Source organism: Dermacentor albipictus, chromosome 4, assembly GCF_038994185.2.
Source record: "Dermacentor albipictus isolate Rhodes 1998 colony chromosome 4, USDA_Dalb.pri_finalv2, whole genome shotgun sequence".
Lineage (NCBI taxonomy): Eukaryota > Metazoa > Arthropoda > Arachnida > Ixodida > Ixodidae > Dermacentor > Dermacentor albipictus.
This window is the reverse complement of record NC_091824.1, coordinates 94,263,850-94,324,797: the sequence shown is the minus strand read 5'-3', so window position 1 is coordinate 94,324,797 and position 60,948 is coordinate 94,263,850. Positions and strand designations below refer to the sequence as shown.

The 60,948-nt window shown below is 45.6% G+C and overlaps 3 protein-coding genes across 4 annotated transcripts; 2 read left to right on the top strand and 1 right to left on the bottom strand.

Moving 5' to 3' along the window:
• Nucleotides 1-355: 355 nt before the first annotated feature.
• Nucleotides 356-6,972, bottom strand: LOC135919990 (kunitz-type serine protease inhibitor PPTI-like). Of its 2 annotated transcripts, none has more exons than XM_065454030.1 (3): nt 6,644-6,972; nt 1,807-2,048; nt 356-515 (listed from the first exon to the last, which is right to left on the bottom strand). In XM_065454030.1, exons 1-3 carry the CDS (start codon nt 6,699-6,701, stop codon nt 450-452), a joined length of 366 nt encoding a protein of 121 aa, XP_065310102.1. In that variant the 5' UTR covers nt 6,702-6,972; the 3' UTR covers nt 356-449. The 2 variants fall into 2 exon arrangements, with proteins under 2 accessions (XP_065310102.1, XP_065310103.1); XM_065454031.1 differs by having other exon boundaries at nt 1,807-2,045; nt 6,644-6,965.
• Nucleotides 6,973-14,566: 7,594 nt separating this feature from the next.
• Nucleotides 14,567-21,476, top strand: LOC135919992 (membrane metallo-endopeptidase-like 1). Its single transcript, XM_065454033.1, has 3 exons — nt 14,567-15,285; nt 16,622-16,833; nt 18,722-21,476. The coding sequence occupies exons 1-3, from the start codon at nt 14,616-14,618 to the stop codon at nt 20,795-20,797; spliced, it is 2,958 nt and encodes a 985-aa protein (XP_065310105.1). The 5' UTR covers nt 14,567-14,615; the 3' UTR covers nt 20,798-21,476.
• A 4,860-nt stretch (nt 21,477-26,336) lies between these two features.
• LOC135919988 (neprilysin-like) lies at nt 26,337-45,566 on the top strand. The gene is made up of 3 exons (XM_065454027.1): nt 26,337-27,081; nt 36,795-37,015; nt 43,426-45,566. Exons 1-3 carry the CDS (start codon nt 26,412-26,414, stop codon nt 45,505-45,507), a joined length of 2,973 nt encoding a protein of 990 aa, XP_065310099.1. The 5' UTR covers nt 26,337-26,411; the 3' UTR covers nt 45,508-45,566.
• The last annotated feature ends 15,382 nt before the right edge of the window (nt 45,567-60,948 follow it).

Sequence of the window (60,948 nt, the reverse complement as noted above, 5' to 3'; positions counted from 1 at the left end):
GTTGATGGCGCTGACATGTCATTTTCAAAAAAAAAAACTGCTTATGATACGTTCTTTTTTTCTTCTTTTTTTGTATCTGTGTGACTACAAGAAAGAGTGCAGTCAGTCAAGAACTTTATTGAAGTGCTGAGGAGTTTCAATCCGCTGGAGATCCCACGTGGGGAACTCCTCCGGCAGAAACCGTAGGCGACACCCAAGTGGGGACGGGAACCAAAAATATTTTTGTTTAAAGTGGCGGCACTGGTACACCGCTTGTTAAACCGCTTCATGCAAAAGTCATCTTTCGACACCGTTAAACATACTATGCTGTGGCGTGTGATTGGGCACTTCCCACTTATCTACAAAACGAAGTATATCGGGGCCAGAATTTATTCTTTATATGCACCAGCATGAAGCTTAATATATCTATTGTCCAACACAAGCTGCAGCCCGAGCTCGAAGTCCGTGCCTCAGCCACGATTGGTGCCTCGCTGCCGGCCACCTTTGCCAGCGGAACGTCCTCCTACTTCGGGAACCTGTGTTGATAAAATGAAAATAAAAGCGTTCCGCCCGTATTCATTGTATTGATGCACGCCATGAACAGCTAAAGTTTGTTCAATGCAGGTTAGGTTAGGTTAGGTTAGGCTTGCATCATGAACGACTCGAGATGCTGCCAATTGCGCTGCGTCCCAATTATTCAATTCCGTAAAAGTCTCGCCTAAAATTTTGCCACGCATAGGCTTCAAGGCATCTTAAACCCGAGAGCGTGAAACAGAAAAGCACATCCTAGCCCGAGTGATCTCCTATTCGCGCCCTCTATGCGCCGTCATGTGGCCATACTTGCATCAGCATACTTCTGGCACGAAGACACAGCATGGTGGATCACTTCCACCAACCATGGCAATCACGGAAACCACTTCAGCATGCATCTGGCGCTAGCGGAGCGGTGTCTAAGCTTAACTGCAGCAGAATCTCTACACGGAAGAAGGGCCTTCTCGTTCCGTTTGAGGAAATGGAATGAAAGCTGCAACACTAAGGTAGCAAAGTTTTCTACTTTTCATTCATTATTTTCTTATACAAGATAAACTGCAGTTCGAGAACCAAGCAGGTGGGCGCATAACAAAATAGATAAGAACATGTTGCAAAACCTAAACATGTCTGAGAGACAGATAAAAGAAAAATAAGAAAAATGAATCAGAATCAATGATGAACAAACAAGAAAATTTTTGCACCAGCTTATGTACAGCAGTTTAGAGGAAAAGAATTTAATAGAGCACTTTCAAACGCTTTCACATTAACAATCATCGGAAAATTTTCTGGTAAGGCGTTCCATTGTGGGACAGTGGGAGGCAAAAACGAATGTTTAAAAAAAGCATAGTACGAGACTGCGAGCAAAAGGAGGTGCTGTCTGAAGATTATGAGCGTGACGTGCTGGACGTAATAAACGAGGGTATAAGTATGAGTCACAACGAAAATTCCACTCATTAGAGGGTAATAAGAACAGCAGTTTTAGTCAAGGAATTGCTATCTTTTTACCTAAAGACAAAATGTTGTTAGTCACGAGCTGAGTCGGTGAATCCTTGCGACGACTGGCGTTAAGATGAAGCGAACTGACTTCCTAAGTATAATTTTAAGTTTGTAAATACATATTTTTTAAGTAAGTATGTTTTCTTTTCAGTGAATTCCTAAATCTAAGTACACGGGTGTTTTCGGCTTTCACCCCCATCGAAATGCGGCCGCCATGGCCAGGATTCGATCCCGGGACCTCGTGCTTACGGAGGCAATCGTGCAACTATCGAACTTGAGCGGTCATCCAGCCAAACTCACCTCGAACGTGCAGTGCCTCATGCACTCGTCGTGGGTCTTAAATGCATTAGCATCTTTTCCGCCGCAGCCGCCGTACAGGTACTGCTTGCAAAGCAAGTAAGTTGTGTCGTAGTACCAGCGTGGCACATAGTCCGAGCAGTGTCGCTGGTCGGGCTTAAGCCAGCATCTGTTCTTGACGACTTGATCTGTCGGGTTGTCCTGCTCCTCCTGTGCCCTTTTGTTCTTCTTCGCGTCCACCACTGCTGAAATGCACGTGTCGTGGTTACACGGGCAGCTATGAACCTTTCCTACAAGTCACCGGACTCGACGCATGACTTTAGAGATGCCACGACTCAGTGGACGCACCTCCTCCTATTATCATCGTGACTCGTTCTTTGTCCTGTTTTTCACCGTCTCTTTTTCCTACAGTGCACAGGCCAGCGCAAACTACGGCTGACCCTTCTGCCTTTTGGGAAATCAATTTCTGTCGCTTTTCTTTCACAAATTGTTTGCGCCAGAAACGACTGCGAAAAAAAATTTGAAAAAAAATGTTGGTTCTCCTGTTAATAACTTTGATTGTTCATTTAGTCGTGCTCTTTTGATCCAGAAATATCTGATTCTCCTAGCGTTAATGTCCACTGTTACGTTTAAGGGCTGTGGCCACATTTACCAGGCAATCTGTAGCGTTTGCTGCATCTTTTTGTCCGCTTGCTGAATAACGTTGAAACGCAAAACGCACCAAAACAAAAAAGGAAGATGAGACGAACGGGACGGTTACGCTATGTATTACTGTGGCTAGCATGTTCTTATAAATATTCACGGCTGTCAGTAGCACTCATCTAGTTCGTCTCGCCTTCCTTTAAGGTCAGTGCCCTGTGCTTTAATCTTTTCCAAATCTGCTTCCCAACTGGGCCAAAAGACTACTTTTTGTTGAAATTGAAAAAAAAAACAAATGGTATTCACATGGCTGCAGCCCGAAGCTACATTTTTTTTTCCTTTTCGCGAAACTTTGTGGGCTAACGCCGAACAAGTTTGCCAGAATACGCTTCAAAATTTTGTTCGTTTTTTATCTTGCTCTTCACTCCTTCATCTGGTCATTCACTTGTCGATGTAGAGTGTAGATGTGCTTGTCAGAATTAACAGTATTTGGTACTTATATTCTAATTTCACATTATGTGTTGTGTATTCTATTTTTTATCATTTGCCTGTAAGCCCTACACCCCCCTCCCCCCCTCCCACATGTGATACCCTCAGTCGTGAGGGCCTTTAGGGGTATTTTGTATAAATAAATATAAACGATACATGTCCTTGCCTTATTTGGTTATAGCGCAAGCTTGACAAGGACAAAAGAAGGCACATCTGACACACACAGCGCTGTGTGTGTCAGATGTGCCTTCTTTTGTCCTTGTCAAGCTTGCGCTATAACCAAATAAGATATGCCGTACCAACAAGCCCCTATTGCTATCCTCATGTCCTTGCCATATACTGACATTCACTTGCTTCTTCTTTTCGTCCTTTCCTTTTTTTTCCTTCCTAACTAACTTCATTAACGCTGCACTATCTTCGCGTTGTCTACCTTCGGCAAAAAATTAGAGCTCGGCCGATATACAATATATATCAGTAATTACAACAAAAAGTCATGGTAGCAGGGAATGAGCGCTCCAGCATTTGGCTTGTAGCTCGGCCACTTCTGAAGCACACAAGTACCTCCGGAACCCACAAGCCTCGTCACATGGCTAGCGTGCATGATACGTCGCAAGAAATTAGTTTTATTTGTTGATTGTCGCTAACGAAATCTCCGATGTTGAAGCTAGCATATACAGGGTAAACTGGTGAACGACTAGGCTGTTAAGCAGGAGGGCTATAATGAGAACCACAATAACGATTCCTCCTGAGAATTCACTTTCCAGTTCTTTCGCGTGGTAATGTTCGCGATAAACTTAAGCTGAACCAATTTAAACTTCAACAGCGTTGAAACCACGGAAGTGTACGATGTTAAAATGAGACTTCAAAGCTTTTCACGTTTCGTTGCAACAAATTCAGTTTTATTTTTTTCATTAACTGTTCTGCACGTGGGGCAGCGGTTAATCACCGAGCGCTTGAAGAGGTGAAAGCAAAAGTAAAACTACGGACCATCTGCTGCTCGTGCGGAAATGAACAATCTCGTATGGCAATCAACCGCTGGAGCAGCGGTCCAATACGAGCCGAGCGCGAAAGAGGGTTCCTCTAAAACCTGCTTTCCGGCTCCACGAGCGAAGGCGCGTACAGTCACCATACACCGACGCACGACCTCACGCACAAGACGTTAATTACGTACTTCATTATTTTCTTCGCTTTCCTTCAAAACTTATCGTTATAGTAATAGAGCAAATGTTAGCTCTTTTGTGCGATATTTCTAGCATGGCGCGTAACCGCCGATACGCGAAATTCCCCTGAGTACTTGGTTGCAACCATCTAGTGAACGTTGTTCCCGCTTTCTTCCGCTTTCTTTTCCCTGGCCCGTCTTTTGTTCCTTTGGGTGTTCTGAAAGGTTCTGTGGCTGTTGACTGCACCCGCACTCGTATTCTAGAACCTTCCTCCATACAACACTTCATCTCGACTGATGATAGCGATGATGAGTACTAATGGCATCCCTTTCAAAACGGAACGTCGAAAGAATAGTCCCCTAGCCTGCTTGAGCTAAACAGTATTATGTTATACATGCACAGGTGTTTGGCATTTCGGCCTTGCTCTTCTTGACTGTCTCTTGTGTCTTCATTAAAACTTCCATTTCTATATCACGGCTCTACATGTAGCGACTGAACTTCGATCAATCTCTTCCCTGCTTTTTTTTTTCTACCATGATATTCTAAACATTTCATTCTTATCTCGACTACTGGCCAATTAACGCTTCCATTCGCATGGAATCCCAACGCTTGTGGATTTGTGGGTGGGTAACGGGGCGGTGGGTGGCACCACCAAGCTCTTGTTCTTATCTCGCTAAATCTCCTGCGTACTTGAAAGAAAGTGACACACGAAGAATTCTCAGTGTCAAACTTTCTGAACCACTATTGGGAACTTTGTTTTTGTACGCTTCCGTTGTTTGGGGTCGCCCTACTTACCTGCCACCCCACCTCCTATCACCTTTTAGTAATATCTATTGCGGAAGTGTTTACTTTGCCCCTGCTGTCCCTGAACCCAAGAACTCCAAGGAAGCCGGCAGAGCATAAAGGGTCAGCTGGGTGGATATATTCTCATTCTAATAAAAGATATTCCATCGTTTCCCTAACAAGCAGAACTTCTTTTTCCTTGGTGTACACCGTTTTATTACTACGCGTTATAAGGCATCCTGATCTCGTTTCGAAATGTAAAGAGCTTCCCTTTGAGTAATCATAAATTATTCATTTCCTGATTTCGTTTTTACCTCTTAGGCAACTCATAGTTAGTTTCTTTTCGATTGCCGCCACAAAGGAGATTGTCCCAGCCTTCCCTGACTTTGCGTTTGACGTTCTTTCTAGCCATGTTGCGTACTATAACGGTCTCATACTAGCTGGTAAGTTTCCTAGTTCTTTTCCTCCACTGTGAGTCAGTGTTTTTCCTGTACAAGTACTTAAAAGCTCTCGAAACCAATTTACTTTCTTTCATATATCACCCTCTAAAGATCCATATGTGGTATTCCCGTGAGCGCCCAGTGCAAGGAGCTTCACTGACCTTTGGCTGCCACCGAGTCCTAATTGTGCCCCTGACTTCAACCAAATAACCCAATTTCCAAATGCAAGTCCTGGAACCATTACATCTATCCACGTACTTAGGAGCACCTCGTATACATATTACATCCCCATAGCACTCTGTGTTTCATTATGGCCACATTTGTCTTCCCCTTAGCAATTATTTCCTTCCTGCTTTTCCATATACCTATTACCAAATTTATTGCCTGGAGAAAGTGAATGGCAGCGTCACCGCTTTGACAGAAGTAATCATTGCGCTTCACTGGCGACATTTCAGGAATTCATTTTTTTCCCGTGTGATGAGAAGCTGCCAGTGGCACCTAAAGGCATCAGTCTCTGCTGTAAAACTATCTCACAAAAAAACAACACGTGTGGAAATGAAAGCTCAGAGGCTCTGGCTGTGCAATAATAAAGTAAATAGATGACGACAAGAACGATGACAATAGAGAATGTGTTTCCGAGATCAAGTTCGGCAAGGACGTGGTGGTGATTGGTACGAGAGGACACAAGCTTTAAAAGAGCTCGCTCTTTACAAATGAGCAACACCTTGATTCTGAGTTTCTGAGGAACGTAGCTAATGAGGTGCATCAAAAAAGCACTTCGTCAGAAACTCTAATTCCATACGGCCTACGTAACAGCTACAACGAGAACGGAAAGCTCTATATTTGAATCGACGTTCAACCCTCACAACGTTTTTGAGGGCTAATAGCAGTAGTTGTGTGTATGTCACAGTACAGTACAAAGCTTCGGGCTTTCTGAAAGAGCCGTATAGCTCGAAATAACGCCCGGAACCTTTCAAAATCGATACGCATGCTTAAGCGCACCGCGATAGTTCCACGTTAAAACATACACCACATCCAATTAAAGGACAACGGCTACATTATACACACACTTTCGGGTCTCTTGACATGCTTTCCTTCGTATTTTCTTCTACACATACACGGACATGCAATATCTAACATGCGGATCATGCTTGGCAAGGCAGTAATTTTCCACGTTCTCGGTGCCCAAGTGTCTTCACTTTCTCTGCAGATGGAAGCTACTTCAGAAGCAAAAAAAAAGAATCGAAGTAGCGCACTTGACCCAGATTTGGAATACATCTGAAGCGTGGAGTAACCGAAAGCGCAAGCCAAAACAACGACACCACTTACCTGTCAGCGCCCAACCTATGATTACGGCAAACACAAACAAGCGTTGAACACTCCCCATTCTCAGCGGCTTTCAATCCGCAAACTGAAGCTCGTTTCCGCTCGTTACTTCATTTAGAAGTGAAAGCAGGCAGTCTATTCGCTTTCAGAGTTTCCCACTTGATATCCGCGACGGCAGTGAGAAGGCGTTCGGCAACGCGGTGGATGGAAAACGGCGCGCAGTCATGTGGGCTGTGAGCGGGAAAAAAAAATCAAGTATATATGTACACCAACGAAGGGAATGAAAGGAATAAGAAACACAAAAAAAAAGATTCCCTATACGTGCGTTCGCGAGGCCCTCTGGATGCTGCACAAGCCATCTTATAGTTTTTGAGTAAACAGACCGTCGCTTGCTTTTCTGGGAGGGGGGTCTACACCATACTTGAAGATGTCCTGAAATAGAGAGTGAGCGACACAACAAAGAAACGAAGAGTAGTACGTGGAATGTATGCACGAATGGAGAAGAAGAGAAGTGGGTTTCTTTTTTTACCTTTTTTTTAGAAAGTTAGAAAGATATTAAGGAGGAAAATTTGGAGAGTGAAGACATAACTTTTGAAAAAAAGAAGTGAAATGTAAAAAAAGAAATAAAACGATGGAAGTTCTGAAGAAATCATGAAACGAGTTCTCTAGGTGGGCGTAAAACACTTTCCAGCTGCTCACCGCTTTTGAATGCGGGCGGCGCACCTGAATTCCTCGGAGATGTGTACGTCAGAGTCAGAACGTGAATTTATAAAACGAAGCAAGCACAAACACGGCGAGAAGTTTTTTTTTCTTTTTTCCACCGAGACACGCAATACATATGGAGTTGTAGACGAAGAACACACACGTGAAAGGAGAGAACAATGGTCTCGTGACACTCCCTCCCATCCCGTCGTCGAAACACGAGCGTGTAAATGAGGACGAGAGGCCTGCATTGCCTCCTGCTTTGAGGTGAAAATTGGAAGCCAAGTCAGGTATTCGCCTGCAACGAGAAGAAAATGATCTATTTCGATCCCATGTATTGACGATCCGGTTACTTACAAGCAAGCTTTTTTATATATATGGAGCAAGTGGTTTTGACTAGTGTGCTCGTCACTCTGCCCGTAATGCGATTCCAACCAGGGAGTTCAGTGTCAAACGGAAAGAGACGGGTCTCTCGATGGGCTAGACAGAAGTGGGCAGAAAGTATGAGAAGAATAAAAAATTGGCATTTCACAATCGCTCTGGCAGGACTTTGCGGAAACGGCGGGGAATGCAAGGTGATGGGGTGATGGATGTTGGGGGAGGAAGGGAGGGGAGTGGCAATGATGGAATGACAGCTCTCCCCACCCCGATTCTGCTCACACCTCCAATTTCGATGTTTGTGTACTTATGATTTCAAAGGGCGAAGTTGAAGGTTCGAAGGAACGACTAGGTATATGGAGAGAAGTGTACAGTGAAACGACTACAGGATTCTCAGCTGTGTATTCTTTTGAAGGCATACCTTATTTTTGCAAAAAAATAATTATTATTATATTTTGACCAGCGTCATCTTGTATGAGCTGAATGGATAAAGCCTGCGCAAATAATGTCGGGAGCAGAACATTTCTAAAAGACCATAATGGAACATTTTTCTACAAAGAAGTTCGGAGAGCAGATCAATTCACCCGAACGATCTCGTCAAATTTCGCCGACGCTAGCCGATATATTTCATCTTCTGTATCAGCCCAACAGCAGCAGGACAATTCAGGTCGGCCAGCATGCAGTTGAGCTGCCCTCAGGAGAGCTTGGGCTATGTTAAGAAGCGGGGGGTCTTCCGCGCAATTGAGCGGATGGTCTTTGCTTTACCTATAGACCAGCCCACTAACGCACAGGCAAGCGGCAAAATGGTCGCAGTGATGAATTTCACCTCGATTACAGTGCTCGTGTAGAACGTATAAGAGATAGATTCACAGCAAAGTGCTGCTGTCAGGTAAACAACGGTAGTTGAGCAAGAGGTGCCGAGTCAAGTTTTTGACAAAGACTTGTCCCCGTCCAGTCCCCTTGTCAGAGATTTGACGCCTACTTTCCGCGCACAATAAACGATTGGAATGCACTGCCTGAACAGATTGTCTCAAGTGACAGTTTTGAAAGAAGTCTTAGAAATGAATTTTGATGTGCAGATGTATTTCCTTTGACTTGTTACGCTCATTTGTGTCATGTGTCAAACCTTTTGTCTATGTAATAACTTTATGGCGTTTGTAAATATGCCTTGTTATCTGCCCTTCCTGCTTGGACCACATGAGGTCTGCAGTATTATGTAAATAAAAAAATAATAAAAACGTTGGTTCAAGCGTCGCCCCTTGTTCGACTACTGTTAGTCGCAGTGGCGTTTGGGAATCTGCTGCAATTGCCTGCTTAAATATAAACAATATTTAGCTGAGTTTAAGCCTCTTGTGTGGCCAGTTCTTGAACTGTCCGTGAGGACTCTTTCATACCGAATCGGTCTACACAGTTCCAAATGCAGCCCGCGTTTGCCTATGGCCTCTTGAAACTGTCAACTAAGGACGCTGAAACGTGTTAGGCACTGCACGTTCAGACTGGCACCACCTGTGTGCGAAACGAAATGTCCTCTCTGTCACGCTAAGCAGAAGAGCCCCGGTCGGAACATTCTTTGTGTCACGGTCGGCGCTTGACAGTAGTATTACGGCAGAAATTTCAACTGTTGTTAAGAACCATCTGCGGCTTGCTTTCTAAGGCTCTGTCTTTGCTCAGGGAGCAAGTCACGACCTCTCGGCTTTCTGCACACTCACAAAAGTGGAAGAGATTGTTTGTGCGAAAAATGCAACTCAACGAAGTGGCGTGCTGTGCGAAGAACATGTTTATTCGTTTAACCGAGAATAATTGAGGTGACTGCCTGGATTCCTTCTAGCTTGTTCGGTTAACCTCTTCGCTGGATGTTAGCGATTTTTCGTTTCCCTTTGTTTTCATTGGTGCTCATAATTGCAGGAGGCAACGAGTGTCATTACGGCGATGTCAGGAATTCAGAGACCTCACCCTCCAGACAACTCAGGCAACTAACATTCGTGTATATTAATCAAGCCTAAAATGCTTTTGAAGTTCTCCTATGCCCCAGTGTAAAATTAAAGTAAAAACAAGTCCGAATATGCACAATATGACGTTCTGACAGCATATAGAGTGAAGCAGAACACGTGCCAGATTTCGTAATCTTTAACTTCCTTGTCATTATAGTACGGTAGACCCTTGTTAAGACAAACTTGAAGGAACCGTAAAGTTCTGCTCGCTTTATGAGAAAGTTAATTGAGCAGAAGTTATCAGCAGAGCCCCAGATCAACTATTTCTGGTGTACCCAGATAATAAACAGACAAAGTAATAAATGAAAACAGTAAGAGAACCGCAAGGCAGACGAAAATAGACACATTTTTTGGATTAGCTTGATAATATAGTGTGGCTCTATGTATTGCTGTTACCGAAGCTATTGAGTATCTGTTGCTTGCAGGTGCTGTGCAAATCTGTCCGTTGTTACAAACATACTTACAGCTTGTATTGACAATTTCGCAATGTCTTGTTAAACGTTGATGAAGAAAAGTGCCCTAAAATTTTCAGGACATCACATCTTCGTCACGTGTGGTATTCGTTCTCGTGATTTATGTGCAATTTTATCACCTAATATCCAGCATGCAGGCACACTTTGAAGTCCTTCTCAGTTTAGTTATCATTTCTATAGAGTCAGTCATGCAAATTTCCACGTCATTTTGGTGCTAGCATAGCGGTTTATGACATCTCGACACTAGCGTAGCTATTCATGTCAATATAAACACTATTTACTTCTCATGCAGCTAACAGTGGTCATTTTCAATTCCCCTGATCAAGCTCTCTTGCTTACCCGAATAGCAGGCGTCAGTGGCGATATTGGAAGTTCGACATAATTAAGTTGGCTGTTCAACTTCAACTGGAGCTTTCTTCTTCATTTTACTGCATTGGTTCTATAGGAAACCTATGGAACATTCACAGATTGTTCATCATATCCAGAAACTTGGCTTAACTGTGTTCGTCCTAATGGAAGTTCAGTTTAATAGAGCAGGTTGCAGTGAAAAGTAAAAGTTCCAGAGCTATGCCCGTTCTCACTACCCCCAAATCGGTGATCTCTGGCTAGTACTTTATATTCCCGCATTATGGTCATACGAATCGGTGTGAAAATGTCCAAATATGACGGTTAGGTTAATCGCACTCTCTGGAACGGAGGGGATGAGATGAAAAACAAACCCACACCACGTGCGCTTTAAGGGCGATTCGACCACTGACCGGCGATAAAGGCCTCGCCTGTCAAATCGTGTACCAGACGCATGAGACGAAAGGCGAAGCTAAAACAAACACTTGGTAGTTTAGTAAAGAAAATCAGGCGACGGAACTTGAAAAGTATAATAAGCACAACCACAAGAATTTTGCTGAAGGCGTGCAAGTAACAAATCACACAAAAATTTCACGCTACGCGCACAAACAACCCACCACGTGGGGAGATGACTTTGGCGAGGTGAATAGGTTCAGCACAAAAATACGGCGTCCTAGCACCTTGTCGTCGTGAGGTAATGGAAACGTTTTTTTTTTTTTTGGCGCTGTCATTGCCAGAGAGAACCGATGACAGTGAACCTAGAATGCCAGTGCCTTCGTTGCGTGCTATAGGGGACCTCATTGGCAGTTGTGTGCTTGAATGTGTAATGCACTTTACAAAACGCCCATTTTTCATTTTTTTATAGGACAGGCAGGAAAGAAAAATTGTCATCCCCTGAATGTAACCCAAAGAAAACTGTCTAATAGCATTAGAGGCGGGTGAACAATGCCGTTATTAGAGAGGCGGATGTACTGCAGAAAGATGCTGAAGCCGACAATTATGCTTGAATTGATCCATCCCCCTTAAAGGTTTTGCTTGATTTGCTGTCATATTCATATTACCCGTCTTTTTTTTTAAATAAGCATTTAGTTTATATACAGCATTCGTCTTGAGGGTTCTTCCTTAGTCATCCTTAACCTTTAGCGCGTGATTACAAAAGAAATCGGAGTATTATATTGAGGGGGTGTCCGTGGGTGTTTGAAGGCAGTAATGGCACAAATGAGCGAAGACAAATGTGGGCACTACCAATGTTTCGGAAGCATGGGCTTAGTGCGTAGTTTTAAATTCTTTTCTGGAAGTGAGGAGCAAAAAAAAATAAAGACTTTGCTTCATATTTGTGTAAACACAGCAGGAACAGATAAAAAAGAATGATGGGTGCTCTCGAGTCTCCTAAAGTTCTGAAAGTTCACGTTCTGCTTCACTTTCAGGACAAGATTTAGGGCGCGTTCGCAAATAAACAAGAAGGTGCAGTCGTCACTGAAGCACGAACGGCAGAGCATCGCGCGAACATTGGGGAAAATGCGTGTTCGGCTCCTATCGTCGGCAAGTTACCTTTTCGTCCTCTTTCATTTTTCCTTGTCATTTTTACATTTCAATAAAAAAAACTTACTGTCTCTTTGAAGTATAGGCTTCATCACCTGTTGGCTTCATGCAGTTGCAAGTAGGAAACAAATTTTGCAAAAATCATCGAAGATGATTGTCAATGTAAATGAACCGACCAACCTAATGAACGAATGAATGAAACGACGAAGGAGCGAATGAAAAAATGAAGGTTTTCCTTGCCGAGCCTGACCACCAACCAACCACAAGAAACAAGCGAAAGAGCCTAAGAAAGCTATTCGTTTTAAAGGTCGAGCCCCTCGATCCCACTTATTCTTACTTAAAAGCTCCATTTCCAAATGCAACTTTTCGTTGGCGACGGAAACGATGCAGTGATTACTGAAGCCTGCCGAAGTTTCCATGAAGCCTGTTACAAACTTCGAAAATGCTCTAGTTGCATCGGCTGCCACGTTCCGGTCTGCTCCACGAAGGCCCATTGCAGCTTGGTAAATAATTACGGGGTTTTAGCATTTGCGCACACACTATTTAGGGCAAGTGCGAGTGTCTTATAAACAAGAGGTGATCGGTTCAAGCTAAAATTTCACCTCTTCAGTTGAAGGTCACAGGCACGCGCACGAGGCTTGGCAGGACAATAGAAAGAAAGAATGTGCGGTCGTACATATTTACAGCTTAATCTGCAAAACAGGCACCTCAGCGCCACTGCCAAAAACAATGTCTCCTAGACGCCTCAATGACCCTGTGGAGTGCAGCGTGATGCAAGGAGGATACCGCGTTAATTTACTGATGTAATGCTTAAGTTCTTCACATTGACGACCGTGTTCGAAACCACTTCATTAACTACATATTTGCTGCGCTTGCGAAAATCGCACACTTTTCTCAGTAACCTCAGTCTTTTTATATATGGTATGCTTCGACGTAGCTTATACACGTTACACCTTACATGCCCAGCATTCTCTTTTAAACTGTACCTGCTCTTTTGGCTTTAACCAATGACCCCGTGGCCAGTCGACCATAGTGGGTAAGCGCTGTGGCACGTATGGCTAGAGACAAAGCACTTTAGAAAAAGTTTCTGCAAGTGCAGCAAAACCGAACATAGCCAAACGATAAATTTAAAACTGGAACTGAAAATTCAATGTGACTCGTTTCCAATGACACCTAAAATGGCGGCACGAAATAACCAAGAAAAGAAATAGCGGAAGTAATATTACAAAGGTTAATCGAAGCATCCAGTACATTACATTCCTATTACTTTTTTTCGCGTGCTCTTTTAATTATTACTTTTCTTTCCATCTTAGTATAGATAACTTTCTTTGCTTCGGCCAGTTTGGAAGTTGTACGATATCGCGCAATAAACAGTGGCACCATAACCAGAGGCCCGAGTGATCTGCTGGCTAGGGCCCATATGTTTGTGCAGGTATGTCCTAGCCAAGAAGACGAAAGCCACCGGTCAAATAGACAACTTATTGCCGGCTGCTGTCTGGCCTAGTAGATAACTGTGCATTTCGGCTCATTATATATTCTACTGTTCTTATCCTTTTTTGTATACATGTCTATGTGCCAATGGGTATGTGCACGAACAGACAAACTTCGCCACTGTGTATGTGTCAATCGCAATATTGCTATACACCTATTCTTGGCCAGTCCCCCGTAATAGATGTGACGCCGAGGGCACGTAACCAAAAATGTGTTGAAGCCGCAGCGCCCCATCCGCAACTGACACCGAACGTGGCCGCTGCACGGACAGCCACAGAAACAAAGTTGCAGCCATGTTACTAAGGATGGCGGGGTTAGGTACTGTGTTTCAACTGGAGCGCCGTGATTAGAATGAGACGTACTGCGTCACGTCATAATTCGGCATTGGGTTGGCATCGACATTGTCACTTAGTGTGACCGCTAATGTGTTGATAAAGCTTTCTGATTCACGAATGTTACGGAGACATGCAGCAGGTTCCACAAGAACGCTATCGCTGACTTCGACCATCACCTTCGATGGTTTCGAACACAATTTCCTAGCCGATTCACCTAAACATTTTGGTATATTTCTACGCCGAATAACTTCCTTCTCTGGGATATTTTTCACTCTTTTTCTATCAGTTATTTTAGTTTGTTGCTAGCCATTTCATTCCTCGGTATGACAACGATACCAGTCATGGGTATGTAGTATGCTTAAAGAAATAAATAAGAAGAAAAGCAACATCAAGAAAATGTCGTGCAGGTCCTGAAATAAGTGGATTGCTTTTTATGATTACCATTATTTTTTAGGATTACATCTTACTTTTTAATTCATGTTAGGTAATTTCTTTTCTCGCATTTGCGACGTGAATTTATCGGTTCTCTAAAGTTTAGAATAAAAAATGCAGCTTTCATGACCATAAGCTTCATCCATCTGATTCTTGACATATCTGTAAGCCATACGGGACAGAAACAAAGAGGATGGCTCGCGACAGAAACTGAAGAGGAAGAAGAAGAAGAAGAGCTCGCGCATTTCGAGAATCCCCCGTCGTTCGCCCGAGAGATCGACGACCGATGAAGAAATTTACGAATATGTACAGTGGTCGAGGAGCGACCGACTCGGCCAGTGCAGTTCCAGACGACACGATCACCCCGACTCTCCAGGCCCCGAGCGAGTCTTCCAACGTTGGCCGAGCAACGACTGGTCCTTCTGCTCCCACCATCCCGGCCCTTGCTGGACGCTCCCGGCGACGTCGAAACACGTCATCGTCCACCTCTTCGTCCGCCTCGCAAGCCCACATCGCAGTCCCCTCGAAGGAGACGAAGCACTCTTCGAGTAGCTCCCGGACAATGTCTACGCGCTCAGAAACAGCAGAACCAGTGCCGCTTACCCATGGCATCCAGTCGTCCACTGCAGCGTCTGTTTCTCCCCGGCCGAAGGAGGAGCTGGCGTCGCCACCTAGGAAAGCCCACCAGGCCACCAGCCGCACTGGCCGTCGTCGTACGGACGAGCTTACGGGCGAAGGCCGCAAGGCTCGCCGACGTCAAGAGTCCAGTGTGGAATCTTCCAAACTGTTGCCGGCGACGGCCACTTCTCAGGAATCTCGTCCAGACGACACCGGCACCGAGTGTTCTGCAGAGAAGTCAAACCTGCCGGGGACTAACGTTGGCAACCAGCCGCTTTCCGAAAAGTCGCCGGTAGGAATTCGGCTGAGGACAGAAGTCGGATCGCTTTCTCCGTCAAGTGAGTGCTTCAAACTTTCCTCTATGCTTTTTCCTAACGATTCATAATTCGAGGGTAATATAATCAACCTAAATCTTTCTTATGTTGAACATATCGTGACATCTGCTGGTTCACTGGAAGGTAAATTATTGTTTGCTGAAGTTTAAGGTCGGAGAAAACAGAGGACGCCAGCGCACTAGATGGCTTCGCTAAAGCCGCAGGAAAGTGTCTCACTGGACTTAAAAGAATTTTCTTAAACTGTTACAATTCACGTAACATGTTCCTGATGCCAACCAGCGTGAAAAGCGACTCCATGGTACGTCACGAAGAGGTATCAAACATATTGGCATCTACTGCTCATGGTAAACGGAGCCAGTGTCTGGTGGCAGTTTGCCCTCTGCAGTAGACATCAGCGTTCTGCGCGAAAACACTAGCGTCCTTGCAGTGCCGCTGTGTGCATCCAGATCGTAGTACGTACAGTCGCGATCAAACGTTTGGGGACCACGGTGCCAGCAACAGATTTAAACATATTCAACCGCAGCTGCGCAGCCTGGAATTAGCTTAATACAGTGTATTGGACAAACAAGTGCGTATGCGTGTGCTCTTGATTTCAGCCGGAATACCCAAGCTGCAGGAAGAAAAATATATCGGGGCACCTTTCGTCCCCAAACTTTTGACCGCGACTGTACGTACCATGGCCTGACGGGACCACACGGCACACTTCAGGACAAAAATTCTGACTGTTTTCCTTGTGTTTCATCTCGTACACTATTGAGCCGCGACTTCTAAAAGGCTGGTGGCGGCGCTCCCCATCCTATCCCCGTGGTGAGACGCCTCTCACTACCAGGATGCTGCTTTTATTGTGCCGCAGCAGTTCCCGCGAGTTTCTACCGCTCTCAATGCAGCGCCAGCCCGGTGAAACGGACTATTAAACGTTAGAGTTAGGATTGGCAAAACGGAACGAATTCAAATGGGATGTAGTGATAAATGCGAAACAAGTACATTACCACTGCGTCACATATTTTCGTGGACCCGGATGCATTATTTGCATTATTTTCAACCACGTTCCCACAGCACTGTAAGGTGTTGTTGAGGCCCTCACTCGACACACGTCTTGCCTCTTCGAGATGGAGCGTGTGCGATATATATATATATATATATATATATATATATATATATATATATATATATATATATATATATATATATATATATATATATATATATATATATATATACACACACACAACTAATGGTGGTCTGCTCTGGAATACCGCAAGTTGCACTGCGCTCTTTGAAGACGCACGGAGTCTGTATCGTCTAGTTACCGTCATGGAAATCTGTTATGGCTGCGCAGTGGTGCAACTGAACGATCCCGCAATGAACCGGGATTTCAACCTGGAAGCAGGCAGCATCATGCGTCGGCCCGATACGGTGGTTCCTGGTCCAGCAGCGACCCCTAAAAAACGTAGCCAAAGCATAGCCGCGGTGAATAGCAAGCGGAAGTTACAGATTGCCCTTGGCACTGGGACTGGCGTGTCTACGAACATCCAAGACCTCCTAGAACTGGTAAGTACAGATTGTGGCGCTCGACAGCTCAGTTTCATATGATAGGGCACAGTGAGTCTAGCGGTGTTTCACAGGTAACATTTAATTTAACAGCTGGTAATATGGACGTCAAGCTTGGCCTGATGCAGTCAATTTGACAGAAAAATACATCTAAATGCAGTCCACCCTATGCGTAAGACACCTTGTTCCTGAGCTTTTGTGCAGCTGCACAGCTAACGATGAAGTGTGCATCTAACAAATGGTGAACGTTGCCGCCGGCGTGCCGTGAACGCCGCAAGGTCTGCGCGCTGTGGAAAGATGCGCGACAGCGAATGGCATATTGATAGCGCGCGTTCATAGAGCACTATTTCTCTAGTCATTCAACGGCAATGCTTAAGTTACAAAATTAAACGCGGGACCGGAAAGAACGAGAAATCGAGGTCACGGTCATCAAAGCTGTGCGGGAAGAAGCCCCACCAGTGATGGGCTGCAACAGTTTCACTCACTAAATGCGTCGAGACCAAGGAGGAAGATAAAGCAAGTCATCTACCTAAGCGTAACAGTTGCCGAAACAAGACGAGCAGGGGTCGTACTTTAGGATCGCGTTCAGTGTAAGGGTCGAGCGGAAGCACGAAGGCTTTGTTAACTAATATAAAATTCTAAGGTATTGTGTCCCAAAACTACGGTATACTGTTGTATCCTGCCTAATTACACAATTGTTCTTAACTTTTTCGCAAATATTCGCAAACATTCTAATTAGATCAAACGTGTTAATGAGAACATTCTAGAACAACATTAAAAACTAACGATATATATTTGTACGCTCAATACTAGGAACATCAAATTGTTTTCCAAACACGCGAAAGCCTATGATACACGCGAATTCCCGCGAGTGGACAGGCGTGTAGCAACTCGTGTACTCGAAGGCTTCTTTCATGCTTGGAAAATCACTTTTATGTGGCACGCATTGAGCAACAGAAAGGTTGATATGGAGTTCTAGATGGCTCCAAAATTTGCTCATGTACATTTTTCATTAATTATATTAGTTGAGAAGTTGATTCTGACTAAAACCATTTACGTTAATAGGCGTAATGCAAACAACAATCTGGGTATCTCCAAGCGACGGCAAACAACCTTCTTCATTCAGTCCAGCTACGTGGCATTTTCAAATATATGATACGCAATCTCTTTGCGTTTGTGCTTCTAGTTCAGCCCAACCACGTGACAATGTATATGTAGACAGAAAAATACGCGAAAATACATATCAAATAACTTCAGCAATAATAAGTAGTATTGCTGAAATAGTAGATGGTTAACATGTGAATCTAGCAATAAAGCACAAAAGAAACCCATAAAGGGAACATGCTAAAATATGTCTTGACGTTTGCTCTCGCTTTGTGCCTACATCCTTCCCGCCGTTTTAGTATGCAACCATACTTCATTCCGCAAGCAATTCATTCCTTAACACTGCTTCAATCGGCAGTAAAATTAAATTGCGCAACCGTATCCTAAATATATCTCACACGCACTTAAGAGCAACTTGACAACACACAAAGTAATAACGCTTTGCATTACGCAGCACTTACCTAATTGGTAAACCGATTAGTTGCGTTTGCAGGAACTACGGTGGCGTTAGAGAAGTTCATCGAGTTATCTCCTCAACAATCGCCAGATTTCTCAGATAAAAAAATAGGGCGTGTATCTCTGTATTATTCAGATAAGTGCATATGATGATGATGATGATGATGATGATGATGATGATGATTAGGACGACGACGTGCATACATATATTCTCATGTCATAATTTTTCTCCGTTGAGTTCCATACAGCCCGAATGACGTAATAGTCTTAGTTTTAAATGTGGTGAGCCACCAAACAGTGAAACATTTTATTGCCATTATCTTTACAGAAAAAGCCGACCTTGGACAAGCAATCGCTATGGCAAAATCTACACGCAGTAGTTCGTGAAGGACCACTCCAGCAGCGCCGGACGTTCATCTTTATGCTGTTACTATGTGCCGCTGCTGGAAGTCTACTTCTAGGCTTACTCATGTATGGAATCTTCAGTGCTGACAATCCAAGTGCCGTCAAAGTTTGCGGAAATAACGACTGCGTAGACCACGTGGCAACACTCAGTTTGGCCGGCAACGAGAACATCGTCAGTCCCTGCCAGAACTTTGCCCAATTTGTATGCTCCGGAGTGAAGAATAAGTACAGTTTCTTGGCCAAAAGCGTCGTTGAGCAAATGATACTCGGCCAAACAGATCAAATTATCCGGCGCCATGTGACCCGTTCAGTCTTCCGCAGACCCTCCCAAATGATACGCAGATGCATGGACTCAAACACTCGGGACGAGAGCACGCTGAAATTTTTTTTGGATTTTTTGCGCAACAAGAGCTTCGCCTGGCCGACCCCTAATGAAGCAGACGCTTTCCCGGATGCCAACTCTAAAAACTACTCGCAACCCCTTAAAATATTGCTCGATCTCGCAGTGAAGTGGGCGATGCCAATCTGGTTCCGTTGCGACCTCCTCTTTCGACGTGAGCGTACGGACCGTGCAGTAAGGCTTGCTCCGTCTCCTATGGGGCGTGTAGCAAAAAAATTTCAGGATTTTGTAGTAAGCACCAACTTATACAATACCTACACTCAGTTTATAGCAAACATCATTTTCTCGCTTCGAAAGCCAACACCTGCGTTTGCTTCTTTTGTCAAGCGCAGTAGAAGCATGCAGGAAAATATCTACAACAAGTTGTCGGTCACTCTCAGGAATTCTGTTCCAAAAAAAGTTCTATTGAGAGACATGCCTTCGTTTGTGAGAGGGCTCACGGTCAACGACTGGCAGAGGGTGCTGCAAACAGTGTATAATGTGCATCCTCCTATCACCGGCAACGATGTAGTGTTTGTGACGAACCATCGGCTACTAGTTGTCATCAGCGTGCTCTTCGAAGCCTACACGCCGCAAGAAATTGCGTTTCACGTCGCGTGGTGGTTCGCTCAGATCGCATGTACCCTCTCGAGCCAGCTCCTGTTCAACGCCATCAGCGGTTTCGGGCTGGGAAGTCGGGTGCATTTCTCATACTGCGCGGCTCTGGCCAAAGGGTATTACAGCATTTTGTTGGCGGCTGTGTCTAAAGCTGATACTTCTATCCAAGATCAGATTAGGATAAATAACTACTTCAAAAACGTAAAGACTGTTGCTCTTGAAAAACTCGGATCTACGAAGAATATCGAGAACTTGACAAACAACAAATTCCAGAGCATGCTCATGCAGACGGAAACTGTCCTCTGGCCCAGTGGCAGTTTGGCAAGCCCGGAAGGCTTGAAACTTCACTACGGTCCAGCGCTTAACGGCTCCAACGGATTGATTGGTGAAGTGCTTGAAACAGTTCGTTTCCAGCAGCGCTTCATCGGAACATACGAAGCCAGTGTTGCTGCAAAGATATTTTTTTATACAGGCACAAGCCTGACTTCCTACGATCCCGTACAGAACGTCATCTCTGTGGCGACAGACCTGCTCGGGCCGCCTTTCTACTATTCTAGTGGCACCAGCGCCATGATATACGGCGGACTCGGCTTTTTTTACGCCATGGAAGTTGTGAGCGCATTGAACAGCATGGGTGCTCTAATCCGCGATAACTCCACTTCCACCCGGACACAGTCGTTAAATGCGAGCCTCTGGGTCCCATCAACGTGCGATAATCACGATTTACTTTTTCCGGAGCTCCCAGCGCTTGCCTTGGCCCACGCGGCGTACCTGCGCTTTCGTGATGCGAACTCGGACCTCCCTCTGAAAGGCTTAAGCTACAGCCCAGACCAGATATTTTTCATTTCCTTCTGCCACGCTACGTGTTTGTTCTACCCGAACAATACCCATTTTTCACCGGCCTGCAACGAAGCTGTCAAGAACTTCGCACCGTTTTCGAGAGCATTTTCCTGCCCGAAGGGTTCAGAAATGAATCCTGCAACGAAGTGTCAATATTTCTAGTATGTGTATGCCGTATCATAATTGTATATTATGCAGTATATTCATCTTTCATTGCCAAAGCTTACTGTTCACCATTGGTCTTTTAACTAGCTTCCTATATTTATCTGTGCTTATGGAAGTTTATTGTATGCGTAACGCTGTGACTGTTCTTCGAATGCAAGTATTTTCACAAAGTATAATGTTAGCATGTGCACTGTTCTACGACAAACAGAGGCATTATTGGAAAGCTGCAATGGACCCGCTGGCGTATTTCGGCTTGCTCGCAGAGGCGCTCCTTTTGTAGCGTGTCTGTTGCGGCATGCAACGTGCGTGTTCAAGGCCTAAGAAATCAGTGCAGTCTGTGGAAGCTTCTATGAACTTTCCATCAAGAAAATGTACTGGAGCACATGCTCCTATTGCTGCATATCAAGCCATCATAAGAATGTTATTATATAAAGTAAGAACAATTGAAACTATATTGTCCCGGCAATCTGACGACTTTCTCTTAGTTGAAATATTCATGAACTACCTGTTCTTCACAATGAAGAGCTGGAGTCGTCTATAAGTTGGCTGAAAAACCGCAAGTTTATGTGGGAAACTCGGACACTGAGGCATTTCATCGACATTCGCGAAAGTGAAATACTGTAACATTTGCACTTGTGAGGTTCAGTTCAATCGTGGCGAATAAAAACTCGTCACCCCTTCCACTCCGTGAAGATGGATGATAAGCGAAGTTTTTGCCGTTCTATAGCATACCGTCACCTTTGCCATCACCTTTGTGTTTATTTGAATGTGTCCTTGGGATTAGCGAGATGTGCGTTGTTTGGATACTGGTGGTATCAATGAAGACAAGTTGTCAGTGAAACACACGTTAAGGAGCTCGTGTCGCAGAAAAGCCGGTGTCGTGGGCGTCGGCTCAGGTGTGCGGCGCTTGCTCAGGCGCACATTTCGTTGTCGCGCCGAACGCTGCGTTGCTCGACTCTCACCGCGTCCGATGCGGGGCGCGTAGTCGCTGCGCCGTAGCAAAGCCACCTAGAAATAGTCTCTGTGGCACGCCGCAACCTTCGCTTCTCATTCGAACGAGCAGCTCTGTCTCCAGGAGGCATCTCACCTCGTGAGTGTCTAGCAGAGGCAAGCGCAGCTGCTTATGTACCGCCGCGACGCCGCGAGCGACGGCGCGAGTTGGAGCCCCGTTTCTCCTCTGTCGTGACGTCACGGTGTCACGTGGTCAGCCTTGAAGGCGACGCCGCGAGCGACGGCGTGAGTTCGAGCCCCGTTTCTCCTCTGTCGTGACGTCACGGTGTCACGTGGTATTGAAGGCGACACCGCCGCGCGACACCGCCGGGTTGAGCTCTAGTAATATGCTTCGCATAAAAACAGGAACAGTGCGACACAGTGCGAGCCAGTAAGGTGCACAGGACAGAGTGCTTCTTGTCGCACTGTCGTGCACCCTTACCGTTAGGGGCTTACACAAATTTAAAGAGGACGACAGCGGAGAATTAACAATACGAGCGATGACAATAGACGTAGTTGAAAAGTATATAATCATTCTGACAGCCTTGGGCACACACGAATCTCCAAGAAGAGAATTTCACAAGGCGATATAGGAAACTAACCTGCAAAGAATAAATGTCTGTTGCTCTTCAGTCACAGCAAGCTTCCCAGTTCAGTGTGTAAATTCCGTGCCTCACACAGCTCACCAAGGAAACAGCGAAGCAACAAGTACATGCTGTGCATAATTTATAAAAATTGGGAGAAGGCGAGTAGTCAAAAATATTTTCAAAGCAGATAACAACCCTACACATTTCAAACTTTCGGTACACGTCACTCATAACGTGTACCCCATATTCATTTATTCTGAAATTTCTCCCTTCTCTGTAGCCTTCAGGGAAGCAGAGAAACTTCGAAGCGTTTCATATAGCAGGAGTGAGGGTTTAGCAGTTTTAATTAACACCTAATTACCATACAGTCACACACACTTCAAAATTTGCCGGTGTATTTCCCGTAACATCACCCCCATTTTCTCGAAATATACACTTCGTGATTGATTAAGTGTTTTTACAAAGCGCCGCGCGAACTGGCGTATTACGCTATCGAGCTCTTCTTTTCGCAGTAGCACCATAACTGTAAGGGAACTGGTGCAGAACACAGACACATGTCCGTTCTCTTTCTTATAAATATTTAGTTTCCAGCCCATGAAACGACACAACCTCTTTCTTTGTGCGTGACGCTCTTCAAACAGTTGCTGGGCATTTATAAAATTCAGAAAATATTATAGCTTGAAGCCTAATAATAATCCCCCGCAGGGCTAATTTTGCACACGTGCATAAATGCACCAAGAAAGTGCATTAGAGGAAGGCTGGTGTGATAGCTTATTTTGTAGAGCACCGGGCTCGTAATGCGAAAAAACTGCGCCTGGTTTCTACCTGCGACGTATTATCTTTTCGTACACTTTCATTTCCATTTGCCTTACTATGACTTCTAAATTCCAGTAAAGACTATCTGGTGCCCCGTTTCTAGATGTTTAGCGAGCATATGATAACGCAACGCACGAAGCGATCTTCGGCACGTTAGAGGCAGTAGGACTTGGCGGCAACATCTATTTCTGGATTATAACCTACCTACAAGGAAGACCATTTTTCATACTTACTGAGAATGGCCCAAACTCCAAGCATTACAGCAACCGTGGGGTCCCTCTCGGTGTAGTACTGAGCCCAACGCTTTTCTATTTAACACTCATCAGACTCACTGACATCCTTCTCTGCACCATACGGCTCTCCATCTATGCTGACGACATTAGTATTTGGACGCCGCGTCGGATGAGAACGCACATTACCACTGGAACAATGCGTGTGCGCATAAGACACTTCGCCTGGACCACCCACCCACTACCTCGCAAGTCTCCCTGTAGAAAAGCCCCACACGACATTTAGTAAAACTTTCTCCGCACGCCGTACCTCTCTTACTTCACAGTACGCACCTGCTGCAAGACCTTCGATTCCTCCACGGCGTCAGAGCCGTACTCAAGTAAACCTCACAATCCCAAAACTTAAGAAGTCAGACTTGCCGTCATCAGCGCTCAAGCAACTTACCTTGTCCCTCTTGTACGAGAATTACAGCGACTGTTCACACGTTTCTACCTATGGCTCAATTACATCAACCAGATCCGGTGTCGCTGTTGTCAAGCCAACACTACGTCTACAGCTGCAGAGCTCGCAGCTCTCCGCCATGCGCTTCATGTGATAAATGCTGAAAGTCCACAAAAATGGGCAGTCTTCTGCGATTGAAGGCCGGCCTTACAATGTCTGCAGTCATTTCTCCGACATAGAACTCACGATCAACTGAAGTGCCAAATCGTGGAACTCATCCATCACTTGAGAGAAAAAGGCCATGATATCACTTTTCAAATGATACCAGGCCATTGCAGTATCATAGGAAATGATGACGCAGTTAAGGCAGCTCGGAAGTGAAACCAAGAACACGGCTGCGTCCCCATTCTTCCCTCAAAAACGGACTCTGCGCGGCAGCGTTGCATTCTAGCACGCACACTCTCGTTAGCTGAGTGGAACACCACAAATACAAGGTGCACCGGACTGAACAGACTCAACGCTTCGCTGGAAATAAGTCATCTGGCTGGACTGCACCGACGCGAAGCGTCCCTTCTGTGTCGGTCGTGGTTGGGAGTTACCTTCACGAAAGCTTATTCAGCACTCATCGGAATTGCTGAAGGTCCTGCATGTGATGTCTGCGGCTGCGAGGTTCATTGACCACCTATTGTGCCACTGTCCAAAGTTTGCAGCACAAAGACAACCTATGACCAACGCATTCAGGAAACTAGATGATCCTCTGCTGAGTGAACAGAATATATTAGAACACCGTCCCCATCGATTATCGGCTGTGATGGCACTAAAGGCACTTCTGTGCTTTCCAACAACGTCTGGGCTTGTGCGAGCACCTTTTATTCTGGAGTGCTGTTAGTGTAAGTTCTTTCTATTCCCCTACCCCAGTCTACCAGCGCAGGGTAGCCAACCCGATTCTTGACTAGTTAACATCCCTGCCTTCCTTTTATCTCTCGCTCTCTCTCTCTCTCTCTCTCTCTCTCTCCAAATTCCCAATTTCTGATGGGCTTACTACAGTATAACAAATTGCTTTACTTATTTTTCAGCAGTTGTTCATTTAGGTATTTTTTATGCGAAGCATATTACTAGGGCTCATCCCAGCTCCTCAGGCGCGGCGGTGTCGCCTTCAATACCACGTGACACCGTGACGTCACAACAGAGGAGAAACGGGGCTCCAACTCGCGCCGTCGCTCGGGGCGTCGCCTTCAAAACTGACCACGTGACACCGTGACGTCACGACAGAGGAGAAACGGGGCTCCAACTCGCGCCGTCGCTCGCGGCGTCGCGGCGGTATATAAGCAGCTGCGCTTGCCTCTGCTAGACACTCACGAGGTCAGATGCCTCCTGGAGACAGAGCTGCTCGTTGGAATGAGAAGCGAAGGTTGCGGCGTGCTACAGAGACTGTTTCTAGGTGGCTTTGCTACGGCGCAGCGACTACGCGCCCCGCATCGGACGCGGTGAGCGTCGAGCAACGCAGCGTTCGGCGCGACAACGAAATGTGCGCCTGAGCAAGCGCCGCACGCCTGAGCCGACGCCGACGATACCGGCTTTTCTGCAACACGAGCTCCTTAACGCTGTCGCGTTAAAATAAAGGCTAGTATGCTTCGCATCCTGGGCTTAACCTTAGCTAAGTCACAGCCATTTTTTATGCGAAGCATATTACGAGGGCTCAACCCAGCTCCTCAGGCGCGGCGGTGACCATGAAATCACGTGACACCGTGACGTCACGACAGAGGAGAAGTGGCTTTGGCTCAACTCTTGCAAGACGGGCTGGGTGGGAATCGAACCAGGGTCTCCGGAGTGTGGGACGGAGACGCTACCACTGAGCCACGAGTACAACGCTTCAAAGCGGTACAAAAGCGCCTCTAGTGAATGCGGTGTTGCCTTAGAAACGCGCTGTTTCTAAGGCGTGCGTCTCTTGCTCAGGCGCACATTTCGTTGCCGCGCCGAACGCTGCTTTGCTCGACGCTCACCGCGTCCAATGCGGGGCGCGTAGTCGCTGCCCTGTAGCCCATTGTCTTACACCCCTTGGCGGGTCGACGGGAACGCTGTCGCGTTCCACTCTTGAAGGCGAAGAAGTAATGCATGAGTTGTTTCTTCGTCTAGCCGAACCAAATATAGCCAAGCAACAGCAGTTCACCAGGCTAAACAGTGGTTCAACAACTAAAATAAAGGCTAGTATGCTTCGCATCCTGGGCTTAACCTTACCTAAGCCACAGCCATTTTTATTTTAGTTCCTAATTATTTTTTATGTTTTTCTTATAGTAATACCACGTGATCCGTAGGCTAGAGGTTTCATTTATGCGGTTCAATAACATGTATGAATTTGAAGCTAACATATTCAACCTAAACGTTTGTTATTTTGATCATGTGATACTATCTGCTGGTGCTTTCGATGGGGTGTGGTATGTAGGATGGAAATCACCATCGCCATGGTGGGCACGAGACACGAGTGAAGAAGAAGAGCTCGAGCATTTCGAGAATACCTCTTAGTTCGCCTGAAAGATTGACGTCGGATGGAGAAAGTAACGCAAGGTGACGGTGGCCGAAGACCGACGGGCTCGGCGAATGAAGTTTCAACCCTCACAATCGCGCCGCCTCTCCAGGCCCCGAGCGAGTCTTCCAACGTTGGCCGAGCAACGACTGGTCCTTCAGCTCCCACCATCACGGCCCTTGCTGGACGCTCTCGGCGACCTCGAAACACGTTATCATCCACCTCTTCGTCCGCCTCGCAAGCCCACATCGCCGTCCCCCTGGAGCAGACGAAGCACTCTTCGAGTATTTCCCGAACCGTGTGTTCGCGCTCAGAAACAGCTGAACCAGTTCCGCTCACCCATGGCATCCAGTCGTCCACTACAGCGTCTGTTTCTCCCCGGCCGAAGGAGGAGCTGGCGTCGTCATCTAAGAACGCCCTCCAGGCCACCAGCCGCACTGGCCGTAGTCGCACGGACGACCTTACGCGCGAAGACCGCAAGGCTCGCCGACGTCAAGAGTCCAGTGTGGAAGCTTCCCCACTTTTCCCGGCGATTCGCGCTTCTCACGAATCTCGTCCAGCCGCCACCGGCACCGAGGGTTCTGCAGAGAAGACAAACCTGCCGGAGGCTATTGTTAGCAGCAAGCAGCGTTGCCAAGAGTTGCCGGTCGGAGCTGAGCTGAGAACGGAAGTCGGCGCTCCTTCTCCATCAAGTGAGTTCTTCAATGTTTCAATTATGCTATTCGATAACACGTATGAATTCGAAGCTAACGTAATCAACCTAAAATTTTCTCATTTTTATCATGTCATGCCATCTGCTGGTTCACGGGAACGTAAATTATTGCTTGCTAAAGTTTAAGGCCAGAGAAAGCATGGCATGCCAGAGGTTGAGATAGGTTTCCTCGAGACGCAGGAAAACGTCTCAATGAGCTTAAAGAACTTTTCTATGCAAATACAATTTACGCCACGGGTTCCTGATGTCAACAACCACCAAAGCCGACTCGACGATACGTCACGAATATATATGTATCAAATGTACTGGCACCTTCTGCTCATGGTAAATAGTTTGTGCAGGAGTTCGTGACCTAGCCGTACTCAGTAGGTATAGCTTGCTATACAGATATGCCTAGCGCCTCCTTCTCGTTTAAGTTAAAATATACAAGTAATTTGACAGGTGCCGTGTCTAATAAATAAAGGTAGCCCATCCGGGTCAAGCGTGCTGGGAAATATTTCTTGCCCAAACAGGGTTCTTGCGAAGCAGGAGAAATCGCGGATATATATATATATGCGAATAGACACATGCAAAAGACTCGATACAGCTTTCTGTGGCTCAACACGTTGGCCGCTCGAGGCACTTCGCATGTATTCCCAGGCTCCTTTCACGCTCTGGAAAACACTTTTACGCAGCACGAGTTCAGCAAGGGAAAGCTCTATCCGGAGTTTTTCACGTTGCCCTACAATTCCGTGACTGATAGTTTTCATCTAAATATAATGTTTTGAGAAGTTGAATAAATAATTCAGTTTATATATTTCATTAGGCGTAATGCAAAAAATTAAGTATCTCCAAGCAAGGGCAAACAACGTGAACTGGTTTCTGTCCAGCAAAGTGGCATTCGCAAAATCTTAAATCTTGGTCCACGGTAGTCGGGACACCCTGTATATATAGTGCCACTGGCGGTGGTCTGCCCCCGACCACCAGCAGTTTCACTTCGCTCCTCGATGAACCAAGAAGTGCACCGAGTGAGCGTCGGAACAGCACTTTGCGAAGTGGTAAATCTGGTTTAGATCATTAATACGGGACCGCAAAAAGGTGCGGCGTAATGCTATCGCATTTCTCTCGCAGTTAATATCAAATCGCCGTTGAATATATTTTTTCTCCAGTCTGTTTGTTCACGAAGCATTCTTGAAACACGTGAGTGCATATGCTCATTGACCAGAATAGTCGCATCCAAGGCTAATTATTTTCTGCCCATTTCATGACACCTTGCCTACGGCAGATGTAACTGCACTTTTGTTTTCTTTGGACATATTAGATGGCTGAAATTCTGAGTAAAAACCCCGCAACAGCTCACTGGAGATAGAGGCGCCCAGGTAGTGAACACCCAGAAAATGGCAGGCGCTGCACTTTGCCTTTGGTGCTTGACCATCGTGTTTCGATAGCAAGTATTGCCTTAACCATTTTAACGGGTGGGCTCTCTGATGTTTCAGGTTCCCTCAATAGTGCAATCAAAATGGCTTAGATTTCTTTTTTTTATTAAATGTAGCGACATGTTGAAACGACGACGAAGAAACGTAAAACCACAGCACTGGAGAAAGCTAAATTTGAATACGAAGATAAAAGAAATAGTCTAGACGCGATGGAGAGACCTCAAAGCAATGTTCAGCGACACAAAATACATAGCGAGCGTTCTATGTAAACGTATATAATGTCTAGGGCCAGAGTAACTTTCTGTTCAATTATTGATTTCTCAAAATGCAGCAGAATTGTTTTTTCTGGGCACTGCTTAACCGGGAGAGGCGATAAAGTTGTATTTCTCGAGACATGTTTAGCGAATAAAAGAGTGCACTATACACTTTATCACACCTATTCAAAACATGCGCACTAAATTTATCTTGATTTCATGCTTTAATCATCCGTCCATATTATAAACTGCTCATATGGGAAGATATCGGAGATCTCTGTTCGCAACAGAACGCACACGGGCGTTCAACGTCACAAGGTGGACGGTCCGCAACTTTGTGAGAACTCGAGGGTGTTACGAACGGCCTGCAGAGGTGCCGACCTGCAAGCCGTACCCGGCCAGCTGCAGCTGCCGGGGTGGCAAGCTTCGAAGAAGCGACCGTCGAACTCGCCAAACCCGCTGCAACGACTCGCTTCGTAAGGACCACAGTGCGCGAGTCAACAGCCCATCGGCGCCGGCAGCTCGGCGGAGACGACCTCGACCTGCTTTGTGAAGACAAGAATGCGCCCCATCAACATGGGGATGGCGCCGAGAGCTCTAGCCGTGGTCGGAGGACCAAGTATTCTTAGTGGACTCGCCGTCGTCGCCACGGTTTGTTTACAGCGGGGAAACTCCTGGAAGAAGCTGCTTGGCGGCGCCTTCTCACGGACCTTTGAAGACGCCAGACACTGGACCACCACGACGGCGACTGTGCGAGATCAGCTCGGGGATTAAGAGGCGCCTGCTCAGGGCAAGACCCGTGTTTGCGAAAACAGTCTCAGCTCGGTAGCGTCAATGAAACCTGTGCGGAAGTCAGTGTGTAAACTCTCCCCATCAAAGGCGGGTCGGCTACAATGAGTTTGGGCGCTCCGAATTGGTCGATGTTTGGACGGCCGTGTTTAACTCACCTAGGGATCTAGGGAGGACAGAGTGTTTATAAGCAGCTGTTGTGTGGCTGCTGAGTGCGCATTCCTTTTTCAGCCATGTTAGACAAATGAATTGTAACGTTATCATGTAGATACTGTACATAAATCCGATATTCCTCGTTTTAGATGAGAATAAGTGTCTCCCTTCAACAGCGTCCTCAGCGTGGATAAGTTGGACGACAGCATGGACCAGCTACCATCTATTTCATGCCGGCCGCAACCATTACAAGGGAGAGAGCAGCCAATCCGCAAGCGGTGAACGCCCCAGAAGTTTACACGTATAGTTTGCCGTCTGCTTGGGGACAATATACTACAGAACCAACTGCTTATCGCCTTCTAATGAACAAAACTTCCAGACAAAAAAAATTCTTCTCAAGCTTAAGGACGTTCTCAAACAGTAATACATGTGACTACTAAAATTTATTACTAGTAGTTTATCCGCATGGCCACTAGTTGGTATCGCGTACAGAAAAAAGAAACACGACGGAAACAGTGGCGCAAGTTTCAAGAGGCAACAACATGCAGCGCAAGCAGCGCCCATGCAGCGCCTCTTGCAGCATGCAACATGCAGCGCCCCTTGCACCGCAAGGTCCGACTGGGCCCCCAGGTCTCGGCGTACGAGAGCAAGGTGAGCAACGCCCTGTTCGTTTCGAGAAACGAAAGCGACGCCGGAATTTGCTGTCTGCCATCTCTTCAAACGCATTTCGCCACTCCAACCAATCTGCTTCCTCCTCGAGCAACGCCAACGCAAGAAACGACGCTCCCTTTGAAAACGCCATTTTCTCTTATTAGACTATGGATTGTATCCCTACATACCATTTCGCAGCCGCAGCCGTAATTTGGATCCAATCCAATCTACTCCACTAGACGTGTCATGCGAAGCCGGTGTCAAGAATGGCGAGCTGCGAAACAAGATTGCCACACAGTTACGACAGGGCGACACGACGCGCACCTCTCCCTCTCCGTCGCTGCAGCTGGGAGGCGTTCGAAGAAGCGGCCTTTGCGCTGGAATCCGCCGCCTTCCTCCAGCCCCTTCGACATTGTGACGGAACTAGTTCGGTGCGTGAACAATGATTCCGGAGTTCCCCAACGCGGAGCTGATTTGACACGCATGGACAAGCTGCCGCGGGAACAACGTATTTTTGTGCTTCTCACGCTTCGGCGTGCACGGAACAACGAGCGACCCTCGATCGGCACCGATAGCTCCCGGAACGGCACCCCGCCAACGCCGTCGTCGGGCATCAGAGCGCGGTTGCCTTTGTGTACGTAAACTGGTCTGCAGAGCAGCGGCGAGTTGGTGATGAGTAAACGAACAGTCGCCGCGTCGTATGACCGGCGGATCGAGTGTATAAAAACTGTGGTTGTGCGAATGCTGAGGACACTTCTCTTGAGCAGTCATGTTAGACTGAGTCACTTCTCTCATGCAGTCATGTTGGACTGATACTCTTTTTCTCAAGCAGTCATGTTAGACTGAGTTAATTTCTGTAAATAAACCCCTTTTCCTCGTTCTCGATGAGAAGCAGTTCTTCACTTCATCAACGATCTCAGCGTAAATAAGTTGGACGACGGCATGGGCCAGCTACCTCCGAATTCATGCTGTACTCCAATCTTGGCAAAGGACCACGGACGATGGGATTGAGCCCCCAATCCTGACAACTGGCTGACAGCGGTGAGATGGACTTTGCGACATGGTGCTGTATCTGCGGTGAGTGCTTGGTTTTTGCTTTGACTCTCTAGGCTTCATTTTGTGGTTGTTCTGTTTAGAACAGTAGGGAAGCTAGATTGTTGTGTGTTAGCTAGGTTGTGTTTTCCTAGCTAGATTTAGAGAGCAGAATCAAGGCAGTAAAGCAGCAGTCATGGAGTTAAGGACACTGCTGAGAGACGAGTTGATGATTGTTGGTGAGGAACTGGGCCTAGATGTACGCAAGGAAATGCTCAAATCGGAATTATTGGAGCTAATTTCCAATCAGGCCAGTGAGCAAGATATTGAAATGGGATTGGGACTTCTCAAAAAGAGAGAGAAACGGGAAAGAGAAAGAGAAGAACGGGACAGAGAAAAGCGAGAGAGAGAGGAATGCGATAAAGATCGCGAGTTTCAGTTAAGGAGAATGCAACTTGAACTTGAAAGCAAACGTTTGGAGTTGCCTCAAGGAAGTGAAGGCGCTCTCGGTCGATCAAGTGAGGCAGAATCGTACCGCATGGACAGGCTATTAAAGCCATTTGAGGTCGGGACCGACATAGGCTTGTTCCTAAGCAATTTTGAAAGGACTTGCGAGAAGATGAACTTCGGCCCGAGTACATGGCCACAGCGGTTGCTGTCTATGTTGCCGTGTGAGGCGGCGGAAGTAATCGCCAGACTGAGTGTGCAGGATGCATATGATTATGCAAAAGTTAAGGCTAGTCTCCTGAAGAAATACCGCCTTTCAGCCGAAGCTTTTCGGTAAAGGTTTAGGAGCACAGGCAAGAAAGATAGCGAGGGTTATCCGGAGTTTGCATATAGCTTAAAGGCCAACCTAGTCGAGTGGCTTAAAAGCGCGGAAGCGTACGACAGCAGAGACATGATCATTGAATGCATGTGTCTAGAGCAGTTTTACAAAACCATCCCCCAAGCTGTGAAACTGTGGGTGCAAGACAGAGGTAATGTAAACACTGTGGAAAGGGCGGCTGAATTAGCCGAAGAGTACGCAACCCGTAGAAAGTTGAACACCGAGGAGGGAAACTGGGACGGTCGAAATGGACCGCGGAAACCATTTCCGTTCAAAAAGGGTGCGCAAACTAGACGATCCGAGCCTGTAGACATGGCGGAAAAGCCCGCAGAAAAGAGCGAGGAGAAACTTAACGGAGAAACCGCACAAAAAGAACAGAAAAGAAAATTCGAATCTGTTAGACCAATTCGCTGTTACAAATGCCACAAACTGGGACATATAGCTGTAAACTGCGAGAAGTCTAGCGTAGTTTTTTCCTACGTGGAGGAAAAAGATGAGAATATGGAACTTTTAAGTCCATATCTCCACGACCTGCAAGTTAATGGAAAACCATGCCGAGTGCTAAGAGACAGTGCCGCCACGCTGGACATTGTCCATCCGTCTTACGTGATGGTAGATGACTTCACCGGAGAAGTAGCATGGATAAAACAGGTTGTAGAAGAACACAGCGTGTGTCTGCCCATGGCCAAAGTCAAAATCAGTGGACCATTCGGGGAGCTAGAGACTGAGGCTGCAGTTTCCAAATTTTTGTCACTGCAGTATCCCTACATCTTTTCGAATCGCTCGAATCAGTTACTGCGTGACAGAGGGCTCAAACTGGGAGAGGGCATAGTACAGGCATTGACCCGAGGCCAAGCTCGTAAGATCGCGGCGCTTTCGGCTGAAAATGCTCAAGCTCCTCCAGCTGAAGCAGAAAAGGGGATAGCTTCAATACCCGAATCCGAGCTAGGCCCGAGGGACAAAAGAACAGTTGAGGAGAGCCTGCCAGTTGACCAGCTCAATGAGAGCGTAGCACTAGAGTGTCAGAGTTCTAGCCTGCAGGAAGAGCAAGCAGACGCGCTCACAAGCGAGACAGGGTCGTTATTATCACCGGCCTCAAAGAACTTTGATCAACTCTTACGCGTGGATAGAGAGTCACTGGCAGCTGAGCAAAAGAATGATGAGAGCTTAGCTAGATTACGTGACACAGCTAAAGAAGGCATTGCTAGGCGCAACGTAACGATACATGAGAGAGGAGGATTGTTGTATCGGCATTACAGAGATCGAAAGGGTAGGATTTTAGATCAGTTAGTCATACCTACTAAGTATCGGGAGGACCTTTTGAGTCTTTGTCATGGAAATGGGTGGTCCGGCCACCTAGGCATAAACAAATCAAAGGAAAGATTGCTTATGGAATACTACTGGCCTGGCTGTTTCAAAGATGTAGAAAACTTTGTAAGATCATGCGACGCCTGCCAGCGTTCTGGTAAACCAGGAGAGACATGGAAAGCTCCACTGAAGGTAGTGCCCTTAATAACAGAGCCTTTCAGACGACTTGTAATAGACACGGTAGGGCCTCTTCCAAAAACAAAATCAGGCTACAGGTACTTGTTTACCATGCTGTGTCCGGCTACCAAGTTTCCAGAAGCAATCCCTTTGAAAGAGCTCAGCTCCACCGAAGTAGTAGACGCGCTTTTGACAGTGTTTGCACGAGTTGGGTTTCCAGCCGAAATTCAGGCAGATCAAGGGTCAGTATTCACGAGCGCACTGACTTCCACATTCTTGCAAAAGTGCGGGGTAAAGTTAATACACAGTTCTGTCTATCACCCTCAGTCAAACAGTGTAGAGAGGTGGCATTCGGTGCTTAAGCGAGTTTTGCGTGCGCTCTGTTACGAGCACAAGGAGGACTGGGAGAACTGTCTGCCGGCAACTTTGTTTGCTTTGCGAACGGTTCCACATGAGGCGACAGGGTTCTCACCAGCAGAACTAGTTTATGGGAGGACACTCCGGTCTCCACTGAGAATGTTAAGAGAGATGTGGGAGGAAAGAGGGGAGAGTTCAACAGTGGTTGAATACGTGCTAAATTTACTGGAACGGCTAAGCGCAACCCAAGAACTAGTCGGAAAGAACATGGAAATAGCTCAAAGGAACGCCAAATTCTATTACGACAAGAATGCGAGGCTTCGTACGTTTAAAGTCGACTTAACGATGAAAGCGGAAAAGTGTAGGTTTGGTTGTTCGCAGGTTACTTATCTGGGTCATGTTGTCGGTCAGGACATGAGACGGCCGGCTGAGCTGAAAATAGCTACGATTGGAGAATTTTCTCAGCTGCGCCCGAAAACGGACCTTCGTTCATTTTTGGGACTTGTGGGGTACTATCAACGGTACATTCCGAATTACTCGCAATTGGCAAGTCCATTAACAGACGCCCTCCGAAAGGGAGCACCGAGTAACGTACACTGGGATAAGGACAAAGAGAACGCTTTTCAAAGTTTGAAAACGCTATTGGTTTCTCGCCCTGTGCTTCGCGCGCCAGACTACACAAAGGAATTCATAGTTCAATGCGACGCAAGCGACAGAGGTATGGGCGTGGTACTTAGTCAGGTCGGCGACGATAACGAGGAGCATCCTATCCTCTACGCCAGCCGTAAACTAAATGTAAGAGAGGAAGCCTACAGCGCTTCAGAGAAGGAATGCGCTTGTTTGGTTTGGGCCGCCCAGAAGTTGTCGTGTTACTTGTACGGAGCGAAGTTCATCTTCGAGACCGACCACTTTCCTCTGACGTGGCTCAATCAAATGTCACACAAAAATGGCCGCTTGCTCCGATGGAGCCTCACTCTCCAAGAGTACAACTTCTCTGTTAGATATAAGAAGGGAAAGTTGCATAGCAATGCGGATGGTTTGAGCAGGCTAATTTGGATTCTGCGTTTGAGGGTCCCGCCTAAATTTTAAGGTTACTAGTGTTAGCTTTTCTTTAGGCGAAGAAAATCCCCTCTCATTTGGCAGAATTCCCTCCAATAATTGCTGAATTTGTCAGCAGGAATTTGCTTCAGAAATTGGCATAGTGAAATGTAGCATTTTTTTTTTGTTTCTGCACTTATGTTGTTGTTGTTTTTTTTGAAGCCTAGCGAGTCTAAAGTGAGAGCCAATGCACGTCATCTCGGCGCAGAGCCGTGTTGTGGGGTTCATTTTGCAGTTGCCTGTCCTTCTTGGATGTTTTGGGGCGGTGACATCAATGCACAAGTGGTCGCTGCGAGCCTAGACATCAATCCCCCCCCCTGACCAGCAGCCGTTCTCTTCCTGCCTAGCGGTTGTCAGCGCTAGACAGTCGAGACTTTCCGGGCCATGGAGGCGCTGTCAAGAATGGCGAGCTGCGAAACAAGATTGCCACACAGTTACGACAGGGCGACACGACGCGCACCTCTCCCTCTCCGTCGGTGCAGCTGGGAGGCGTTCGAAGAAGCGGCCTTTGCGCTGGAATCCGCCGCCTTCCTCCAGCCCCTTCGACATTGTGACGGAACTAGTTCGGTGCGTGAACAATGATTCCGGAGTTCCCCAACGCGGAGCTGATTTGACACGCATGGACAAGCTGCCGCAGGAACAACGTATTTTTGTGCTTCTCACGCTTCGGCGTGCACGGAACAACGAGCGACCCTCGATCGGCACCGATAGTTCCCGGAACGGCACCCCGCCAACGCCGTCGTCGGGCATCAGAGCGCGGTTGCCTTTGTGTACGTAAACTGGTCTGCAGAGCAGCGGCGAGTTGGTGATGAGTAAACGAACAGTCGCCGCGTCGTATGACCGGCGGATCGAGTGTATAAAAACTGTGGTTGTGCGAATGCTGAGGACACTTCTCTTGAGCAGTCATGTTAGACTGAGTCACTTCTCTCATGCAGTCATGTTGGACTGATACTCTTTTTCTCAAGCAGTCATGTTAGACTGAGTTAATTTCTGTAAATAAACCCCTTTTCCTCGTTCTCGATGAGAAGCAGTTCTTCACTTCATCAACGATCTCAGCGTAAATAAGTTGGACGACGGCATGGGCCAGCTACCTCCGAATTCATGCTGTACTCCAATCTTGGCAAAGGACCACGGACGATGGGATTGAGCCCCCAATCCTGACACCGGTCCCGTAGTGAGCGCTTGATCGCTGGAACGAAACACCTATCGTCGCGTCCTGCTCCCAGAAGACGAACCATTCGGTTTGAAAATGATTTGACAGTAGCGTGTCGTCAATTTTACGTCATCAAAAACGTGCGTAAGCCCCATGACTGATGACGTCTGTGCGGCGTAGACCAGTCACGTGAGGTGAAACTGACCGTGCTTTCCGAATAAAGATCTCCAATTCCGTCCATGGTGCTTGCTAATTAGACTGTCCGCACTGCTTACCCAAAACTAAGCCACCTTCGCGTTCATAAGCGACTACCAAAGAAACCTACAGCCTATACTTATGCAGCAACACCACTCTTACGCTTTTAGAAGTCATTATCGCCTAAGCACGCTGAGATGCGGCCATTTTTTTTTCTTTCCTTTTATCCACGTTTATCTGTATCGTCCTCTAATTTCCATCATGGACGTATGTTGGCCTGTGCAGAGGCGCAACCGCAGCATTCCACAGTGAACCGGGATTCCATCCTAGACAAGGGAAGCGTCATGCATCGTCCCGATACGGTGGTTTCTGGACCAGCAGCGGCCCCTAAGAAAATCCGCCGAAGCCTAACCGCGGCTAATATCAAGCGGAGGTTACAGACTGCCCTTGGTACCACGCCTGGCGCGACTGCATTCACTCCTAACATCCAGGACCTCCTTCAACTGGTAAGTATAGAATGCGGTGCTTGACAGCGCAGTTTTCATTTGATAGGGCACAGTGTGTCTCCCGGTGTTTCTCAGGTATACAGAAAACATCTTATTTCACCTATAGTTAAACGGCCACGATAACGGAGGGAAAAGAAGAGTAGAAGGCAGGGACATTAACCAGAATAACGTCCGGTTGGCTACCCTACACCGGGGGAACGGGAAAGGGGAAAACAAAGATCACAGAGAGAGAGAGGATGGAAGGAAAGAAGGAAATTGCGGCGAGTTCGCTGACGCGTGTGGTCTTACACGATAACGGCTGGAAATCTAAACTTCGGGCATGGCCTGCCGCAGTCAATTTCGCGGAAAAATACATCGAAATGTACTCCGTGCACCCCACGCGGAAAACGCCTTGTGGTTGCCCCTGGGCTCGACATAGCTCGTTCCGGTGCTTTTGTGCAGTTACACAGCTAACGATGACGCACCATTTTTTGCAAATAGCAAATTGTGAACGTTGCCAGCAGCGTGCCGTGAACGCCGCAAGGACGGCACGCGGTGGAATGACACGCGACAGCGACTGGCATATCGATAGCGCGCTTTCACACAGCGCTATTTCTCTAGTCATTCAAGGGCAATGCTTAAGTTTGATAGGTATAACACAGCCTCATTAGGCGCAGTGCGCGGCATAGAATTAAACGCGGGATAAAAAGGAATGAGATATTTAGGTCATGGTCATCGAAGCTGTGCCAGAAAAAGCCCCACCAGTGATGGGATGCAACAGTTTCACTCACTACATGCGTCGAGACCGAAGAGGAAAATAAGCGAACTCATCTGCCTAAGAGTAGCAGTTGTCGAAACTAGCCGAACAGGGGTAGTGCTTCTTTCGTATCACGTTAAGCGTAGGGATGTCTAAAGAGTGGAAGCACAAAGGCTTTAATAATTAAAATGAAATTCTAAGGTATTGCGTCCCAAACCACGAAATGATTATCAGACACGTCGTTGTGGGGGAGTCCTGGTTAATTTTGACGATTTGGCGTTTTTTAACGTGCACCTAATGCACGGTGCACGGGCGTTTGTTTCATTTCGTCGTCATCCAAATGCGGCAGCCGCAGGCTTGGCAGCGCAACGCCAAAGCCACTAAAGCACCACGGCGGCTATAACGCTGCAATACCGCTCGTCGTGGTGATGAAAGTACGAATCTTCCTTACGTGACGCAGCGCTACCTATCCATTCTTCTGCTTCCCTGATTGGACGTAAGTGTGAGTGTCTTTATTTATATTGCTACAGGCTTTGTTGGCTACCATCGGGAAGCCGCAGGCACAGTCACGTCACGTTGAGAGCAGCGCAGCCGAGCATACTCAGCCAAACGCAAGCGCGAGCTTCCGTTTGGCTGAGTATGCTCCATAAGACCCATCCGAACTAGGGAGCCGCTACGGAATGTTGCAGTGGTTAAGCCATTTGTGGTGCCTATTGTGTAGGTGTGCTTAATCTTGAGTTGTCAAAGTGAGAGAATATTACCTTCACTCTTCTGCATATCTTTGGCGAGTTCTGAAACGCGCCGAAATTCGAAGGCGTCGAGTTGTACTTTAGTACAATATCCAAAGTGCCTGATGGTTCTCGTCCGCACAACTGAAAGAATGGTGAAAAGCCTGTGGTCGCTTGCCTTGCGAAGGTATAAGCGCAAGCTTCAAAAGGGCACAAACTTACGGGTAGACGTTGGAGTTCAAAGCATCTTGAACATTTCGAAAGCAAACATTCATTAAACTGTGTTCCCAGGGTTGCAAAGCCATGTGAATGTGTACATGGCAATAAAACAGCCTAGTGCGGGTATTGAAATGTGTAGAGCTCTGTGTCCCCGCCTTTCACTTTTTCGGCCACAGCTGCTGGGTCAATGCGGATGTCGTAAGTCGAGACTGCAAGGTGGTCAGGTTGAATTTGATTCATGACAGCGTACTCAAAAGCTAGCATGATACCGAAATAGTTCTTGAGACAATTCAGGCTCGAAGCAACAGCTGATTGGATACTTCAGGATTTAGTGTACCGCTTCTTCAGGCATGCAGCTGTTAGAATGCTTACCTTCCGGTTGTCTCAATGCCACACACAGTGTAGTTCATTGGAGCGCGAGTTCTCATAGTATAAAATATCGCACTTTGGACACCAATGGAATCACTTCGTCAATCTAATATATTATCTTAAAGCTGGCATGAAGAAGTAACGATATTGCTTGAGAGTAACTACCGAGAAGTCAACTTCCCGCATTCGATAGGGATTTCAATAAATCGGCTGTTTGCCGTCGCTCGGAGGTTTGCATATTATACTTCGTATTCCGCCTAATTACACAACTAGTCTTTAATAATTATCAGCTTCGCAAATATTGTAATTAGATCAACAGTGCTAATCAGAAAATTTTATCGCAACATTAAAATCGTCCGATACAGATTTGGATTCTGAATACGAGGAACATCAAATTGTTTTCCAAACACGAGAGAACCTGTGAATACACGCAGAGTGCCGCAAGTGGCCAAGCTAGTAGCAATTCTTCGTGTATTCGCGGGCTTCTTTCATGCTTCGAAAAACGCTTTCATATAGTACGTATTAAGCAACAAAAAATTTGATTGCGCGTTTTACAGATTGCTCTAAAACTTTCTCATTTACATTTTAATCTAAATATGATAGTTGAGAGGTTAAATATCATTAAGACAAATTATGTAAAAAAAGTGGCTGTGGCTTAGCTAAGGTTAAGCCCAGGATGCGAAGCATACTAGCCTTTATTTTAAAGCGGGAGCGTTAAGGAGCTCGCGTCGCAGAAAAGCCGGTGTCGGCCTCTGCGGCGTTGGCCGTGAGCGATAGATCCCAGCAGGCACTTCATGAATAAAAAACAACTTGCAAGATGGGCTGGGTGGGAATCGAGCCAGGGTCTCCGGAGTGTGAGACGGAGACGTTACCACTGAGCCACGAGTTTTTTATGCGAAGCATATTACGAGAGCTCAACTCAGCTCCTCAGGCGCGGCGGTGTCGCCTTGAATACCACGTGACACTATGACGTCACGACAGAGGAGAAGTGGCTTTGGCTCAACTCTTGCAAGATGGGCTGGGTGGGAATCGAACCAGGGTCTCCGGAGAGAGAGAGAGAAAACCTTTATTTTTGCGCCAGCGTCCGGCGCTCTGTCTCCGGAGTGTGAGACGGAGACGCTACCACTGAGCCACGAGTACGATGCTTCAAAGCGGTACAAAAGCGCCTCTAGCGAATGCGGTGTTGCCTTAGAAACGAGCTGTTTCTAAGGCTCAGGCGTGCGTCGCTTGCTCAGGCGCACATTTCGTTGCCGCGCCGAACGCTGCGTTGCTCGACGCTCACCGCGTCCAATGCGGGGCGTCCAAGGCGAAGCAGAGTAACGCATGAGTTGTTTCTTCGTCTAGCCGAACCAAATATAGCCAAGCAACAGCAGTTCACCAAGCTAAACAGTGGTTCAACAACTAAAATAAAGGCTAGTATGCTTCGCATCCTGGGCTTAACCTTACCTAAGCCACAGCCATTTTTTTCTTTATTTCACTGAGCCACGAGTTCGATGCTTCAAATCGGTACAAAAGTGCCTCTAGTGAACGCGGTGTTTCCTTAGAAACGAGCTGTTTCTAAGGCTCAGGCGTGCGTCGCTTGCTCAGGCGCACATTTCGTTGTCGCGCCGAACGCTGCGTTGCTCGACGCTCACCGCGTCCGATGCGGGGCGCGTAGTCGCCGCGCCGTAGCCCATTGTCTTACACCCCTTGGCGGGTCGACGGGAACGCTGTCGCGTTCCACTCTTGAAGGCGAAGCTTAAGAGGAAGCTTTAGCTCGGGCCCAACTCCGACGCGGCCTATTCAAATACATGTAAAAACGCAAAAACGTTTTTCTGAGATAACCCCTGCACCGATTTTAATGAAATTTGTTGCATTTGAAAGAGAAAGTTAAATTCTAGTGACTGTTGGAAGAGGAATTTTGATTTAGGGCTTGAATTTTATTAAAAGGATTTTCAAAAATTCAGGCGTTTGAAAAAAATAGAAGCACGAAGTTTACAAGCTAATAGCTCTGCATCAAGAACATATACCGCGATTCTGTAAACGGCATCCATTAGACCATTCAAAGCGGACAAATTTGATATGTCAGTTTGCATCTTGCGTGAATTTATTACGTTGTTTACGAAGGTTCTGCAAAAGTTGTAATTAAACATCGCTCCATTTATTGAGGTTCATGTGTAACATATCAATTTTGTCCGCTTTAGATGTGCTATCAGGTACAATTCAGAGAATTGCGATATCATTTTTTCTTGCTGAGTTACGGAGTTGTAAACTTGATAGTTTCGTTTTCTGAAAACTTGCGATTTTTGCCAAATTTTTATAAACATTTGACGACCTAAATCGAAAATTCCCAACCAACAGTCACTAGATTTTAAGCTTTTCTTTTAAATGCAGAAAACCCCGTCCAATTTGGTGCAGCGGTCGCCGAGAAAAACGAATTCTCCTTTTACATGTATTTAGATAGGAGCACCCGAGCTAAAGCTTCCTCTTACTTTAGCTCGAGTGCTCCTATCTAAATACATGTAAAAGGAGAATTAGTTTTTCTCGGCAACCACTGCACCAAATTTGACGGGGTTTGCTGCATTTAAAAGAAACACTTAAAGTCTAGTGACTGTGGGTTTCCAATTTTCGATTTATGTTGTCAATTTTTTATAAAAAATTGGCAAATATCGCTAATTTTCAGAAAACGAAACTATCAAGTTTAGAACTCCGTAACTCAGCAAGAAAAAATGATATCGCAATTCTGTGAATTGTATCTGATAGCACATCTAAAGCGGACAAAATGGATATGTTACACATGAACCTAAAAAAATGTGTCAATGCGTTATTACAACTTTTGCAGAACCCTCGTAAGTAACGTAACAAATTCACGTAACATATAAAATGACATATCAAATTTGTCCGCTTTGAATGGTCTAATGGATGCCGTTTACACAATCGCAATATCTGTTTTTGATGCAGAGCTATTAGTTTGTAAACTTCGTGCTTCTATTTTTTTCGAACTTCTGAATTTTTGAAAATCTTTTTAACAAAATTCAAGCCCTAAATCTAAATTCCGCTTCCAACAGTCACTAGAATTTAACTTTCTCTCTCAAATACAACAAATTTCATTGAAATCGGTCCAGGGGTTATCTCAAAAAAACGTTTTTGCGTTTTTACATGTATTTGAATAGGCCGAGTAGGAGTTGGGCCCGAGCTAAAGCTTCCTCTTAAGCGTCCGCTTTGCAGCTGTTATGACGTCATATGGTAGCTACGCGGCCGCGCGCGGCGCAGCAAGGAAGAGCGTGGTTGTGCGGCTAGTATGCTTCGCATAATAGGCACAATGCAAACAATATTCTGGGTATCTTTGAGCGACGGCAAACAGAACCTTGGTTCGGTCCAGCTAAATGGACTCCATATTTTTTGTGTGCAATCTGTTTCAGGCCAACCATGTGTCGTTCTTGACGCAAGTTGTGTAATGAGCAGGCAGGAAAATACACGAAAACACATCAGTGGTGCCAAGTAGTACCAAGCAAGGGAAAGCAGGCTTACATCTGAATCTAGCAAGAAAACACAAAATTAACAAAGTGTTCATCCGAAAAGATGCCTCGATGCCTCTTTCTTTTGGAGCCCACATTCCTTCTACAGTTTTAGTATGTCACCGTACCTCACATTGCAATCCTTTCATTCTCCAGTTCTGCTGAATTTTGCAGTCCTGTGCGCGAAACCATAACACAACTATAAGTCATGCGTGCTTAAGAGTAGAGAGACTTGATAAAACGTAAAGTAACAACGCTTTGCATTACGCAGCAGTTGACGAAGTGGTAAGCCGATTCCTACCGTTCGCAGGAACTGCGGTGGCTTTATTAAATGCCATCGAGTCATTTTAAAAAATTAATTAGATTGTGAGGTTTTACGTTCCAAAACTGCTTTCTGATTGTGAGGCACGCCGTAGTGGAGGACTCCGGAAATTTGGACCATCTGGGGTTCCTTAACGAGCACTTAAATCTAAGTACACGGGTGTTTTCGCCGTTCACCCCCATCGAATTGCGGCCGCTGTGGCCGGAATTCGATCGCGCGACTTCGTGCTCAGCAGCCCAGCACCATAGCCACTGAGTAACCACGGCGGGTCGCGTCATCTCCTAAACAATAGCCAGATTTATCCGATAAAAAACAGAACGTGTGTCTCTACATTAATCAATGAAGGAGCATATGATTGTGATTATGATGATGATGATGATAATGATGATGATGACGACGACAACGACGTACGTACGTAGGTTCTCAAGTCATCACTTTTCAGCGTTGCGTTCCATGCACGTGGAACCACATGACAGCCTTCGCTTTGATTGCGGTCAGTCACCAAATAGTGAAAAATTTTATTGCAATTATCTTTACAGAAAAAGCCGTCCTTGGACCAGCAGTCGCTATGGCAAAGCCTACGCGCAGTCATTCTCGAGGGAGCACCCCAGCACCGCCGGACGCTCATCTATTTGCTGTTACTATGTGCGGCGGCTGGAAGTCTACTTCTGGGCTTACTCATGTTTGGGATGTTCAGTGGGCAAAATCCGAGTGCAGTCAAAGTTTGCGCAAATAACGACTGCGTAGGTCACGTGGCAACGCTCAGTTTGGCCCACAGCGAGGACATCGCCAGACCCTGCACCAATTTTGCCCAATTTGTGTGTTCTGGAGTAAAGAACAAGTACAGTTCCTTGGCAAACAGCATCGTTATGCAAAGTATACTCCACCAAACAGAACAAGTTATCAGGCAACACGTGAACCATTCAGTCTTCAACAGACCCTCCCAAATGTTCCGCAGGTGCCTTGACGCAAACAGTCGTGACGACGGCACGCTGAAATTTTTTGTCGACTTTTTACGCGACAAGAGCTTCGCCTGGCCGACCCCTGATGAAGCAGACGCTTTCCCGGATGCCAGCTCTAGAAACTACTCGCAACCACTGAAAATATTGCTCGATCTCGCAGTGACGTGGGCGATGCCACTCTGGTTCCGTTGCGACCTCATCGTTCGACGTGAGCGTAGTGACCGTGCTCTTAGGCTTGCTCCATCTCCTTTTGGGCATGTAGGAAAAATATTTCACGACATCGCAGTGAGTACCAACTTATACGCTACCTATGTTGAGTTCATAGCAAGCATCCTCTTCACGCTTCGAAAGCCAACACCTGCGTTTGCTTATTTTGTCCGGCACAGTAAAAGCATGCATGAAGAGATCTACAACAACTTATCGATCACTGTCACGAGTTCAAATTTCGATGCCAAGAAAGTTCTATTGTGGGAGATACCCTCGTTTTTGGCAGAGCTCACGGTCAACGACTGGCAGAGGGCGCTGAGAACAGTGTATGATGTGCATCCTCCGATCAGCCGCGACGACATAGTTTTTGTGACAAACCACCGGCTACTAGTCGTGATGTCCACACTCTTCGAAAACTACACACCGCAAGAAATTGCGTTTCACGTCGTGTGGTGGTTCGCTCAGATCGGCTGCACCCTCGCGAGTAGCGTCCTGTTCAACTCCCTCAGCAGTGTCCGGCTCGGAACTCACCTGCAATCCGCATATTGCATCACTCTAGCCAAGTTGTTCTACAACATTTTGTTGGCGGCTGCGGCCAAAGCTGATACTTCCATCCCAGATCAGATGAGGATAACTAACTATTTCGAAAACGTAAAGACTGTTGCTGTTGAAAAACTCGGATCTATGACGAATATCGAGAACTTCACAAACGACGCATTCCAGAGCATGCTCATGAAGACGGAAACTGTCCTCTGGCCCAGCGGCAGTTTAGCAAGCACGCAAGGCTTGCAACTTCACTACGGTCCAGCGTATAACGGCTCCATCGGATTGATTGGTGAAGTGCTTGAGACAGTTCGTTTCCCGCAGCGCTTCATCGGAACATACGAAAGCAGTGTTGCTGCGAAGATATTGTTTCCTACGGGTGCACGCCTGACATCCTACGATACTGCACAGAACGTCATCTCTGTGGCGACAGACCTGCTCGGGCCGCCTTTCTACTATTCTAGTGGCACCAGCGCCATGATATACGGCGGGCTTGGCTTTGTTTACGCCATGGAGGTTGTGATCGCATTGAACAGCATGAGTGCTCTAATCTACGACAACCTCACTTCGACCCCGATCCAGTCGTTGGGTGGGAGCCTCTGGGTCCCACCATCGTGCGAGAATCGCGATTTACTTTTTCCGGAGCAACCAGCGCTGGCCTTGGCCCACGCGGCATACCTGCGCTTTCGTGACGCGGATTCGGACCTCCCTCTGAAAGGCTTAAGCTTCAGCCCGGAACAGATATTTTTCATTACCTTTTGCCACGCTACGTGTTTGTTCTACCCGAACAATACCCATTTTTCACCGGCCTGCAACGAAGCGGTGAAGAATTTTGCACCGTTTTCGAAAGCATTTTCCTGCCCGAAGGGTTCAGAAATGAATCCTGCAATGAAGTGCGGATATCTCTAGTATATTTATTCTCTAATATTTGTCCGTATCATGCAGTAAAGTCATCTATGTCGCCGATGTTTGCTGCCCGCCACTGATCTCTTGGCTGGCATCCTATATTTATCAGCGCTTATTGGATCTTATTGTACGCATTACGCTGTTACCGTTCATCGAATGCAAGGATTTTCTCAGGGCAAAATGTTAGCGTGTACTCTGTTTTACGACAAACAGAGGCATTATTGGAAGGCTGCAATTTACCGACTGGCGCTTTGCGGTTTGCTTGTAGCGGCATTCCTTTCGTGGCGTCTCTGCTGTGGCATGCTATGTGCTTGTTGACTGTCTAAGGCGCTGGAGCACATGCTGCTACGGCTGCATATGAAGTCACTGTAAGATCATTAGGATATAAAGACACTATACAGTCCCGGAATCTTGATGACAATCTTTGACTTCAATTATTCGTGAATTAGCAGTTCATAACAATGAAGAGCTCCAGTCAGTTTTCAGTAAGTTGGCTGAAAAAGCGCAAATTGATCTAGGAAACTCGGACATTGAGTCTTTTCGTCGACATCCGTTAAATTGAAATTTTGTACCATTTGCGCTGGTCAGGTTCAGTTCAGTGATGACAAATTAAAAGGGGAGTACGAGCTAACATCGGACCTTCGGTAGAGCAGATTGCCATTACTCCAATTTTACGAAACGATATTCTAATTATAGCCGCAATGGGAATTTGTTTTGGACCACCCTTCAGTAAAGAAGGGAGAATTACTGCACGTTCGTATGGGCAAAGCACAAAGTCTGAGCAATGTGAAGCTAGCAATATATCCAACCACGTTGACTTGGTTTGGTTTGGTGCCTACGGATATGGTTCAACGCAATGCGGCCCCATGAATTGGGTGGCAGTAGGTAAAAAGGAAAAAATATTTAAATAAAATTTTGTAATTTAAATATGAAAATAATTAAATACTAATCATTGATATCACTTTTAGGCTATGTTATGTTAAAACTTAAAGTGAAAAAAAAAACTAAGTTAAAAATTTTGTGTTCATATTGAGGAAAGTAAAACGATAAAATTAACATGGCAGCCTCTTTCTTTCACTTACAAATTAAATATGCCATCACATACGTTCTTATTGTAGTGAAATAAACGTTGTTGTCTTCGTCGTCGTCGTCTGAACATGTGACTCATGCGCATTACGGCGGATTGGCCAGCACTCTGATGGATACGAAACTGCACTAGCAAATTTGCAAAAATTAAAAATATTAGTATGGCACGTGCAGCAAAATAAATGACGGAGCCGGAATCGAAATATACTAGCAATAACGAAAGAAGAATCAGATTTAACTTGTTAATCGCTTGAACTCCATAATTTCCTTGACGGCCATGCAAAAATTTTTATGACTCTGGAGACACAAAAACTCCCTTGAATCGAAGTTCGAAATAAAAGGATAACGAGGGAATTGTACGGTCCTGGCAAATATTGCAGAATCGTATTTCCAAGACTCTTTTTCGTCTTATATTAAGAACCGGCGGTACTGCAAAAAAAGAAGTGCTCTATTGTTTTCTCACATCAAAAAACGAAAGGAATGGAATGCCTAAAATCATACCTGTGTAGGCGAAAATTCGGAAAGCTAAACCCATAGCGTAATATGGAGAGAAATACTTCAAGCCAGCGTGCGAATGATTCTCGACGCCAGAGATATATGAGGTGTCGTTAACCAGGACAAATAGTTAACACGAGTTTAGGGAAAGCTTGTTTAAAGCACGTGTAGAGAATATAGCGTTGAACTGGGGAACAGCGCAAAAAATGACGACGCAGATGAGGCACAGCCCTGCCTGTGGTTGCTGTGTACAGCTTTTGCGTCTTTGTTTTCGCGCTGTTCCCTATAGTTCAAGACGTTTAACCAACTAGCCGACATGGTCATTTTATTAGACTTTAACCCCAGTGAAATGTGCGGACAATGGCACCGCAGGTAAAATATGGTCGTTAAGCGACGCCGTGGCTAGTGAGTCTGCAATTTCCTTCAGAAACAATCCTTTATGACCAGGCGCCCAAACTAATCGGATAAATCGCAAATAAACAGGGACTACAGAACGTAATAGTAATACAGGAGAGTTACTCGACGTCGGAAAGCGACTAACACACAGATAAATAATGTGTGACAATAGCAGCTGGGGTACTTGAAGCGCTTTATTTACGCAGAGCAATAATTACTGCTATGAACTCCGCCACAAAAATACAGATATATATGATATGCCAATCTACAGTCAAAATCCTATTCAATGTTGGGACAAAGAATTCCAACATATGATCTTTCTTCACCCTGTGAGCTTCCACTTGGAACAACAACGTTTGTTTAAATTGTCGCTAAATGATGTCGAAGCAGCACATCTTGGGGCTGGTATGGGAATAGCTTAGCATTGTTCGGGGAAATTTTTCCGAATATCTTTATAGAACTAGATTAATCATAGTTGGGGAGTATATTTCGAATTTTCAGATTAAGAGGGTTTAATAACTCTTGACCAAAAATATGCTGGGGCTTAAGAAATCGAAGTGAATCAACAACACAAATTAAATTAGGCTGCGAGCGAAAACCATTTCCGACCAGATCAAAGATGAATAATCAAGTCATTACATGCACTGCACGATCAAAAAGCGAAATTGCCGCGAAAGAAGCAGAATTATTTATCACAAATTTCGCCAGGCCTAATCACAAGTGCAATGCTCCTCGCTACCAAAGAATCAGCGGTGTACATGTAAGCTGGCACGCAGGAGACTTGGAAATATAAAGCGGATGAATTTCAGGACAGAACAACTTCAGTATAACAAAAGAAGTGCCATTCCACCCACACATATGATACCTACACTTTCTCATGTAACCTGCGAGATCGAGAAAGACTCAGGTGGTTGAAATCTTTCAAAGGATGCCGTGATCTCTTCGGGAAGTTCTTGAAGAAGACCAGAGCAGGACGCAGCGATAGTGAACTGCTCTAACAACCGGGCGGTCTCTTGGAACGGACTCGTCAATTTTCTGGACTGTTGCAATAGTTATGGAGAAGGCGATGGAATAGGCATTAGAAAAAGTTATACTAAATTTATAGGACTCCTTAGTTCAAGTGATGTCCACACGGATATCAGTCATTTTTGGACATTAGCAAACAATGTGCACAAGTCAGCCACCTTATTTATCAAGTCACTTGTTTCTTAGACAAATTTCCCTTCTAATAGTCTTGATTTTACAAGACCTTCGCCTTCACAGCGGGTTTATCACGAATGCCACTCCGATTCAGATTTGCAATGGAGTCGTCGTTTGGATATGGACACTTGAATTCTTAAACGCACTAGATTTCCTGATAACAAATTACCTCATTCTCAAACCCTAAAACCGAGAAGTGTGCCAAACATCTGTTACCAGCATTCACTTTCTGAATGCGATAGTAACCAGGACCATGAAGTTGCAAGTGCTCGTATATCGTCAACATATATCTTGCCTAAGAGTACTCCAAGCGAACTTCCGTTCAATACTTGTTGTAGCTAGAGATTTATTATACCTAATGTCCCCAATATCCCCGGACGCTATACAATTTCAAGAAACTTAGTTGTCAGCTGATCAAGACTCTAACTAAAACACTCTAATAAGTACGACGCCGTGGGTCTTGCTATCACCGCCTTATAGTTCGCACGCACGTGGTTAGCGTTTCCACTTCGCAAAAGGGTGATAACACTTAATGTTGCACCCAAATGCACTATTATAAATCCTAAAGAAATAATATAAAGCGGGTTATTATAAAAGTGAAATTCACTGAAACAAATTCCGGAATACTGATTTAGTTTGAAATGTTGTTGGCTCCTAGTCCGCAGGTTCAATTACTAGCATACTACATTTGGAAAAGCACCCTCCATTATTGCAAATACGCCTCGTCGACACAGACACGGGAATTGACTTGTAGGCTGGGGAATTCCCTGGATGTGCTAACATACGAGAGATTTCAATTTCCAACCTCAAAGCAACACATGATGCGTTACAATGGTGGTGGCTCAGACAAATAGCCGTTCGTAAAATTACGTACATCTCTCGCTATCGTTGGCTCATAGAGAGAGGCAAAACGCCGTAAGCATCTGAAAATCATTTAGTACACGAAAGTGCACCGAAAACCATTCGCCATCATCGAAGTTGAAACCAGTTCGTTCATCGAAAAAATAAAACGACTAATTGAAAAGTGCGCCATTATGATATCGAAGGCCACGGCTCCAATGACGGACTGCGTGAGGTCATCAAAACATCGTTGTATTTATTGTTATTATTATTAATATTAGTAGTAGTAGTAGTAGTAGTAGTAGTAGTAGTAGTAGTAGTAGTAGTAGTAGTAGTAGTAGTAGTAGTAGTAGTATATAGAGGCAGGAGAAATTATTAGTATCAGGAGAATCACCTATTGAAAAAGTTACGCATATCTAATTTCTGCTAATGGAGCTTAATCAAAGCCACAAAAAGTAAATATAAACACAATATAATTTGTATAACAATTAGTTTAACACAAGCATCTATGACAAAACGCACGCACATGCCGGGGGGCACCCGGTGTCTTCAGCTTTGAGCAAACAACTATTATGCCCAAGAAAATGTATACTTCATAATATTTTATTTCAGGCAGGTTTCGCAGCCGAGTTTCATGCAATATCACGTCCCAACCCCTTGCAAACATCCTCAAGTGTTGTTGTGCCTTTCTACAGCCTTGAATAAAGATTAATTAGAAAGTATAAAAATTTAAATTATTTTAAGAGGAAGCTTTAGCTCGTGTGCTCCTATCTATATACATGTAAAAGGAGAATTTGTTTTTCTGGGCAAGCCCTGCACCGAATTTGGCGAGCTTATTTGCATTTAAAAGAAAACGTAAAATCTAGTGACTGTTTGTTTCGAATATTTGATTTAAGTTGTCGATTTCTTCATTAAAATTGTCAAAAATCAAAAATATTTAGAAAACGAAACTATGCAGTTTACATCTATGTAACTCAGCAACTAAAATGATACCACAATTATGTTAATTTCATCCAATATTACATCTAAAGCGGCCAAAATTGATATATTACAGAATAATACCAAAAAATTCAGTAATATGGAAACACAGGTTTTGCAGAAGCGTTGTCACAACTTGAGAAATTCATGTAAAATATGAAACGACATCTCGAATTTGTCCGCTCTTAATGTTCTAATGTACGCCGTTTACAGAACCGCGATATCTGTTCTTGATGCAGGGCTAATAATTTGTAAACTTCGTATTTCTATATTTTTTAAACCTTCGAACTTTTGAAAAAATATTTTACCTAAATTCAGCCCATCAATTGAAATTTTGCTTGAAACAGTCACTAGAATTTAACTTTCTTTCTCAAATGCAACAAATTTCATTAAAATCGGTCCAGGGGTTATCTCAGAAAAACGTTTTTGCCACCTCGCAGGTGCTTTTTTCATTAAAGTAATTTCCGTCCGTCTATTTTTGCGTTTTACATGTACTTGAAAAGGGCGCGTCGGAGTTGGGCCCGAGCTAAAGCTTCCTTGTCTTGTATCCTCAACAGTGACGCATATCCACTATCGGGGATTGATTGGCCAAGTAGCAGGCAGTTTTCCGTATGCTTAAAATTAAAGCGAAACAAGGTTTGGATAGTGCAGCGTGACGATAGAACTGTAAAGCTTCCTATGTACAAATGTGTGCTTTCTCTTTAAGTGATACTCCAAGAGTGTAACTTAGGAATGGTTGTTTTGATTTCGCCCTTAAAGTTAATACGAAGCAAATGTTTTTCATATTCCCTACCCTAAAGTTTGCTGGGTAAGGTGCAACTCTGCCGTCTATGTTTATTCTCCATAATGCTTTTGCTGCACATCTTTCCTCCATGCTGCGCTTCCACTCCACTCAGTAAGCCATCGGTATGGTCGCGCCATCTAAAAGGCATCGCGCGAAACAGTAAGCCACATTGCGAGCCCCGGGAGGAGCTTGAGCCTTGATTGTATGGTTGCGCCATCTATACAAAATTACTCAAACTAACAAGCGCTTCACACAACCTCTGAGCATTGCATCGTTGAGATCTCTCGACGAGTGCATGTAATGTGAAATGCATTCTTGGAATTATCACACCAGAGTTCTGGCCAACTAGATGTCTAACCATCTTTCGCAGCCTGATTTCAAGATAGTGCCGTCTGTAAATGTGAGCTGATCCCGAAGATTAATGCAGTTTAAATGTATAGACTTGACCTCGTTCCCGGTCCTCCTTAACGGAACAAAATCCTTTCAAATTTCTACGATTTCATTTTTAGCACAAAATAAATCTGTTCGTATATTTGAACAATAATCGTAGCTGAGTTCTGCCACAAGTTTTCATACACCTATGCACCCTCACTGTCGAAGGTGAGGTGATGGCAGTTGCTACTGAGATTGCCGAGGCAAGCAGTTGGTTGGTAATCTCGGAGGCCATACTCAAGTTTCCTGCGCGGGAAACTGTGAGGCCCTTGCAGAGCAATGTTTCTGTTGTTGCTTAGCTCAACTGGCAGTCTCGTTTGAACTAAACTCGTAAGTACTACCGTGCTTTGTTGTCCAAATAGAAGCAGACAGTGGCTGGTCAGTTACCCAGCGCATGCCTCCGAAACCAGCAAGGTTTGAGATCATGCCAGTTGGTGTTTCATGTTACGCACACCCGTACGAGGGCAGGAAACTACAAAGACAAGCGCGAGGCGCTTACCTTCGTCGTTGCCTGAGCCCCCCTAACCCGGTGTGCGCCGTAAGTCAAAGCAATCCGAAGCCAAGGCTCACGAAATCGTCAAACACAGCCAGCTCCGAGCATCTCGATCGCGTCGAAGAGCATCGCGTTGGGAAGATATTTTAGGGAGCTGTTTTAAAAAATGGTGGAGCTCATTTACAAGAAGTTCGGCTTTACTCGAAGCAATAAACATGCTGCACTGCGCCGGGTCACTGCAGATGGTGACGAGGAGGGCAATGTAATTGGATCGACGCGCACAACAAAACGCAAGGCGATCTTTTTTAAGTTGTATATTTTTTTGTTTTTCTTTAAATTGTCTGTGGCAGATGTCGTAATTATTGTCGCCGAGTGGGAATACTCAAACAGACTTACATTTCTGGCACTATAAGTCAAAACACATTCAACTAATTAACGAAAATTCACTAATTTCCTTCTTCATAAATTAGACACATATTGCAATTTACGAATAGGAGCCAGTGAGAGTTGAACACGTAGCCACTTGAAGTGAAATTCCAGGATGACACTAGTTCCGAGATATTTTCAAAAGTGTGGGACGAAGTGCATGGACGTCCCAGTTACTTCTGGCTTCATTGCATGAAAGAAAGTTTCGTAAAAAAGTAAGTGGAACAACAATGCATTTTCAAGACGAGTTTGATCGCGCATATCTCCAAACTCTCACTCCCGTCGTGGGATTAGCCGGGTCCGCATATTATCGCGTTTTGCTGCAACCAATAAACGTTTATTCACTCGCTCACTCACTCACTCACTCACCCACTCACCCACTTACTCACTCACTCCAAACTGGTGTCATTCTGGAAATTCATTGTCAATGTACGCGCCACGAAAAGTCACCGTCTACAATTCTTAAATTACAACAATATGTGCCCTAAAGAAATTCATGAAAAAGGTAATTAGTGAGTGTTTGTTGATTAGTTGAATCTGTGTTTCGATTTCTTGTGAATGAAATGTACGCCTATTTCAATATTCCAGCTCAAGAACTAGAATGTTATCTCAGCAAGCAATTTTTTAAAATGCCATAAAACCTATAGATTATCACCCCGTATCACCCCGTAAACTCACCTACACTTCTTCCCTTTTTCTCTAGCAGTCTTGTTTCCATGAGACACCTTCCTAAATACATTTTTCAAATGCGCCAAAAATTTTCTCGGCTAACATTGCATTTTATGAGCTGCACAATAAAATAATAACATTTATTCGGACATTACAACCTAGTGCGTTTGTCAATATGAAAATGGCTCTTTCTGAAAACCCCGTGCGGGTTTTCCACACACCCTTGTGCTACAGACGGATGACCATTTTCCTTCACAGGAAAATATATTACCTTTCCACGAATTAGCTATAACATGTTCCGTTAGACTTGAAAACTTTTCACCAGTCTAATCGTCACCAAAGAAAAGACAGTCTCGTAGATTTCGTCTTGCCTGATTGCTACCAACCATGTTATAAATGGGGGGCAGCGCATATATATATATATATATATATATATATATATATATATATATATATATATATATATATATATATATATATATATATATATATATATATACACCCGTACGTGTTTATAAATAAGGACGAAGTTCCCCTTCAAATTCTTCAGTATAAGAAACAACGCTCCTGTCAATAGTTATGGTGCACTTGAGCTTTAGTATATTACTCTGAGTACCGGATCATACTGGCTTATGTTTAAACGAGATGGCCGATTCATGAGCGCAATCATCTCTGAATAGACGTATGATTTCTACTCTCTCAGTATCACTTTCCATGCCAGCAATAAGAGTTCGTAAATTTTCTTAACATACGGACACAAGCGACTCATCAATAACGTCCTTGACAGATTTCCAACATCTCAGGTTACTCTGGAGGAATCATTACGACAATTGGACGTGCTGGTTGAAAGAGTGCATTGCAATAACCACCCACTAAACCTATATTTAGCCATGTCTGGTAATATCTCCGCTATGCCATTTTTGCAAGAAAATATTGGTCACTAATTATTTTTATTCTGTCACCGGTTCTTTTTGCAAAAAGAGTTACTTGGAGCTCCGCTTCGCAAACTAAAGTGATTCGGTCCTGCTCTCAGCTGGGAGGCTTCAGCACTAGGTTTTTCCATTGGCGGCGAGGAGTTACGGAGTCGCCATCTGTTGGAAGCGCCTCCCTTGCGTAGTATGAGGGATCACACGGCGCGCTCTTTCATAGGTTTCGCTTACGGCGCTCAATAAAAACACCACGAGGCAGCACCCCTGGACATTTATATAAGTACTCTCAAAACGAGGGAAGTTTTTGACTGTCCATATAATAATCTTGGGCAAACTGAAAGCACAGAATCATTTACAGACGCTATCTCTTTACCGAATACGTACAGCGAACGCCAGTACGCGCGGTCGCCGGGATGGAGTCTTCCGAACCGACTTCTTGCATGAAAGGTAGGCACACACTGAGAGTAAACCATGTTAAATACGTTCTTATAGTGGGTTGTCTGTATAACCAAATAGAGCATAACAGAATGAAGCCTCACTGCAGCGATCGCACGGGTCTGAAGCGATCGACTGCGCGTCTGCATGCATGTCCGCGCACAATGTTTTGCTTTCGCTATGAGCACGTTTTCGCACTATGCCGCGAACTTAAGGTACTTAAGCATATGAGTATGTGGGATTACACTAGCAACCATTGTTGCGTGAACGCCATCAGAACTGTTCAAAAATAATTTCGTGATAGAGCCTTCGACGCCAACGGCGACTGTTATGTGCCGTCGCGATGATTCAATCTATTTTGTCTTCTGAGTTCTTGGACATGTTCATATTATTTCTCAACTTTCGTCGCACTGTATGTTTATTGGTCTTCTCAGCGTGTGATTTCCCTCTGGTTTTTCGTAATCCAGTGCATTAATGCATAACAGAAACGCGACCATATTCCATGCCTTTTGTAATGTGCGTCTTGCCGCTACCTTTCTGTTCCAGTGAACTTGCTAGTATCTAGCATCAAGTTAATAGACCAAACTGTCATTGCATTAACCGGGCAGCGGGCGCGCGCGAGCGTATCAGTACGCGTTTTCTGCTACTCGCCGAACATCGCAGTCCCGGCGCCGTAGCAGAAAGCTTCCTCGCGTCTTTGCTTGCTGCATACCCGAGTTGCAGCCGATGGCTCTCTGCCGGTTCTAAGTTTCGCGAGCCAAGCTTCACGCAGCTCCTTGTCCTGCGGCTACGTGTGAATAAGGCTGACACCGGGCTCCGTTGCACACGTCGGGCGCTGCGGCACCGAGCAGTAGCCTACCACGCTGCACGCCTCCACAGGCAGCCACTACCTATTCGAGTACTTTCAAATGGTGTCAAGCAGACACCCAAGGCGGGAAAGCCAGACCACTTAATCAGAAACGCAGCGCAGCTGGGACTTTCAACTTTCGTTTTCAGCTCGCTTCGGCGCCTCCGAAGCAGCCGACGCGGCCGCTGCGTCCACGTGATTCTCTCATGCCACGTCACGCCGACGGTGGCGCCAGCGCTTCCAGTGGTGGAGCTCGAGGCCAATATCGTGCCAATAACAATACTAAATTTCTTCCAGCCTAAAACATTCTCTAAACCCTACTTTATTTCTTTCAAAAGCAACCATTTATTCACCAGGTTCGACTTATTTGATGAATAATTATTACCTCCCGAATTTTGACTTCTTGAGGTACGCATTTGCTCCGATAATTATCAGTGCGTTCAGAGCTACAGATGACCCATGCCTCGCTGTGGGTACGTGCCATCTCTTGAAGACTTATCATCATCATAAGATCGCTTGCAGCAGAATAACTTAACGAGTGATCCAGCACCTGTCTGTAGATGAGGAACGGGCAGGCAGGTGTGCTCAGCAGTGGGCGAATGAACTCCATATAGGCTAAAAGTGATAAACTGTGGGCGGCTCTTCTATGCGGCAGTTTTTATACTCCCCAACGGAGTGCCTTTACGCTACGATCTGTGGGAGGCCTGCATGCAGCCTGCACTTTAAAAAGAAACAGCCAGGACGGAGTAACGAAGGGCGTGCCGGCATGGTCTCAAGATGATGTCGAAGGGATCGAGACGGGAAGGCACACAAGGGCGAGGGGGTCAGACAATTTACAGAGTAAACAATACTTATAACTTTCATTTCGACAAGTACTTATTCCTCTAAATCCTCATCACCATTCGCCATTTAATTATCACCATTAGAGGCTTCTGAATTGGGTTTTTAGCCAGGGGGACGCATGCTTGGCCATACTGGGACATATCTGTGGCACGAGTATGCCACGTCAATTTGCCTGAATTATTTATTGGATCCTTCACGAAATTGCCGACCGTATAGCAAATCGTTTTATTGCAGTCAAATTTGACGTCTATGGCTGTCTGTCCGTGAATATACTTGATTCATTCCCATACTATTTGCAGAATTTGCTCTTTACGTGGCCTTCCTTCCTTTATTAAATTTTCTCTCCCTTCCTAACTGCCAGGTTCTTTGCAATACCCCGCAGTGCGTAAGTGAAATTGGATAAGGAGAAAGGCCGCTTGGATTTCGGCAAAATAAACGGATGTCTCGTTCACGTCTGGAGCGTCAGGCCTTTCGCTATGAAATCTGCATGCAAGGGGTACGAAAGCTTTATGAAAACGAGAACAACTTTGGCAAACTGGAGAAGTGCAGTTGCTTCGAGCGAATTTCGCTATTATTCCCTTTCTTCTTAGAACTCACAATTTGGCTTTGACGAATCATTTTTTGCCATGCTGCGGGGCCATTGTGAGTCAGAGAATTATCGCATTCATAGCACGGAGCGGGAACACGCGTCTCCAGCAAATGATTAGCTGAGCATATTCGAGTTAAAATTAAAGCGGTTATCGGTATTATTTAGCAAAAAAAAGTTGAGGAAAATGCAATGTCGGTCGCGATATTTCTTTGGTTGAATTATAGTGCAAGGGAATAGCGTTTTGTTGGATGACTAATAATAATAATAATAATATATGGAGTTTTACGTGCCAAAACCACTTTCTGATTATGAAGCACGCCGTAGTGGGGGACTGCGGAAATTTTGACCACCTGGGGCTCTTTAACGTGCACCTAAATCTAAGTACACGGGTGTTTTCACATTTCGCCCCCATCGAAATGCGGCCGCCATGGCCGGGATGCGATCCCGCGACCTCATGCTCAGCAGCCTAACACCATAGCCACTGAGCAACCACGGCGGGTGTTGGATGACTAGTTTAAACATTCTGAACCGTCCAATCTAATCTAAAGAAAATGTATACAGCCGACTTGCGCGACCCCGCATAATCACAACACAATTTCCGGCGAAGTTGTTTCTCAGGAGCTTTCGCAATAAGAGTTTCATTTTTTGCCTGTAATTAAATCACATAGAGAATGCGAGATAGAAGATCTTTATCAGAAAGCAGGCTTTTGCTGCCGTGTATACAACCGCTGACATTCTAATCTGTATAGGGATGGGGAAGGGGATTAAAAAATGTGATAGAAACAAAATTGCCTCCTCGATATCCGTGGCGGCATCGGGCACCTCGCAACCCCTTCGGCGACGCGACCGGCCAGGAAAAATTGGAGGACGCTTAAGCTTCGCCTTCAAGAGTGGGACGCGACAGCGTTCCCGTCCACCCACCAAGGGGTATAAGACAATGCGCTACGGCACAGCAATCACTTACGATGCGCCCCGCATCGGACTTAGCGCCCACCTATCACGCGGTGAACGTCGAGCAACGCAGCGTTCGGCGCGACAACGAAACGTGCGCCTGAGCGAACGAAACGAACCAAAGAACTCGGTGTCTCGGAGGGGAAACGATCTACGCCAGCCAAACGTCGTGATCGGCACGGGCAGAGAGATAGATAGTAATCTAAACCGGAAGCACGGCGAAGCGTCGTCAGGGGAGAGGGAGTCCCGCGACGCGCCTGGCAGCGGTCCCAATGCGCGCGCGGCGCGCCTCCTGTCGGGGCAGCGCCGTACATTGAGAGGAGGGGGTCTTCTGTGTTTGCCGCAAGATGGCTCTGCGTGTGCGGAAAGCGCAAAAGAAATGCGGCGGAAACGCACTTCGCAACTCGTGTAATTGTGACTTCTGTACGTTACATGTTCATAATTACCGATATACACCGCAGTATAACTTTCCACGGCTGGTTTCGAAGGCAACACCGCATTCACTCGAGGCGCGTTTGCACCGCTTGGAAGCATCGAACTCGTGGCTGAGTGGTAGCGTCTCTGTCTCACACTCCGGAGACCCGGGTTCGATTCCCACCGGGCCAATCTTGGAAGTTGCTTTTTATTTATGAAGCGCCTGCCGTGATTTATCGCTCACGGTCAACGCCGCCGACGCCGACACCCGACGCCGACGACACCGGCTTTTCTGCGACACGAGCTCCTTAACGCTATCGCGTTAAAATGTTCCTGAGAAGAGCGGGGAAAAGTTACGAGGGTAACAACAACTATGAACTGTACGAGTGAACCTGATAAGGACTTATTACAGGTGAGACATTGGGCGAAGTTGGTCGTTTTTATATTATATAGTGGATATTTAAAGCTTTTCGAGAAGACCAATTTCTGACACACAATAAAACAATAAATACAGGACCCCATCCACTGTTTTGAAGGGCCGGTCATTGGACCCAAGATAATAGGCAACGTTAGCGGATCGGATACTTTCAAAAGTGCCCGTATGTAAGTTCCGTTTGAAATCTCGTCCGCGTGCAACGCTTTCGAACACTTGTTAAGAAATTTTTAAAAAAGGCAGTGTGTCCACCACAGACATTTTATTTCATCAGAACGTTGGTCATAATGCACACACACACACACACACACACACACACACACACACACAAACACACACACACAAACACACACACACACACACACACGCACACGCACACACACACACACACACACACACACACACGCTAATGCTCACACTTATGCTAAATTTGATCTCGGTTGCCTCCACTGTTCTCCCACGACAGTCGGATAAATTCTGCGTTATTCGTTAAACAGAACTATAAAGCTACGGATCGCTTGCGTACTTAATATTTTGCACAAGCCATAATTAGCCTCCGCAATTTGAAATTTCCCTATGCGATAACCATAACTAATTTAAATGGAATATAAACAAGGTCACCTAGTTGGTTTACCGAGGGGCCCGGAAAAACCAACTGTAAACGTCGAATGACGCATGAATATGTGTGAAGAATACTACGCTGTCTAAACACAGTGCACAACACTCTACTGAAGTTTACCTGTCTCTCCTTGAATTAGTTCTCACACATAACTACTTCGAATTTGAAGAGAGTTACTACCTACAGATACATGGTACAAGCATGGGTACGCCTTTTGCACCAACCTACGCGAACATATTTATGGGGATTCTAGAAACAGATTTCCTATCGCGCTGCACTACCAAGCCCCACACATACCTACGATACATAGACGACATACTCATAATCTGGGGACAGGGCCAAGACAGTCTAGATAAATATGTATCCTTTCTAAATTCTGTTCACCCAACAATAAAATTCACATCAGAATCCTCAACTGAGCGCATAAACTTTCTGGACACAACAATATACATTGACAATGGTGAACTAAAGACAACGCTGTATAGGAAACCTTTCGACAAACAACAGTACCTAGAATATACCAGCCACCATCCCAGACATTGCAAACAAGGCATCTTTAAAGGCCAAGCCACACGACTACGTCGCATTTGCGTTGAAAACGAAGACTACATAGATAGACTCGATCACCTTAAAGAAACGCTATCAAACAGGAACCACCCAAACAGTGACCTTCAAACAGCTTACATCGCTGCAACCAAACTTGATCGAGCCGAGGTCCTCAAGCCCCGCCCGAAGATCACAAGAACAACAACGCCTCTTCTTACTACTAAATTCTCAAACGCACTCCCAAACGTGAATAACATCCTAAGTAAATACTACCCGATTCTCACCAGCAACCAGAAACTTAAGAAGATTTTTCCCGACCCTCCCAGAGTAGCCTACAGACGCAACACTAATTTTAAAGATGTTCTTGTGCACGCCAAACTACAGAAAGAGAAGAAGTTGGGAACCAATCCCTGTGGTCGCCCCAGGTGCTCTACATGCAAACACATTCAATCCACTACTACAGTAAAAAGTACAGCGTCGAATTACACACACAAAGTAACTTCGGCTTTCACCTGCACATCAAGCAATGTAGTCTACTGTCTAGAATGCGCCGCTTGTAGCAAACAATACATAGGTGAGACCGGACAACAAATCAATACAAGACTCAATGGCCACCGCGCGGACACAAAACACAATTTACCCAAAGCAGTAGCCAGTCACTTTAATGAACATGGACATATGTTTGACAAAGCAAGGCTCTATATACTACAAACAAATTTCCGTTCCCCTCGCGAAAGGAAGTACACGGAATCATACCTCATACACAAGTTTAATTGCCTACACCCGACAGGAATTAATTTGGCACGCGGCAACTTAGAATCTTTAAAAGCTGTAACTTAAATCTGAAACTCTCATATCATCAACCAATACACAAAACACATTAGGCCACCAGCCAACTTTAATTCTTAACCTCACCTACTCTTTCATTTCGGAGGAAAAAAAAGGGGGGGAGAGGGGGAGAGAGGAAGAGGAGAAAAAGAGAAAGGGAAAAAAAATCCTGCTTACTACTCAATTTAATGTACTCTTTCAGGATTTTACG

Coding starts and splice junctions, on each gene's coding strand:
- LOC135919990 (XM_065454030.1), bottom strand. CDS start 6,701: ATGGGGAGTGTTCAACGCTTGTTTGTGTTTGCCGTAATCATAGGTTGG. Junction 2,049..6,643: donor CATAGGTTGGGCGCTGACAG/GTAAGTGGTGTC, acceptor CGTGCATTTCAG/CAGTGGTGGACGCGAAGAAG. Junction 516..1,806: donor TGAGGCACTGCACGTTCGAG/GTGAGTTTGGCT, acceptor TTATCAACACAG/GTTCCCGAAGTAGGAGGACG.
- LOC135919992 (XM_065454033.1), top strand. CDS start 14,616: ATGAAGAAATTTACGAATATGTACAGTGGTCGAGGAGCGACCGACTCG. Junction 15,286..16,621: donor CGGATCGCTTTCTCCGTCAA/GTGAGTGCTTCA, acceptor ATGGCTGCGCAG/TGGTGCAACTGAACGATCCC. Junction 16,834..18,721: donor TCCAAGACCTCCTAGAACTG/GTAAGTACAGAT, acceptor TTATCTTTACAG/AAAAAGCCGACCTTGGACAA.
- LOC135919988 (XM_065454027.1), top strand. CDS start 26,412: ATGGAGAAAGTAACGCAAGGTGACGGTGGCCGAAGACCGACGGGCTCG. Junction 27,082..36,794: donor CGGCGCTCCTTCTCCATCAA/GTGAGTTCTTCA, acceptor TGGCCTGTGCAG/AGGCGCAACCGCAGCATTCC. Junction 37,016..43,425: donor TCCAGGACCTCCTTCAACTG/GTAAGTATAGAA, acceptor TTATCTTTACAG/AAAAAGCCGTCCTTGGACCA.